The following is a 72089-nucleotide window of genomic DNA, read 5'->3' as shown; positions in this document are numbered from 1 at the left end:
ATTAGCTGCTGTCCCGATTGCCTCTTTAACATGAACTATGGCCAGCAGGACCATTTTCAAAGCTGTTGCTCAAACTCTAAAAAATCAGGAAATTAATGTGGTAGGGCAGTCTCTTAACAGGAAAGGATTACTGCAGGATATTAGCTGCTTATGGCAAGGTGTGTCACTCATGGTAACCCTTTTTGTATCCCAAGGTAAAACACGTAAGTAAACATGAAATCTAATAAACAGTAACATAAACCACACTCCACTCTTACAACAGTGCCATAGAACTTCCTGAAATATTAAAAAATCAAAACTTATAATTACAGTAGAAAGCCACTCAGGAGATAGGCAACTTGAGCATGGCTATATTCAACAGATAATTTAGCCATTTGTTACTTCCCCTTTAAAACACCAGAGAACAGTAATCCAAGCTTTAAAAAGAAACAAATGGAATATAGTATGGCCAGGTAAACATAATGATAGTGATTAATAATGTTATGTTACACCATAATATTAGTACACTAAGTTACATTACACTAAATATTAACGGAATATCTTCAAAAACAACAACAACAACATTCTGCGGTACTTCAAAGCAAGATTAAGTCATGTAGCAAACACATTTTGTTCATTTAAAAAACACCTGTACTAATGGTGAAACAAGTGTCATTAAGGAGGATCACACTGTCCATAATGTTCCCGTGAAAATGATACTGTCAAAAGTGTGAAATGCTTTAATATGTATATGTGAGAGTCTGTGCACAATTTCATATGTAGACAATCCATAGTATAACAGTACTTCAGTGGCTAAAGCTCTAAGATTTGTCTCCCCATAACTACAGCCATCATGTCCATGAAGCTGCACTGTAGGAAATATCATGTAGACAGAGGTAGTCTACTATCGTACGGTACAATACCTGTAGTGAAATAAACATATAACCAAATAATTAGTCTTGAATGTTCACTGGGCCTTAATGTATCTAAATTACAATGTGACAGCATTTTCTGTAGAATAAAAAGCCTGCACAGCAACTATCTCCAACTACTGTTGATTATATAAGATCAGTTATAAACCCACATACTTCACTTACCAAAGCTTGGACAATAGAACTATTTTCGTCAGAAAACTGCAGCAGAATTGCACCATATGCAGTTTATGGTAGGGGTAAGCCCTTCCAAATGGCTACTCTTGCGTCTAGGATAACTAAACTACTGAGAGAGTAAAATAAGTTTAGAGTAAACATGGTAACTGAAAAGATCACAAGGATCTAGCCGTAGACTGATGGATCAAAAGTACCCCACATATTGAATATGGGTTGGACCAGTATTCACAATACGCCATGCAAGAGGTACTTTTATAACTGTACAGTAGAAGAAGAAATCAAATAATAAAAAAATAAGACCATACCTTGGGATGTAGTAATATTGATTAAGAGCTATTTGGATGAAAGTCAACAATCATATTTTAGTAAGCAATTTTGAATCAACCTATTAGTGTCAGAGAGGGACAAGGCTTTTCTAGTGATAGTAATGTAATCTGCATACATTATAAGATTCACAATGCATGACATGCAAGTTAAGGACTGTCACTTCAAATTCTACTTAATTAAACATAACGGTGGAATGATTAATTATCACACCCAGCACAAGCTTAGCTTGCCTTGCATTGAAAGTAAAATGTGTGACTTATTGTTTAAACAGTATGTTTGTGTCTTCCTTAATAGAACAGCTGGCACTGTATTAGAAGACACTAAATCAAAATAGTAAGTAATTGCAGTGTAGTTTACAACTAACTATTTTATACTTTAATATCAAATTTTGTGTAATTTTTGAATGGTTTACTGTATGTTTAGAAGTTACCCTTTGCTTTGCAGAAATTTTAGGCTGTCTGATGAAAATGTACTGAACTTTAAATATGTCAGTTACAGATAACAACAAGCGTATAGCATTGCCTATAGATTTACTACGATAAAACATAAGGAAATGCAATGAAAATAAATAAATAAATTAGCTTGTACTGGTGGGTGAGGGAGATAAAGTCCTGACTACAGCCCATGTGACCCAAGTTCGACTAGTAGCTTGGGTGCTTGATGGTATCAGAACCAACTAACACTGGAATTTCAAAAACAAGCCATATCTTGATGGCCCACTTCCATCAACAAATTTCACAACTAAAGAAAAAAGCTCCTTACAATATTTAGTAGTTTCAATCTCCTCTTCTTAAGAACACTATCAGATTCACTAAAGGAGCACATAAACTTAGGCTAGACTCTAAAGACAAACATAATTATAAATCCTTCTTAGCTATGCTAAAAGACTAAGAAACCATGTTGTTCTGAACTTATTCATAATGGTACCTTCTATTCTGACCCAACAGACATTGTCAAAATCATTGCAAACAAGTCTAATGCCAACTTCAACACTAGACTTCTCTTCAAAGCCCTGAAATACTTGAATCACTTACTCCCCCAATTATCTGTAAATAGTGCAAACCAAGATCAAAAATATTTCCTTCACAGAACCTGACAATATACCTGTCTGCTTAATTAATAATGTTTAACATGTATTTGTAGACCCACAGGTAGTTACGAGGCAAGAAGTCCAGGATGTCATTAAAGAACCTAGCCCAAACTCCTAATTGCTCCAAAGCACTGTCTGGTTATACAATTTCCTCAAGATCACACAGGAGCAAATTGAAAGTGGAGAGATTCAAACTTCATACCCTTAGTACAAGAAGCATCACATTAACAGATTAGAGCTTTAGTCCTCTGCAATAACTGCCGGTCTTTAAACTGTTTAACCTAATTTTAGCTACTGGCTTTGTCCATGATGCATGGTGCACTGCAGTGGTAATGCTCCTACACAAGGGTGGCTTTACAACTGGCCCTGATAATTGAAGACCTATCAGCCTTACAGTCCTCATCTGCAGAGCCATAGAACATATTATAACTAACCTCATAAACTATATTGTGCATTTCAGATTTATGTTGTGTGCCCCAAGACTGTTCCCAGGTGTCCATAATTCTGAGTTAAGATATAATTAAAAAAGAAGGGGAATAAAAACAGAACCTTGCAGTACTGCAATGAACAGAGGCTTCATTTCAGTGATGCAGTTTCCAAATCTCACTTCGAAGTTTCTTTCATCATGTTATTGTATTAGCTAGAATTCCAGTTCCACAACAAAGGCAGAAGAAGAAACAGACTGTGGTAAAACAGAAGAGTTTACCAAGTCAAGTGCTTATCACTGTCAGTAAATACTATACAACAGGCCTGATTGTTATTCATTCCTTTAAGAATATGAATGATAGTTAAAAATAGATACAGTGGCAAATGTGGCCAATAGCTGGTGACTGATCTTTGCATTCCCCTTTACCCCAAGGGATAGCCGAGTTAAGGTTTTGCAATGACCAACCTGCTTTAAGGGTATGCTATTTAGTTTTGACAAATCCGGGCTTTCCACCCAAGTTCTAGGGAAAATAAATAAATCAAAAATCTCAGATCTGTCCACTTTCTAGCATTTAGACTAGTTATTATCATGTCTTCTTATGAACTGCTTCAGCATTTTGGTCATGCAGGATTTTTGACCACCACATGCTATCCTGCATGAAATCAGAAAGTACATATCCTGGAGTTAAACCACAAGGTTACTGAACATAGAAAATTCTGAGTCAAAATCTGCATAATTTAACATAAATTCTCACTATATTTGGCTCATATTGGATAGAGTAAGGTACTCACAAGGTGATAAAGTAGGTCTTTCAATATTTAAGGGGAAGGTTGGTTATTTAGCAGACCTCTGAAATAGGACTGGGGAGTGATCTGTAATACATGGAAAACAGGCCTGCTTATCCATTTTTCTAACTGGTTACCAGATACAGTGGCTAATATTGAAATGTGACAAGTGGCTGAAGCATGTGATCACATGACTGGTTAGCAGGTACAGTGTCTAGTATAGAAAGGGTACCAGTGGCTGAAGTCTGTGATGACATACATTATCCTTTAAAGAAATCCCCAAGGAACAGAACTGGTTAGCACTGAGACCCACAAGTGATCCTATCACACTCCAAGATATGATAGATTCTCAGAAACCATCTTAGGGTAAAGATAGGAAGGGATAAATTGCATAAGATAGGAAGGGAAGGGGGGTAAACAGCACAATATAGTCCTAATCTTAATGTGGCCATAGAAAGTAGTTTCAGCAACCCACTATTTGGGACTTCACTAATCAATAAGTAGCCCTTGATAATAATAACACAGGACAGATGCTTTTGTCTACATTAAGCATGACAACACTACTTGGCATTCATCTTTCATCTTTACCTGTTATATGAAAAAAATTAGGAAGTGAGACCACAAATTCTGACTATATGTAAGTCAGATTTTAACAAGGTTTCAGAAAGCTGCACAATATCAGGGTTGTTTTTCATAAGCCGGACCACTGCTCATCAAGTTTTTTACAGATAGGTCAGGCCATAAATTCACTAACCTATGGTTTATCTCCAGGATATATACTTTCTCACCAAAGTCTTTTAGCAGCTTTCAAAGGATTTAAAATCTGGTAAAACACTTCACGCTCATGCATTTTGTTCTACAGCTGGTAGTACCTGCAGCAGATAAAGCTTCATGCATGACAAATAATTATTATTGGTTCTGTGATCATAACCAGCTGCATTTGCGATCTGTGTTCAATATCAAGGTGAATTTCTTTTCTTGGCATGGATGTCTCAAACACAATATGCTGGTTATGAATGGAAACCTTGTCATAATCCTCACTCTTCTACTTCTCTTACACACACACACACACACACTGTGTGACTGTGAGTGTGTGTGGTATATGTTACAGTGTGTGGCATATGTTACACTCTGTGGTATAAATTAAGTGTGTGGCATGTGTTATAGTGTGTAGCATACATTACAGTGTATGGTATACATTGTATGTGCCATTTGCTACAGTGTGTGGCAGCCATTACAGTGAGTGGAATACATTACAGAGTGTGGCATATGTTACATTGTGTGGCATTTTACAGTGTGTGGCATACATTACAAAGTGTAGCATATGTTACATTGAGTGGCATACATTACAGTGAGTGACATACATTACAGAGTGTGGCATACGTTACATTATGTGGAATATGTTACAGTGCACGGTAAATTACAGTGTGCAGTTTACATTACATTTTGTGGCATACATTACAGTGCATGGTACATTACAGTATGCAGTTTATGTTACATTGTGTGGCATACATTACAGTGAGTGGCATATATTGCAGTGTTTACCCCACATCCCAGTTATTAACCTTGGATATTTGCCCACTAGTTCCTGCCCCTCTGTCACATCATTACTAACATGCCAGACATGACGCCATTGTTGCAGGAGATCTTTCTTCAAGTATGCACTATGCAGAGGAAAAGTAGGCATTTTAACTTTAATTTGATTTAAAAACTAAAAATATGTTTTTTTTTTAACTTTCACACATCTTGAGAGTAGAATGCATTATTTACAGTAGGAACCCATTTGCTAGCAACTTGGTCTGTGTTCATGGCTTTTTGCAAATAATCTTCAAGTCTTACATGTGCAAATGAGTTTTATTCTGTAGAGGTGTGTTTGAGTCCCTCACTCTCCAATTCCATTTTGTGTGGCTCTGAATAGATCACGGAACCAGATAAACATTGTCAAATTGCACTTGAAAGGAGGTAGTGATACTTTAAATGGTTAACTTGCTAATTATTATACTTATTAATAATAATAATGATATATACAATAAAGGGTATGTATGTCCTTTATCAATTTCATGGACAAGAACCAGAATAAAGGAAAAATAAATCTGTTATTTTACTAGGGTCATTTCGTAATGTATTGTTTATGCTTTGCTTTCCTCATTAATTTCTTCTGCTAACTCTGCTCTGTGCCAGTTTTACTATCATGTTCAATAAAATACATTTGCTCTGCCCATCATATGTCTACCATAATATTACTTTTACCTAAAGTGATGCTGTACAAGGCCTCATAAAACACCATTAGATGGCTAACTGAACTCACATATAAATGTCCATCATTCTGGCAACATGCTTCTTAGAAGTTTCACATCAAACATGAAAACTCATTTACAAATGAATATCCATTCATTCAGGTAAAACAGTAGCATGCATCTCATTTGTGTTTGTTTCCATACTAAAGTGTCTAATAGCATTCAGCAGCTGGTGTGGGCTGTATTTAAAACCTGTCACTTGCCATAAAACTAGATAATTGCTAGAACTTGTTACAAGCTTGAAACAGAAACCTGTAAGTACCCTGTTTTGCATAAGGAGCTCTAAGAAAGCATACTTTTCATAAAGAAAACAATGATTGAAACTGCATTGAAATGGAAAGTCGATTAACATTATTTCCTTTGGCAACTTATAAATCTCTGAAAAAGAACACTGCATTATGTCTTACCTTGCCAGAGCTGATGTATTTGCACAACAAAATCTCAATTATTCTGAGAAGAGCAATTGAATTACAAGTTGAGAAGCGTTTCTCCCTGAAATTGTAAAAGTAAGAGCATTTGAAGACAAAAAGCATGGAAATTTAATATTTCATTAAGAATTCCTAATTTAGAAATGAACAAAAATCTGTAAATGCTGCTCTCGAAACATGCTGTACCTTAAGCAAAGCAACAATACAAAACAAGCAGAGAACAATATCATTCAGAGCATATAAAATAAGTTGTAAAACCACATTATAGTAGGAGAAATTAAACAAGGGTAAGGAATTTCAGAAATTTACCCAGGTCAGACCAACGAACTAAGCAGTATGAAAAATGTAGTTGTATGTCATCTGTCTGATACTGTTTTGTCTGCTGAAATGTTTTCATTAATATGCAACTAAATGGATTTCATCTTTCAAAAATATGCTAAGGGCTTTGTGACTTTAAAAAGTCCCATTAGGAAACAGAGACTTCCCATACTCTGGAACAAACTACCTATCTATGTCAAACAGAGCTCCTCATTAGCACTCTTCAAGAAAAATCTTGATGATTGGATGGGAAATAGGAAATTCACCCCGGGGATCACGTCTGTGGCTTTGCTTAACAGGGGCACAGGAAAATAATTTTCTTGGGTGGCGAAAGCCAGGGTACCTTTTTGGCTAGGCATATATAGGCTCTAGTGCCAATAGCCTAGTACCTACCTATGAAGCTATGAACCTATGAACATTTGTTTGTATCACATGAGACCACAGATATGAGTTTATTAAAACAAATGAAAATAAGAAATAGGGCCATTCAAAATCTAGCTTTTACCCTCAATCCAGCAATTTAAGGGCAAATGTAATTGTATGATATCTAGAGAAAGATACCAGAAAGTTATCTTTATTTACATATGATAACTTCACTGCTAACAAGAGAAAAGTTTTAGCAAAATATGCTTCCACCACTAATCTTATTATAAATCCTGCAGACTGACTTGGTTTGCTGTGGTGTTTGAGAAATCAGAGTTACAGTCTAGCAGCCTAAGAAGTTTTGTTTCGGGAAGCAGTTCCTCGAATGAAAGTCTGAAATCATGCCGTTTCTTGACTGCTACTCATGCTTTTTTATCGAGTGTTGCATCAAGATTTAAAAATATTACTCAGTTTCTTCAGCTTATGAATGATGTCCAAATAATGTTTCCTTGGTATGTGGATATCCTTAGCATGCACTCTTTGCATGTCCACATTTCATATCTTGCAGAAAGAAGAAGCAACTTAGTGCACACTAATATGCTATCTACAAACCCTTGACCGTACTTACAAAGATCAATGTTTGTATGCCACTTTTTACAAATAACAGCTGTGGTGGTGCAGCAGTAACATTGTTGCCTCACAGCAAGAGGTTCTCCTGTTCGATTCTCAACTGGAGCGCCTTCTGTGTGGAGTCTGCATGTCCTCCCCGTGGTCGAGTGGCGTTCGAAAGACATGTGTGAATGGGTGTGCCTTCGTAGAAGGTTGGGTGTCGAGCTGGCACCTCGGCACCGTAAACATCTACTGCCAATCATTAGCGGACCGGAGTTCCGCTCTGGTGACCCCTAACTGGGAAAAGCTGAAAGACAAACAACAACAAGAAGTACTGTTATGGAGGGTTTATTTGCACTATGTGTATAGTTACCTTTTTATTGGGTATTTTGAATATTAGTTTAGCTATTTTGAAACAAAAAAAAAGTTTTAGATTGTACATGGGCATGTGGTGTGTATATTCAATGTTTTATGACTCATTACTTCTTACTCTGCATAAACCCTGCATCCTTTTATAAATTTATGAGCTTAAAACCTGAGCTTTGGCCGGCTAAGATCTAGCTGTATTCATCTGGCTGTATAAGAGAATTTAAGTACCTTTTATCTGCACTTTTTTCAAATAATACAGCATTTTAACTGATTTATTTGTGTTGCATTGAATATTAACTGAACTGGAAGTTTTGACTCTGTTTTTTCAGTTTGTGTTTGCTAGATTTTATTGCCTGTTAGAATTCCTGCATCGACAGTAATTGCAGTCGGGGGTAGTCTCATTCATTGATATCCTGTTACTGCCTATTTAAGTGGTACATTTTGGAATATTTTCTGCTTTAAACCTGAGCTTTGGCCAGCTAAGATCTAGCTGTATTCAACTGGACGTATAAGAGAATTTAAGTACCTTGTATCTGCACTTTTTTCAAATAATACAGCGTTTTAATTGATTTATTTGTGTTGTATTGAATATTAACTGCACTGGAAGTTTTGACTCTGTTTTTTCAGTTAGTTCCCCACCCACCCTCCTTGGTTTAGTTTTGAGGTTAATCTTGGTGGCTTTGAAATTGCCCACCCCTCATGTAAATTTGTGTTTGGATACTCCTTCTGGGCAGTCTTCTGCCGTGGTGCAGTGGTAGCATTGTTGCCTCACAGCAAGAGGTTCTCCCATTTGATTCTTGGTTTGGGTTTGTGAGTGCCTTCTGTGTGGAGTCTGCATGCCTTCCCCGCGGTCGAGTGGGCATTCGAAAGACATGCATTGAATGGGTGTGCCTTTGTTGAAGGTTGGGCATCGGGCTGGCAACTTGACACCATAAAAAAAAAAAACAACTGCCAATCATTAGTGGAACAGAGTTCCGCTGTGGTGACCCCTAACCGGGAAAAGCCGAAAGAAGAAGATACTCCTTTTGCACCCATCTCATTTGCTCACTCAACTGAGTGCAGTGAGATCATATTCTGATTTCAGGCACTCCTACTGTGTACAAAGAGAGCATCTGGGGAAAAAATTTAAGCTTGTTTCCTGCCTTTCCTGTAAGTGGTCTAGACTGTTTGTAGGCTTCTGAGCCCCCAAGCCTTTCTGTGTTGGAGGGAAGCCTTCTAGCTTAATTTTGTTTCTTAGAACTAGCCAGTTTTCTAGTTTCAGCACTCAAATCTGTTTCTTTGAACTCAGCTCTTGTTCAGAACTCGTTGTAAGCACTAAATAAGCTGCAAATTACTACAGCACTCAACTTTCCTCACTTGTCTAGAGGAAAGCAGTTTTTAGTACTTAATAAATAAGCACCTATCCAGGCATGACTAAAGGTCAGCTCCCGGTGATTTTTCCTGTCTACCTGATGAATCTGGGCATCTTGGGGCAATGCAGCAATTGCCTCAGGTACACAGACAACCCTCTCGTCCTACCACCCAACACTACAACCTGTGAGAGATGCACTTATATAGCCAAACTGGAAGCAAAGCTCTCTTCACCCAAGACTGGACTAGACAGTCAAGAGGAGAAGGTAAACACTTGCACCACACCACACTCATCACATAGTCCCTCAAAACCTACACCACCAAAACACACACATAGAAAAACAAAACACGCACCTACATTTGCGGAGGCTCTCAATAAAAACCTGCCCAAGCATCAGGGACCTCCAAAGCAGAAATGCAAGCAAACTGCACCCCCCCCCCAACACAATTCAAATGACACATAGCCCACAAACTCAGTGTGCCACTCAACCACAGCCTATAAGGCATAACATACCCAACACTCTAGTCATAGGTGACTCTATAGTCAGGCACACTGATGTTCCACTCACCAGGCTAAACAAGGAGAAAGTTACTGTCAGCTGCCTGTCAGGTGCCAGGATCCACCACATAACATAAGCACTCAGGGTCCCTCCACAGCAAGTACAAATATGACATTGTCATTGTCCATGTTGGTGTGAATGACCTGCGATGTACCTCCCTGGACTACATGAAAAGAGACATGGAGGAGCTCTCTGATCTTGTAGCCCAGGCAGGTATGACCCTAGCCCTGAGTAGCATCCTGCCATCACCCAGAATGATACCACAGTACAAGGACAAAATGATTGACTTCAACAATTGGCTAAGCTTCTGGTGTCATTCTAAGGGGCTCCAATATTTGTCTGCCTGGGACGACATGATTGACAGACCACAATGCTTTGCCAGATATGGCCTGCACCTGTTGCCCTTGGGATTCCAGATACTGGCTAAGGCTCTTGCCACCCCTATAGTGCCTTTTTTAGGCAAGGTTCAAATGACAAATTTACCACTGTAACAGTTACAAGCAAGCAAAATCTGAGGGTAATGCTACTCAATGCTAGAAGTCTAAACCTCAAAATGCACTCACTCAAGGCACTCCTTAAAATGGAGAACATCGACATCTGTGCAGTGACAGAGACCTGGTTCAAAGCTCCATAGAGCACCCCTGCATTACCAGGCTATAATTCATACCACACTTTTCGGCCACCTAACCCAGAATGAAGCACTAAAGGTGGAGGCGTGTCCATATACATTAAGGATATCCACACCTCCAGGCTAGTTGCACAGCATAATGCATCCGAGATTATCCAAGTGTAACTAACTCTGGGCAAGACCACAATCCAAATTGTAGCCTGCTACAGACCCCCACCATACCCCAGGATTCACACTCCTCATTTCTTGATACACTGGAAAGTATTAGGGTACAACCCAATACCCTAATAATGGGTGATTTCAACTACCCCACCATTAACTGGGAAAACTACTCATGTACCAACTCGTTTGCTCAACGTTTTCTGGAATTCATAAATTCCAGCGCCTTGGATCAACTTATTCACACCCCCACCAGGGGCAGCAATATCCTAGAACTGGTCATTACCAACATGAGCAACCAGTGCTCCACACCAGAGGTCAATTCCTCGTTGGTCAGATCAGACCACAAGCTAATCACCCTAGACATCTACATCCTGCCCCTACCCCCAATTAGGGAAACCACTGTAAAAAACTTCTCCAAAGCCAACTTCACACTTCTTAAGACAGAAGTGGCAAACTTCATGACACCCATGCAGACGGACAATGGAGGTACGACTGCTGAATCCTACACAAATGCACTTTATAAGCACTTACACGAGTGCATGGATCATGCTATCCCTAATAGAACCAAGATGCTATCCTCCAAAAAAAGGAAGCCAATCTGGTGATCCCCTGCCATAAACAAACTGTACAACAGAAGGAAGAAACTGTTGCAAAAGGGAGTAAAATCCCATGAGTGGAGGAGCTCCGTGGTCAGCCTCAGTAAGAAGCTGTGATCCCTGATAAAATCCTCCAAAGCTAGTTATGAAAACAAAATCGCCACTGATTCTAAAGTGTTACATCCTGGGAAATAAGGAGACCACACGGTTCTGGAGTTGTAAGGCCTTTCTTTATTAAGAGCCTCCAGGTGCGCACCCATGCTACATGTTCACAACTTCGCCATAGCCATACATACACCGGAAACAACAAGTTACCAGAGATATATAGAACCAACACTGCATGTTGCTAAATTCCCCAGAGCGCCCCTACAGTACAACAACAGCATTACTTGCCCGATACTACATTCCTCCCCTCTTAAGCACTGAATACCCTTCTGCACATAAGAAAAACAAGGAAGCAAGGCAAAACAATCCATCTAGTCACTTCATGTTTAAATACCCGGCTAGTATTAAACAGTTACCCCACAATCTAGTTAGGTTGCTCTTTTAAACTAGACATGCAATTGTAACATTGATAGTCCTTCAAGTAACTAGGTTTAACCAGTGCCCGCTTAGAACGGCGCAATGGTACCACCCTAGGTGACTCTGGTGTCACAGTTACCATCTCTGGTACCCGTGTGTCCATCCCTGGAACAGTTGGGTCCTTGGGAACCCCTCCTTCCGAGTCCCGGCGGTCTCCCTCGGCCCCCACGATCGGAGATCCTCCTGCCGCTGCGAGCCCTTCTCCCGGAACTAACAGCATGTCTGGGGCTTGCAGTTCCATGGAGTCCTTCTCCTGCACACTCCGCAGAATCTGGTCCACATGTCTTCTCACCACTAAACCTCCATTCAACCTCACCTGGTACGACAGGGGACCCGTGCTCTCGACAATAAACCCTGGAATCCATTTAGGTCCATAACTGAAGTTTCGCGTCATCACTGCATCTCCCTCCAAGAAACTTCTCTCTCTCCGTCGTCGATCATGATGTTCTTTTTGCCTCCACTGTATCCTCTCTACCTTAGCTCGGATGTTTGGATGCACCAGATCCAACGTGGATCTTAATCTCCGTCCTTGCAACATCTCGGCAGGGGACAATCCCGTGGTAGACTGGGGTGTAATGCGGTAGTTGAATAACACCCTTGATACTTTGGCTGCCATACTTCCATCTCCAGCCTTTTTCATCATCGCTTTAAAGGTCTGGACAGCCCTTTCAGCACAGCCATTCGAAGCTGCATGGTACGGTGCTGATGTAACGTGTACAATGCCATTTTTTTCCAGGAACCCCTTGAACTCTTCACTCATGAAACATGAAGCATTATCTGATACAATAGTCTCGGGTAATCCTTGGCTACTGAAACTCTTTCTCAGGCATTCAATGGTAATGGTAGAAGTGGGTGTTTTGACTGGGTAGGCATCCATCCATTTAGAATGAGCATCCATTATTATCAAAAACATTGCCCCCATAAAAGGCCCGGCATAGTCTATATGAAGTCTCTGCCAAGGTCTACTCGGCCACTCCCATGGGTGTAGTGGTGCCACCACAGGTAAGTTGCGATGCTGCTGACAGGTTTTACACTCCTTCACAGCTACTTCAATGTCGTGGTCCAACTTTGGCCACCAAAAATAACTTTGTGCTAAGGCCTTCATTCGGGTGATGCCCACATGACCCTGGTGCAGCTGTTGTAACAGTGCACGTCTTCCTGGGGGCGGAATTATCACTCGTGCCCCCCACAACATGCAACCATCTTGCACACTCAACTCTGTTTTCCTCACTTCATAAGGCCGGAAAACCGGATCAGGTTGTTGGGTTATCCAGCCTTGCTGGACCCATTGAAACACTCGAGCCAACACCGGATCTTTTCGTGTCCATTCACTCAATTCCTTCGCGGACACCAACGTGATGTCCTCCATCATCAACACCCGGTCCTCCCTTTCCTCTTGCTGGGGAGGCCCCGGTAGCGGCAGACGGCTCAGCGCGTCCGCATTGCTATGGTGTTTTCCGGGCTTATAAACAATCTCATATTCATAAGCTCTCAATGTTACAGCCCATCTCTGAATTCGTGGAGAAACCATCTGAGGCACGGCCTTCATTTCGTTGAACAGTGACAACAAAGGCTTATGATCGGTACACACAGTAAACTTCCTGCCATAGAGGTATTTGTGGAACCTCTTAATTCCAAATATTACAGCCAAACCCTCTTTGTCTAGCTGGGAATAGTTTGACTCTGCTGGAGTTAAGGTGCGTGACATGAACCCAATGGGTCTTTCTTGTCCATCTGGCATCCTGTGTGCCAACACGGCCCCTAACCCATACAGTGAGGCATCACATGACAAAATTAAGTCCTTGTGACTATCGTAGTGCACCAAAACCTCTGAAGACTGCATTAGTTCCTTGGACTGCTCAAACGCTTTATCTTGTTCCTCCTGCCACGTCCACAGGGTCTCCTTCCTTAACAGTTTATGTAAAGGAGCTAACAGCGTTGACAGATTTGGTAGGAACCTGTTATAATAGTTGAGTAAGCCTAAATAAGCCTTCAGCTCTGTAACATTTGTGGGTGCAGGTGCCTCTTGGATGGCTTTTACCTTGTCTGGCAGGGGGTGTAGGCCCGAGGCATCCACCTTGTAACCCAGGAACTCTGCTTCCTTTACCATGAAAGCACATTTACTCCTCTTCACCCGTAAACCAGCCTCTCGCAGTCAACTTAGCACCTCGTTCAGAGTCTCCAAATGCTCGTCATTGTTCCTCCCCGTCAACAGGATGTCATCCAGATACACAGCCACCTTCGGAATTCCTGCCACCAGTCCTTCCATTATTCTCTGGAAAATAGCTGGACTAGAGGAAACACCAAAGGGTAAACGATTGACTTGGAACAGCCCTTTGTGTGTGTTAAGGGTGACATATGCCTTTGACCCTTCTTCCAGAACTACTTGTTGATATGCCTGACTGAGGTCCAGTTTACTAAACTTTTCACCTCCCGACAGCTTTTCAAATACATCCTCCACCTTGGGTAATGGATACTGCTCCAGTTTCGAAACTTGGTTCACTGTTAGCTTGTAGTCACCACATATGCGTACAGTATTATCTGGCTTTAAAACTGGAACAATTGGTGCCGCCCATTCCGAAAACTTCACTGGTTCAATTATACCTTGCTTGGTGAGTCGCTCCAACTCAGTCTCCACTTTCTTCTTCATGGCATATGGTACGGGTCGAGGTTTGTAAAATCTTGGCGTTGCGTTTTCTTGAACGTGTATCTTTGCTGGCGGACCCCTCCAGGTCCCCAGTTCCTCTTTGAACACTTCTTCGTGGTTCTCCAACACATCTTGCAAGGCCAGCCCCTGCTGTTCTACTTTATGTAGCCGTAGACAACCCATTTCCAGCTCCTTGAGCCACGCCCAGCCTAACAGGTTTGGTCCATTACCTGCTACCACCATGACTGGCAACTGTTTGACTTTATCTTTATGTTTCACAGTTACTTTGGCCATCCCCAGTGTGGGAACTGTTTCACCGGTATATGTTTTCAAAGTCACTGAACAGTCCCGCAGCTTCTGAGCTTCTTTTAGCCATAACTTTCCATACTCAGCCTTGGACAGAACTGTCACACTACATCCCGTATCCACTTCAAACTGCACCATTTTACCATTTAAGTCCAACTGGGTTGTGATGGGATCAACTCTTTCCCACCTGGCCTCATCCATGTTAAACATAGTAAACACTTCCTCATCTTCCCTGGTGTTTTGATTTGTACCTTCACGCATGTGGTGCGCATACTGCCGTTTTATTTTTCGGTTTCCCTTTCTGTCCATCATACTGCTCTTTTCCTCCCCCTTTCTCGGCTGGTCCCTAGAGGGCGTTGATCGGCACATTTTCTTCACATGGCCCTTTTTTCCGCAAGCATGACATTTTTCATTTAAGAAACGACAGTTCCTTGCCAGATGTTCTCCGCCACACCTGTAACAGGCATACTGACCAGACTTCCCTTGTGATTTATGCTCCCCGACCACTTTATGCACTGGCAGTGGGGTAGCACCCCTGCTTCCCACCCCTTCGATGGTTCTTGGCTGTAAATCACGAATGTCTTTATTCGCCGTCTCTATGGCCTGTGCCAACTTCAAGGCCTTTTCAAACGACAACTCAGGCTCCGCCAACAACCTGCGTTGTATGCGGTCATCTGCAATGCCACATACGAGCCTATCTCGTAGCATTTCTGTCAGTCTGTCCCCATAATTACAGTGTTGTGCCAGTTCCCTCAGCACTGCGACATACTCCGTTACCGTTTCATTGGCCATTCTAGTCCTTGAATTTAACTTGAACCTTTGGACTATTGCACTCGGCTTCGGGTTATAATGTGACTGAAGCAAGCTCGTCAACTCTGTGAACGATTTATCCCCCGGTTTATCAGGACTCAATAAGTTCCTCATCAGACTGTACGTCTTGCTGCCCACCGAGCTCAGCAATATGGCTCGCTTCCGGCCCACATCCATTATCTGGTTTGCTTCAAAAAAATGTTCCAACACTTCACAATACTCCTCCCAGGTCTGGGTCTGACAGTCGTATGCAACCAGCAACCCCAACATGGAACCAGACATAACCCCGGCAGGCCCAGTCTCTTCGTCGTCCGACAATAACTGCACCCCGCCGTTTTCACTTGCAGCGGACTCGGAGGCATCCCACTCTCATCGCCAATATGTTACATCCTGGGAAATAAGGAGACCACACGGTTCTGGAGTTGTAAGGCCTTTCTTTATTAAGAGCCTCCAGGTGCGCACCCATGCTACATGTTCACAACTTCGCCATAGCCATACATACACCGGAAACAACAAGTTACCAGAGATATATAGAACCAACACTACATGTTGCTAAATTCCCCAGAGCGCCCCTACAGTACAACAACAGCATTACTTGCCCGATACTACATAAAGACAACCACAAGGCATTCTATAGCTATGTCAAGAATCTCAATGGCAACACTCAGATCTGCTCTGAGTTACAGCACAATGGCACTAAATATACAGACCCAACTGATATTTGCCAACATCCTTGCAGATAGGTTCAGTGCTAACTTTACCCCCCTCTCACCCCCTAAAGAGCCCATCTCTATACCAGAAGAATGTAAAGTTCCTGTAATCACTGCTGCACAGGTAAGAACCACACTCTCCAAAGCCAAGAACACAGCATCCATGGGATGACAACATCCCAGGCTGCGTTCTACATGAACTACAGAATGAACTGGCACCCCACCTAAGTACCATGTTCATTCATAACCTCACGTCAGGCTTTGTGCCTGCTGAATGGCGCACAGTGACGGTTATCCCACTCCACAAGGGGGGGAGCCACCACGGACCCCAAGAATGACCGTCCCATTAGCCTGATGAGCCTGGTCTGCAAGGCCATGGAACATATCATCATGGAACTTATATACAAAGCCACTGGTAATCTCCAAACTCTGGACCCCACCCAGTTCGGGTTTGTAAAAGGCAGATCATGTCTCCTAAACCTGATAGACTTCTTTGAAGTAGTCACCAAAGCCGTAGACAAGGGTAAGGTGGTTCACACAGTCTATCTAGATCTTGCCAAGGCTTTCGACACCATCCACCACTCTGGAATTATAGATAAACTCACTAAACTAGGTATAAATCCCTATGTCACAAGATGGGTTGCCAACTGGCTCACTGACAGAACCCACACTGTGAAAGTAGCAGACTCCAAATCCAACTTCAGACCAGTGACAAGTGGAGTACCACAGGGTTCAGTTCTGGGTCCTCTCTTGTTTGGTATCTACTTCTCTGAAGTACAGGCTAACACAGAAGGTCTTTGGCTAACGAAGTTCACAGATGACTGCAATCTAGGAGCCATAATCAAAACTCCTAATGATGTGGACATCCTACAAAAGGGCCTCACTGAGAGTTGCCTGGTGTCAAAGCCATGGCCTCAAGCTCAATGCCAAAAAGTGCATTGTCATCCCCTTTGGTAAAAACTCTGTACCCATGAACTACAACATAGGCAGTAGTATACTTAACACCAAAAGTGCGATAAGAAACCTTGGGACACAGGTGGACAATAGTCTCTCCTTTGATAATCTCATCGCCACAGTAGTCAGGAAATCCTTCTACGTGGCACACCTCATCACAAAAGGTTTCTCATCCAAAAAAAAAGAGGTCATTGTTCCCCTGTACTCATCACTTATTAGACCCATTATAGAGTACAACACCCCTTTTGGTATGTACCTCACAAGACATCTACAACAACTGGAAAGGCCACAGAAATACCTCACAAAGAGGTTTACCGGCCTCAAACAGATGCCCTACGCAGACCATCTCAAAAATCACCAGCTTTACTCCGTCGCATATCACCTACTCAAAGGTGATCTCTGCCTAACATACAAAGCTATGTCAAACCCAGAGCTGTTGGACATGCTACACTTAAAGAAATCCCAATCCCTCCAAGCTACATGCTTTAGGGACCTAAACCTTGTCACCACAATAAACAGAGCATGCCAGAGGGATAGATTCCTGTCCCAGAGATTTCCCATACTCTGGAATAAACTACCTATCTATATCAAACAAAGCTCCTCATTAGCACTCTTCAAGAAAAATCTTGATGTTTGGATGGGAAACAGGAAATTCACCCCGGGGATCACTTCAATGGCTCTGCTCAACAGTGGCACAGGAAAATAATTTTCTTGGGTGGCAAAAGCCAGGGTACCTTTTTTGCTGGGCTTGTATTGGCTCCAGGGCCGATAGCCTAGTACCTACCTATGAACCCATGAACTTAAAAGAAAGGCAGGCCAAAGAACACTTGGAGCTGAACAGTGGAATCAGACCTGAAGACCCTGAACCACAGTTGGAGTACCATAAAACTTGCCCAAGACAAATAGAAGTGGAGGTCCTTTGCTGCTGCCCTACATGCCAACCAGCATAACAGACAGTAAGTATACTATCAAGGAAGAAAAGGAGACCAGAGTCATCCCCCATTGTGAACCCATTTCAAAAGACCCCATTATAGTGGCCTGGAACCATCAAGATTCATCTCCTCCTGATCTTAAGAAGACAGATGGCCTCTGTAATGGATATGAGTGACATCCTTTCTGACCATATTAAAGCAATTTCCTGTATGATGTTAAGCAGAAAATCTGACCACCTTGTTGCCAAGTAGGAAGTTTAAAAGGCTGGTTATGGTGGGAAAGGTTGTTTTTCCTCTGGCATTCTGAGCCTCTGGGTCCAAAATACTCTGTTTCATTAGTTCTAATTCCAATTCTTCATTGTGAATCAGGAGCTGGAGAATGTTGCAGATCTTTGTGATTCATGGAAATCAATGAGTCGCTGGACACAATGCAAGTCACACTGATTTTTTTTTTATTGCACTGAGGTTTCAGCTACTGCAATAGCACTTTGTGCATGTCAGCACCAGGTTATTTGCCCCAGGCTTTCTTCTATCAGTAATGAGCTGATACAAACAAAACTGAATGTCTTTCCTTGGCACACATCCTATGAGTAGATTTCACATGATTTAATTAAAGATTTGCAAAAAAAGTATAGGCATCAGAAGTCATTCTCTTAGCTCCCCCTGTTCAATAACATAGAAGGTTGACTTCAAAGTCAACTCTACAACAGTACTGACTATCCCACAGGACTGCACATGGGAGGCTTAGTCTGTGCATTTTCCCCAGCTTGGAGAACTAGACCATGGATAGGCTAATTTTGGATTTAGTATCATATGGCCATATGTTAACATTCTTAGGTTCTTTATCATCAATAACTCCCTTTAAATATCAGTCAATATCCACTGAGCTCCTGAAAAAAGACCAGCCTCTACTCCTCAAGGAGACTGTAGAGTCTATTCCACTGTTTAAAATTGTGAAGGGTTCTATCCTTGTCTCGTCCTCTTTTCAAATGAGAGAGGAGGCTTTTATCTAATACCATATCTTGGTTATTTCAGTGAGCAAACACAATATGTCAAGCTCTGCATGCTGAATCTCAAGATAATCTCCTCCCTGCCTCCTGTGGCATGCTTTTATAATGTCACTGAACATGCTGATGTTTCAGGTACAAGAGAGAATCTTTAATGCAGCATGAGAATTAGAACTAGTTTACCAATAGTTCTATCTCTCTCAAAGGAATGATATGGCCACTACAGAGATGATGTGGCATGCCCAGTGGTTCCTGCAGGAAAAGGGGTTACCAAGATCCCTATGTTAATGGAAGACTATTCATTGAATTTGTTGGGTAGCATAGATTTTTTCCCAGGAAGTTGATCCTCAGCTGTTTATGGGTAAACCAATGAATAGGAGATCCAGGTCAATAGTTAGTTTGCCTTCTACAGGCCCATGACTTTTATCAACACACCATAACATTATATCATATGGGTTTACCATCAGGTTGGTTTATGAAGACTGACGGATGCATTGTTTGTGAAAATAGTGAGTAGCACTAACCCCAACACAAATGCTTGGGAATGACAGATTTGACTTAGAGACTGGTAGAATGATTCACCTGTTTTAAGCATGAATGTTCTGTCTGAGAGATAGTTTTACAACAATTGCATAACCTTTAAGTCCATAGCATAAACATATTACTCACTAAGTTGTCCATTGTGGGAAAAGTAATCAAAAGTCTTCTTTTATATTAGCAAACAGCATTTCACTTAGGAGACTAGAATCCATGAATTTGTAAATACTGTGAGACAGAGAAAGCAGAGTAGTGGCAATGCTGTGTCCTCTTCAGAATCCATGCCGTCTTTCTTATAGAAGGCCATGTTGGTCAACATGCTTTTCAAGATGAGAGGAGACCACATAGTACCAGAAACTGGTAAGGTCAGAAAGCAGAGAAATAAGTCTGTAGAGTTTAAGTAGCTGCCTGGGACCCGTCTAAGGAATTTCAAGGTTATCAAGGTTATCAGCAAACAAGAAATGAAGCAGGTTGTAAGGAAATTTTAACTATTTTGCATGCACACTTCTGTGAGATGTCTTGCACAGATAGCTTTGTATGTCCACCTGTGTGGTATACTTATGTATAAACTGCAATTGAAGTAATTAAATGTATCCACTCTTCTGAATGCACTGATTAACTGTCTGAAATGTGTCAAAACACATTCAGCTGAGAAGAAGCTAAGGCAAATTGCTGGTCTAAGGCAAAATGCTGGTTAAACTTCTTAATTATATGTGTTTAGCAATTTCAGCTGCTGGGGGAGCACTGGGTATCACACCCATGGAGCATGAGCCAGCCACTGCACTTGCATGAGGATAGCATGTGGCTGCACTTAGTGGAGCTTGAAGGATCCACTACAGGGAAGGAGAGGTCCAAGGGACTGGGTAGGCCACTCCATCAGACCTAAATGCTGGCTTACTCCCTACCACTTGACTCTCACCATAAAGGGGAGGGGTAAATGGGTTGATTAGAAACAATTGGTTGAAGGACTCTCACCCACTCTGGGGATGCCCACACCTAATGGAATGAATTGTCAGCAAGGTAAAGGTAGTGGAACCATGCAGCAAATCTAGCAAAGGAGCAAATAAAAAAAGAATAGGAAGTCAGTTTTCTCCTGGAGCAAATGGGGATAGTCTCAGCATGACTGTCAGTATTTGGAAATGCTGGACACATGCATTAGCAGTATCTGAAGATGCGCACTGTTTGGTAATATGTTCTAAGGTTATAATAGAATGTTGTGCGTTTCCACCAATTAGGATCATTGAGATCTTAGCTGAATGTTTACATTTCTCCTGTAACGAGACTTGTCTTTGGATGACGCAATCTATTTTTGCATTTCTATTTAACTTTTTTTGCAGTGGTTATTGACATTACAATAATGAGACCAAGACAGATATCATTAATGACTCATGGGAGCTCTGCGGTTCCTTTCTTTAGAGACTGCATTGTGAATTTTAAATATAATCCAAAGATCAGGGTTCCTACAGATATTTCTAATGCTTATCAGATAGTATTTCTCCTGAAGGGAAAGAAAAACATTAAGAAAGTTGTATAACTAATGTGTCATTAAAGTCTATCAAGATAAAACACAAGCCCATTTGTTGACTGTTCTATTAATAGTGGGATTTATTTGTTGGACATTAATGACTGAATTGTGTCAAAAGTGATGGGAGATTATATCTCCTGAAAACAAATAATATGACAGGGATACTAAACAGTACTTGCTGATTACAAGTTTATCTTTAAAGAATACAGCAAGCCTTTTTGGGGCATATGCGTGAACGTATTTCAGAATGGAATGTTTCCCAGTCTAGGAATCACATCTGGAATGCTGATTGTGTAATGGAATATGGCTTTCAACATTTTGCAATGTTGCAAAGGAATTGCAGTCAAACTTATAATAAAGTCACTTAATACAATGGAATTAAGCTTGCTGAGAGAAGGGATCATGCGGCAGAATGTTTTCTATACTCATTTTCCTGAGGCTAGAAAAGGATATGAGCAGCACACTTAAAAGCTGAGCTGCCTCTGTGAGTCATTCGCAAACCAGCCATTTTGGTCATTGTCTATAACATTATCTGAAGATCTGTAAAATTAGCAAAGAGTAGTTTTGGCATCTAAAAAGAGAATTCCGCTATCAATCTTGTTTCCCAGGATTCTGTTTTAGAAGACGTGACAGTCTTTTCCAGTTTGATGTCGAAAAGCACCATAGGACTTAAGCCATGATTCACTGACTCCTAAAAGTGCAAGACTAAATAAGCCATGATAAAGTGATTCTTGAAAGTTCAGGCTTGCAAGACAGAAGCTAAGTTTAAAGAAAAGAGAGGTTATTTCTGATGCTCCCAACATTTACTACTGTAATTAGGTAACCACTGATGTCCTTACATTCACTGCTGCAGTATTCTTAACATATGATATTCCCTGCCGTGGAAGCCCGATGTCCGGCCAGTCTACCAAACACTCCTGTTTCTTAAAGGTACACCAAATTTCACCCAAATACTCTTTGCCTGGCATAGGGCATAAAGGTGACATTCAGGCCTACTATAGTCAGAACTTCTTTGCCGCCAGTCCATACGTATCTTTTCACCATCAGTCTGTTTACCTGCATCCATTTTCTGCCAGCTGAATGCATTTTCGTTCTCCAGTGACTAGATACGCCTGTTTGCTGACTTCTTTGCAGTTGCAGATAAGTGCCCCATTGGGGGTTTGTTTTTTCTTGTCTTGCTTTGTGCTCCTTGGGGTTAATGTCATCCAGGAAGGGTAAATGTCAGTATGGGAGACAGATTCCCCATAAAGACCACTACAATAAGTGTCTTTTTTGCCTATGAGCTTCTCATGACCATGCACCTTGTTCAGTTTGTCAGGCGTTTGTCCCAAAAACCCTTCGCACTTGATTTTCTTCCCTTCCTTGTATCTTGTGAACCAGCATCTTAAGCTTCTCACTAAAGATACAGGGAAAGGAATCTCCCACCCAGAGGGTCAGCCATTAAGGAAGAAGATGAAAAAGGTATGACCAGAATCTTCCACTGTCCAGACTCTGCCAGGTGTTTTTCCTGAGATCATTACAAACCCAGAGGCTTACCCAGCTTTGTTGTCAGATTTCTGTGCCACAACCGTGTTGGAGGCCAGGGAGGATTTGGCTGGCAGTATGTCCAAAGGGGATTTGCAGGTATCCATCTAAGACATTCAGGGGGAACCATGGTTGATTTTTTCCGAGGGGCCTAGGGGAGTTCCTCCGTTTTTAGTTGGGGAAGAAGTTCCTACTACGGTTCTTGAATGTTATCCTGGGTCTGAGCCTTCTCAGTTTTTTGGAGGGGATGTTCCCTTAAAAAAGAAACAAAAACTTAAACATGTTTCTTCTGCTCCTACGGATCCATAAAATGACTGGCAGGCCTTTACTCAGGAGCTATTTACTGCTTTACTGTCCTTAAAGCCTCCTCACAGGGTTCCGGTTCCTGCTCCTCCTTAGTCCTCTACTCTCCATTGAATGTCTAGAGAACAGGATTCTTCTGAGGATAAGTCAGATTTTGATGACAAATCCCTGACTTATTCTACTCAAATCCCTTCCCTTTAGACTATGGGTCAGATGAGGAGGAATCTCTTAGTCCTGATGTTCCTTTTGAGGAAATTTCTTTTGGGGACACATTCTCTACAAAGAAGGATTTTTTACGTGGGATTGTGCTCAGGTCTCTGATATCCATAAGAGGTACTATGAGTTGTTGCAGTTGGAATCTCATAATTCAGAGAATGAATTAAACCCACAGCTAGGACAGCTGTTTAATCATAGTCTCACCTCTGGATACGTACCCAGGGAGTGGCGCACTGCGACTGTGGTCCCACTTCACAAAGGCGGTGCCTCCACAGACCCTGGAAATTACCGGCCCATTAGCTTGACAAGCCTTATCTGCAAAGCTATGGAGAGGATCATAATGGACCTCATAAATAAAGACATAGGGAATTTGCAGACTTTGGATCCAACCCAGTTTGGCTTTGTCAAAGGCAGATCATGCCTTTTAAACTTGGTTGACTTTTTCAAAACAGTCACCAAAGCCATTGATGAGGGAAAGGCAGTCCATACAGCCTACCTCGATCTGGCAAAGGCCTTCGACACAATACCCCACTCGGGTATCATTGAAAAACTCATCAGCTTAAATGTTAACCCATACATCACAAGATGGGTTGCAAACTGGCTGAGCGACAGAACCCACAGGGTCAGAGTTGCTGGCGCCATGTCAGACTCAAAGCCTGTCACAAGTGGTGTCCCACAGGGCTCAGTCCTGGGCCCACTCTTGTTTGGCATCTACTTTTCCGAAGTACAAGCAAACACAGGAGGGTTATGGCTGACAAAGTTTGCAGATGACTGCAAACTGGCCGTCGAAAACACATCTGACACAGATATTCTTCAGAAGGGTCTCACAGAAATGGATGACTGGTGCCAGAGCCATGGCCTAAAGTTAAATGCCAAAAAATGCATAGTCATACCCTTCGGGAAAAACAAGGTTACCCTAGCTACCATATAGGTGGTAATCCTCTGAGCACAGAAGAAGTTATCAGGGACCTGGGGACCCAGGTTGACAGTAGCCTGTCATTTGACACCCATGTAGCTAAAGTAGTTAGGAAGACCTTCTACATTGCCCACCTTATCATGAAGGGATTCACATCTAGATCAAGGGAGGTCATAGTCTCCCTGTACTCATCACTCATCAGACCAATGATTGAGTACAATGCCCCATTCGGAATGTATCTGACCCGACACTTGCAGCAGCTGGAGAGGCCACAAAAGTTCCTCACCAAAAGGATAAAGGGTCTCAAAAATCTGTCCTATGCTGCCCGACTGGAAGAACTCCAGCTCTATTCAGTCGCTTACCGCTTGCTCAGAGGTGACCTTTGCTTGACATACAAGGCCATGTCTAACCCAGATTTGATGAATATGCTTCACCTCAAAAAATCTAGATCCATCAGAGCCACAAGGGCGGGAGACTTAAACCTCGACATGGCTATTAATAGGACGTGCTGGAGGGATAGATTCATCACCCAAAGACTCCCTATGCTGTGGAACAAAATCCCGGTATATGTGAGGCAGAGCACCTCGCTGGCCTTGTTCAAGAGAAATCTTGACCAATGGATGGGAGATCGCAGATATACTCCAGGGATTACCTCAGTGTCACTGCTAGACAGAGGCACAGCAAAATAATGGGTATAGTTCCCCATACAAAAGGGGTGGTGTAAGCCACAAAACTATGGGCTAGGCTTATAAATGCCCTCGGGCAGATAGCCTAGTATGAACCTATGAACCTATGAACCTATAAGCCTGTGGCTATTCCATGTGTTTTGGCTGCTTTGCTGGATGCTTTTTCCAATGCCTCTTTCCAATGCCTCTTGTGCACCTGATTCTCTGCCCCCTGCTCCCAAGAAACCTGACAGGTTTTATAGGGTATCTGAGGAATTTTTTTTTTTTTTTTTTTTTTTATATAAATGTCCCGCTCCTGACCCCTCTGTAGTATCTATAGCTACTGATAAGCCATCTCAATTGCTTCCTTCACCCAAATTACTGCCTTCTGACAAGGACAGCAGAGCTCTGTAAAGACTGGTAAGAAGGTTTACACTTCGGCTACCCTAGTTTTTAGGGCTATTAATTATCAGAGTTTATATCACGTTATCGAAAGATGAAAATAGCGAATGCTATTTCATCGGCCCCAAAACATCTAAACATGAAAATATCGAACATTCAGAACAGCAAATTTTTTCCCATGGAAAAAATTTGCTGCTCCGAAACACATACACACAACACAAGCACATCAAACAAGCAGCAACCACACACATACACTTAAATTCCTACATCTAACGCTACACTAAACTAAACATACACTACTATCTACCCACTTACCTTAACATAAACCCTAACCCTAAGGTCCATCACTATCACACACTCACCTAACCCGCACCCTAACCCTAACTCACTTAAACCACCCCTAACCCTAAAGTCTGTCACTATCGCACACATGCCTAACCCGCGCCCTAACCCTAACTCACTTAACCCACCCCTAACCCTAACGTACAAACAATCGCACACTTACCTGAACCCAACCCATAATTTTCCACCACAACGCTAAGAATAGCGAAGCCACAGAAACAGCCAACCGAATTATTTCCCAAGGAAATAATTCACTGTTCTGCAGCTTCGCTATTAGCATTCTCTGAATAGTGTTCGATATCAGAACATTCGAAGTTTCAGTATTTCGATGTTCTGATATAGACCCAATTATCAGACGACCCATATCTTTAGGCATGTTTTGGCTCTTATTTCTCAGACCTGTCAACTTATTTCTGATTTTTCCAAACTTTGAGAGTAAAACTTCTGTTCTTTCCTTGCTAGGGACTTCCTGTCAAGTCGTTTGTCATCCTATTAACTATAGTTATGATGTAGCAGATGCCTCTTCTAGGGCTGCTGTTTTTGGTTCAGTGATGAGGAGGTATTCCTGGCTTAGGCTTCAACCTCTACCCAATGATATTAAGGCTAAGTTGATGGATGCTCCTCTGGATTCTAAGCTTTTGTTTGGGGAAGCTGCTGCTGGTTTGTTTAAATCCCTTCAGAATAAGGGTAAGACAATACAGGAGCTTAAACATGTGTTTGTTTCTCCTGTGCCTAAATTTCAGAGAAACTACCCCACAAAGCCTGCCTTTGTTCGTAGGTAATCCTGCCCTTCTACTAACAGTAAGAAGAGTGGCAAATGGGCTCCTCCTGCTAAGGCTACTCAGTTTTCAGGGACTCTGAAGCTTTCCTTTCCAGACAAACCAGGTGCTGTATGACTATCTGTCCCTTCCCAGACACATTCCTCTTTCTCTTCCCCTTTCTCTTCCTGTTTGACTTCAAATCACTCAGGATTCTTGGGTTCTGTCAATCATTCGTCAGGGGTACTGCATGGTGTGGAAATCCCATCCTCCTTTTATGGGCATTCTTCAGCCTCCTCGAAAACAACTTCCCTTTTTCCCTGAGGTTCTTCAAAATCTTTTGACTCAGGGTACTATTCAAGAAATGCCTGTGTCCCAAAGGGGGAAAGGGTTCTAGTGTACAGGAAAGAGGGCACTTGGAGACCTATTCTAGACCTCTCTCATCTAAACACTTACTAAAAGTGCCTTCCTTTCAGATGTTGCCTTTTCAGATTCTGTTTCCTCTCTTGCTCCCTCAGGCCTATATGGTGTCTCTGCATTTCAAGAATGCTTATCTCCATATTCCAATCCATCTTCTTTTCAGGAAGTTTTTACATTTCTCTGTTGCTTCCTGGCATTTTCAGTTTTCTGCTTTGCCCTTTGGCCTTTCAAGTTCCCTAAGGGTGTTCACCAAATGCCTTGCTCCTGTGACTGCTTTTTGCAGGCTTCAAGGGATACAAATATTTCCTCACTTGGATGACCTGTTGATTCAGGTGTCCTTTCCAGAGACCCTTTTGTAAAATATTCATTTTGCCGTTTCCCTTCTTCAGAGTCTGGGGTTCACTATAAATTTCAAAAAGTCTTCTCTGATTCATTTTTAGGATCATGTATTTCTGAGTTGCAGGATTCAGACAGTGTCATGCTGGCTTCCCTGCCCCTCCAAAGGCCTTAGCTCTCATTTCTTTCTTTCACACTCTTCTTCATTTGGCTTCCATTACCACCAGGGAGTTTGTGAATGCTCTGAGTTTCATGGCATCCACCATTTCAATGCTACCTCTGGCCAAACTTCACAAGGAAAGTTTCAATCATTTCTGAAGTCAGTGTGTCTTCAACATGCACATCCTCAAGGCTTTGTAGCTCCTCTTCTTCCTTATCTCAGACAGAAACTTCACTGGTGGATTCAGAAGTTGTCTCTGAATCCAGGGATCCCTTTACATCCCCCTCTTCCTCTCAGGAATTGTTCACAGATGCTTCAGACATGGGATGGGGGGCTACATTTGCCTCCCTAAAAGTTCAGGGGGGTGTGGTCACCTCATCAGCAGAAGGAGCACATCAATGTCAAAGAGATGAGAACTCCTCTGTTGACTCTTAAGGCCTTTCCTCCACTTTTTTCTCCAGGTTCTCTCAATGTGTTACAAGAAAAGTAAAGGAAACCAGTTAAAGGTCTCTATTAAATAAGCTTTAGAAGCACACACACTCCCCCACTGATATGATTTCATGTGATTTTATATATATAAATATATATATATATATATATATATATATATATATATATATATATATATATATATATATACATATAAATACATATACATATATATATGGGAACACTTTACATGCTCAAAATACTAAAATATCAAATTTTTGAATTTTGAGCCTGTAAAGTCGAACGGACGGAAATCGCAAACCTGGAAAAGTCGAATGCAGAATGTCAAACCTGTGGTATGGATAGCTCGTTAGGTAACTGTACTTTTTTAGGGTTTGGGGGGGGGTGTATTTGAGTGTGTTGACATGTTTGAGGTATAGGCTAGGGTAGGTGTTGTGCACTGTGAATGTGTTAGTGTTGGGAGTGCTGGTGTTCATGTGTCTGTGATGTGTGTTTGTGCAGGGGGGTGGAATGTGCGGCGCTGGGTTGTGTGTGTTATGGAATGTTATGCGACCTCGGAGTTAGTATATATATAAGAAGGGGGGTGTGGAAGGCACAGCCACCCACATGGGGGGTGCAGGGGAGCTTGCCCCCCAGCATATACTAAGAGTAGGTGTGTGTATGTGTTTGGTTGTGTTCATGTGTGTTATGTTTGTTGTAGGGAAATGTTGGGAGGTATGTACGCTTGTTGTATGTATGCGTTTTCTAGTGTGTGATGTGTGTTTTTCGGGATTTTGTGGATTCGTGATTTTGGGTGTCGGGTTTATGCATGTTTGGTGTTTAGGGTATTCGACTTCATGATTTCGAGATACTGCAATTCGATATTGCAGTATTTCGAGATTATGAAGTGAATCCATATATATATATATATATATATATATATATATATATATATATATATATATATATATACACACACACACATATATATATTTCTATATATATGTATATATATATATATATATATATATATATATATATATATTTATATATATATATATATATATATATATATATATATATATATATATATATTTGTTTCATATACTATTTTAATATTTATTGTTATGCTGATTACAGTCTCAGTTTGTGAAAAGTTTTTGAACTCGCATTTTTAGTGTGTTATTCCTTGAAGGTTCTTTTAAATTGTTTGGAATGTTAATTTATTAATTAATCACTGCTTTTGATTGGTTTGAATACTTTTAAATACTGAAATAGTGATTTTGCTGTATTTGAGTCAATATCTGAGTTGTTTGGCTTCTGCTACATACCTACAATCAACTGCATTACTAGCTGAGTTAAGTACAAACTTGGAGTGTTAAAGATTTTACTGCATTTTATTTTATTTTTCTGTGTATTTAATTGTTTCATTGGTCTGTCTCTCTCTCTGTAGGTATTTATCTTTCTATTGAATTGTTTCATAGAATACTGTGGTCTCTCTGTGTCTGCAGTTAGTGGGGGCTATTGTGTTTCACTTCATTGATATTCAGTGTTAAACTTGTAGCCTATAGGGTTTCTCTGTATTATAAGAGTCACATATCTTTGAATTTATTACTGCTCAATATCTGAGTTGTTTGGCTTCTGCTACATACCTACAATTAACTGCATTACTAGCTGCATTAAGTACAAACATGCAGTGTTAAAGATTGTATTGCATTTTGTTTTATTTTTCTGTGTATTTAATTGTTTCATCGGTCTGTCTCTCTGTGTAGTTATTTATTTTTCTATTTAATTGTTTCATAGAATACTGTGGTCTCTCTGTCTCTGCAGTTAGTTTCCCGCCTGCCCTCCCTGTTCTTGTTCTGGTATTAATCTTGGTGGCTTTGGAATTTCCTGCCCCTTCTGTAAATTTGTGTTTGAACACTCCTCCTGGGTCTATCTCATTTGCTCACTCAACCGAGTACAGTGAGATCATATTTTGACTTCAGACACTCCTACCAGTCCCATCTGTTCAGCTCTATCCCAGCTCTATTCCAGTCTAGTGTCACTAGCTCATTCTATCTAATACAGAGAGAACATTTGTGAAGGGCAAGCCACTTAGGTCCTTAATTTGAATTATCTTCTGTTTCTCCTTTCTGTTTCTAAGCTTTTTTCCTGCCTTTCCTGTAACTAGTTTAGTTCAGATACAGATTTGCTTTAATCAGGACTGTTTGTAAGCTTCTGAGCCCCCAAATCCTTTCTGTGTTGGAGGGAAGCCTTCTAGCTTATCAGTGGGAGTGGTAAGCATTAGGTAGCTTATCTACCACAAGAGTGGTTTCTGTCCCAGAAATTGTAATTTATTGGCTGTTTGGACAGTTTTTCCATCTCTTTCAACCTTCTGGTTTAAAAGCCTGTGTTTGCACTTGTTTCCCACCATCCCTGTAACTAGTCTAGTCCAGATACAGATTTGCTGTATCCAGGACTGTTTGTAAGCTTGAGCCCTCCAAGCCTTTCTGTGTTGGAGGGAAGCCTTCTAACTTATCAGTGGGAGTGGAAAGCACTAGGTAGCCTATCTACCACAAGAGTGGTTTCTGGTCCAGAAACTGTAGTTTATTGGCCGTTTGGGCAGTTTTTCCATCTCTTTCAACTTTTTGGTTTAAAAGCCCACATTTGCGCTTGTTTCGCACCTTTCCTGTAACTAGTCTAGTCCAGGTACAGATTTGTTGTATCCAGGACTGTTTGTAAGCTTCTGAGCCCCCCAAGCCTTTCTGTGTTGGAGGGAAGCCTTCTAGCTTATCAGTGGAAGTGGTAAGCACTAGAAAGCCTATCTACCACAAGACTAGTTTCTGGCCCAGAAATTGTAGTTTATTGACTGTTTGGCAGTTTTTCCATCTCTTTCAACTTACTGGTTTAAAATCCTGTGTTTGCGCTTGTTTCCCATCTTTCCTGTAACTAGTCTAGTCCAAATACAGATTTGCTGTATCCAGGACTGTTGGTAAGCTTCTGAGCTCCCCTCTGTGTTGTAGGGACGTCTTCTAGCTTGTCAGTGGGAGTGGTAAGCACTAGGTAGTCTATCTACCACAAGAGTGGTTTCTGGCCCTGAAACTGTAATTTATTGGCCGTTTGGGCAGTTTTTCCATCTCTTTCAACTTTCTGGTTTAAAAGCCCGCGTTTGCGCTTGTTTCCCACCTTTCCTGTAACTAGTCTAGTCCAGATACAGATTTGCTGTATCCAGGATTGTTTGTAAGCTTCTGAGCCCCCAAAGCCTTTCTGTGTTGGAGGGAAGCATTCTAGCTTATCAGTGGGAGTGGTAAGTACTAGGTAGCCTATCTACCACAAGATCCAGGTTCAGATTCTCAGTTTTAGCACTTGAATTTGCTTTTTCATGCTCAGCACTTGTTCAGAACTTGTTGTTAGCACTAAATAAGCTACAACCTTCTTCTTTACCTAGAGGAAAACAGTTTTTGTACTTAACTTTCCTCACTTGCTTAGAGGAAAAACAGCTCTTATACTCACTTTCCTCACTTGTCTAGAGGAAAGTAGGTGTTTATTCAGGCATGTCCAAGGGTTCTCTCCTGTCTATCTGATGAATCTGGGCATCTTGAGGCAATGTAGCAATTGCCTCGTAAACAGACAACCCTCTCATCCTACCACCCAACACCACAACCTGTGAGAGATGCACTTATCTAGCCAAACTGGAGGTAAAGCTCTCTCCAACCAAGACTGAACTTGACAGTCAAGAGGAGAAGGTAAACACTTGCACCACACCACACTCATCACATAATTTCACTAAACCTACACCACCAAAATCCACACATAGAACCACAAAAACATTCGCAGAGGCTCTCAATAATAATCTGCTCAAGCAACAGAGACCTCCAAAGCAGTAACGCAAGCAACCTCAACCCACTCCAACACAACTCAAATGACACATAGCCCACAGACTCAGTGTGCCAATAAACCACAGCCCATAAAGCAAACCAACTTACCTAACACACTAGTCATAGGTGACTCTATAGGCAGGCATACTGATCTCCCACTAACCAGGATAAACAAGGAGAAGATTACTGTCAGCTGCCAGGATCAGCCACATAACCCACTCACAAAGGTCACTCCACAAGTACAAATATGACTCTGTCATTATCCATGTTGGAGTGAACGACCTGAGACATACCTCCCTGGACTACATGAAAAGAGACATGGAAGAGCACTCCGATCTTGTAGCCCAGGCAGGTATGAGCCTAGCCCTGATTAGCATCCTGCCATCACCCAGAATGATACCGCAGTACAAGGACAAAATGATTGACTTCAACAATTGGCTAAGCTTCTGGTGTCATTCTAAGGGAATCCAGTATCAGTCTGCCTGGGACGACATGGTCAACAGACCATAATGCTTTGGCAGAGATGGCCTACACCTGTCGCCCCTGGGATTCTGGATACTGGCTAAGACTCTTGCCACCCCTATAGTGCCTTTTTAGGCAAGGTTCAAATAACAAATTCACCACTATAACAGGAACAGGCAAGCAAAAACTGAGGGTAATGCTACTCAGTGCTAGAAGTCTAAATCTCAAAATGCACTCACTCGAAGCACTCCTTAAAATGGAGAACATTGATATCTGTGCAGTGACTGAGACCTGGTTCAAGGCTCTAGAGAGCACCCCTGCATTACCAGACTATAACTCATACCACACTTTTCGGCCATCTAACCTGTACCAGAACACCAAAGGCAGAGGTGTGTCCTGTCCATATTCATTAAGGATATCCACACCTTTAGGCTAGTTGTGCAGCATAATGCATCCGAGGTTATCCAAGTGCAACTAACTCTGGGCAAAACTGTAATCCAAACTGTAGCTTGCTACAGATCCCCCACCATGCCCCAGGATTCCCACTCCTCTTTTATTGATATACTGGAAAATATTAGGGTTCAACCAAACACCCTAATAATGGGAGATTTTAACTACCCCACCATTAACTGGGAAAACTACTCACACCAACTCCTTCGCTCAATGCTTTCGGGAATTCATAAATTCCAATGCCCTGGATCAACTTATCCACACCCCCACCAGGGACAACAATATCCTAGACCTGGTCATTACCAGCATGAGTGACCGGTGTTCCATACCTGAAATCAACTCCTCGTTGGTCAGATCCGACCATAAGCTAATCACCCTAGATATTCGCATCCCACCCCCACCCACCATTAAGGAAACCATGGTAAAAATTTTCAGCAAAGCCAACATCATGCTTCTTAAGGCAGAAGTGATGAACTTCATGACACCCATGCAGATGGACGATACAGTTATGACTGCTGAATCCTACACAAATGCTCTCTATAAGCACTTACATGAGTGCATGGATCATGCTATCCCAAACAGAACCAAGACACTATCCTTCAAAAAAAGGAAGCCGATCTGGTGGTCCCCTGCCATAAACAAACTCTACAACAGAAGAAAGAAACTGTTGCAAAAGAGAGTAAAATCCCATGAGTGGAGGAGCTCCCTGGTCAGCCTCAAGTAAGAAGCTGAGATCCCTTATAAGATCCTCCAAAGCTCGCTACAAAAACAAAATCACCATCATCTACAAAGCATTCTATAGCTATGTCAAGAATCTCAATGACAACACCCAGATCTGCTCTGAGTTACAGCAAAATGGCATGAAAATTACAGAACCAACTGATATTGCCAACACCCTGTCAGATAGGTTCATTGCTAACTTTACCCCCTCTCACCCCCTAAAGGGCCCATATCTATACAGGAAGAATGCAGAGTCCCTGTAATCACATCTATGCAGGTAAAAGCTGCACTCTCTAAAACCAAAAACACAGCATCCATGGGACCAGACAACATCTCAGGCGGCGTTTTACATGAACATCAGAACGAACTGGCTCCCCACCTAAGCACCATGTTCAATCATAGTCTCACGTCAGGCTTTGTGCCCAGTGAATGGTACACAGCAACAGTTATTGCACTCCACAAAGGGGGAGCCACTACTGATCCTGGGAACTGTTGCCCTATTAGCTCGATGAACCTGGTCTGCAAGGCCATGGAACATATCATCATGGAACTCATAAACAAAGACATTGGTAGCCTCCAAACTCTGGACCCCACCCAGTTCAGGTATGTGAAAGGCAGGTCATGCCTTCTGAACCTGACTGACTTCTTTGAGACAGTCACCAAAGCCATAGACGAGGGTAAGGTGGCTCACACAGCCTGTCTTGACCTCACCAATACTTTTGACACCATCCCCCATTGTAGAATTATAGCTAAACTCACTAAAGTAGGTATAGATCCCTACATCACAAGATGGGTTGCCAACTGGCTCACTGACAGAACCCACACTGTAGAAGTTGCAGACTTCAAATCTGACTTAAAACCAGTGACAAGTGGAGTACCCCAGGGTTCAGTCCTGGGACCTCTCCTGTTTGGTATCTACTTCTCCGAAGTATAGGCTAACACAGAAGGCCTCTGGCTAATGAAGTTCACTGATAACTGCAAACTAGGAGCCATAGTCAAGTCCCCAAATGGTGTGGACATCCTACAGAAGAACCTCACTGAGACAGAAGCCTGGTGTCAGAGGCATGGCCTCAAGCTCAATGCTAAAAAGTGCATTGTCCATCCCCTTTGGTAAAAACTCTGTACCCATGAACTATCACATAAACGGCAGTCTACTCAATGCCGAATTTGTGATAAGAGACCTTGGGACCCATTTGGACAGTAGTCTCTCCTTTGATAATCACATCGCCACAGTAGTCAGGAAATCCTTCTATGTGGCACACCTCATCACAAAAGGGTTCTCATCCAGGAAAAAAGAGGTCATTGTTCCCCTCTACTTGGCACTCATTAGACCCATTATAGAGTACAATCCCCCTTTGGAATGTACCTCACAAGACATTTGCAGCAGCTGGAAAGGCCACAGAAGTACCTCACAAAGAGGATTACTGGCCTCAAACAGATGCCCTACACTGACCATCTCAAAAAACTCCAGCTTTACTCTGTAGCATATCGCCTACTCCGAGGAGATCTCTGCCTAACATATAAAGCTATGTTAAACCCAGAGATGTTGGACATGCTACACCTAAGGAAATCCCAATTCCTCCGAGCTACAAGTTCTAGAGGCCTAAACCTTGTCACCACAATAAACAGGAGATGCTGGAGGGATAGATTCCTGTCCCAGAGACTTCCCATACTCTGGAACAAGCTACCCATCTATGTCAAGCAAAATTCCTCATTAGCACTCTTTAAGAAAAATCTTGATGAGTGGATGGGAAATAAGAAATAAACCCCGGGGATCACTTCTGTGGCTCTGCTCAACAGGGGCACAGGAAATTAACTTTCTTGGGTGGCGTAAGCCAGGGAACCTTGTTGGCTAGGCTTACTTAAGCCCTTGGGCCGATAGCCTAGTACCTACCTATGAACCTATAAGAAGCGGCTGTGCTGGCTGTGAAAGTGCTTACTCATTATTAAAGTTGTTATACACCTAGCTGTGGTTGGTCCTCTTTAGTTTTATCTGACATTCTCTCAACGTGTTCACAGACAATACCCCAGTGATGTGGTATATCAACAAAGAAGGAAGAACAAGATCTTATCTTTGCCATTTGGAACTTCTAGTATGGAATCATGTTGTCAAGTATTAAGTAACTCTTCAGGCAATTTATATTCCTTCCAGTCAGAACATTGTGGCAGACACTATGAGCAGGGTCCTAACTCAATCCCACGAATAGATGCTTCACAGGGATGTGTTTCTGGACATTATCCAACAGTGGGGTACTCCTCAAGTGGATCTTTTTGCCTCCCTTCTGAACAGACAACTTCCTCTGTTTTGTGCCAGAGTCCCAGGTTGTCTAGTGTGGATGGTGGATGCTGTCTCATTTTCTTGGAAGGGGATGTTTCTTTATGCATTCCCTCCCCTTACTCTCATTCCGAAAGTCCTATTCAGAATTCGACAAAATGCTCCCAAAATCTTGTTGGTAACTCCATTTTGGCTGCAACAGCAGTGATTCTCTCTTCTTCTGCATTTAGCCAGGGGCAATCATCACAAGTTACCTCACAGGGTGGAGCTACTCTCACAAGACATGGGATCTCTCATCCATCCCCACCTGTCCACGCTTCAACTGACACTGTGGGTGATAGGATTTCAATTCCTCATAGACACCTTTTTGCTGAGGACGTGCTGCAAGTCCTGCAGGAGGCCAGGAAAGTTACTACTAGGAAATCTTACCTATCCAAATGGAAGAGGTTTTCTATTTGGTGTTTCTCTTTTGTAACCTGGACCCACTTACTGTGGTTGTTCCTTTGGTTCTCTCTTATTTGTGTGACATGCTGAATGTTGGTTTGGCCCATTCTTCTACTGAAGCCCACCTATCAGCTTTTTCTGCTTGTCTGCCTTTTTCTCCTTCTTTATCTTCTAGATTTGAGGTGAACCAATTTTTTAAAGGCGTCCTTAATATTAAACGTCCCAGGAAACCTGTTCCTCCTCCCTGGGATCTTAATTTTCTTTTGGAGAAGTTGACTCAGGCTCCTTTTGAGCCTGCTGCTTCAGCTTCCTTGCAACATTGTTTTTGGAAGAATGTTCTTTTGTTAACTCTTCCTTCTGTCAGACGGGTGTCTGAGTTACAGGCCCTTATGGCTTGTCCTCCTGTTTTTGATCTTTCATGAGGACAGAGTGTCCTTGCGCACTAACCCTTCTTTTATGCTGAAGGTGGTTAATGAGCTAGATATCAGTCTATTAATCTACCTACTTTTTCCCCTCCTGCAAACTGACAGTGAGAGGGTGCTGCATACTTTGGACATACAACTCAAGGTTTATTTGGATAAGACTAAAGCTTTTAGAAAATCTGATCAGTTATTTGTTTCTTTTCATCCTAGATCTTTGGGACTTGCTGTATCCAAGCAAACTGTTTCTTCTTGGATTCCTAAGGCTATTTCTTTTTGTTACACTTTTCATGGCAACAGCCTTTCTTCTTCAGTTAAGGCTCATTCACCTAGAGCTGTAACTTCTTTGGGTGCTTTTTGTCAAGGGCTTAGATACTAATTCTATTCTTGAAACAGCTACCTGGACTTCTGTGCACACCTTTGCCAAGCACTACAAGTTGGATGGTATTTCTAGAGCTGGGGCTGGTCTTGCTAGGGCTGTTCTTCATGGCTTTTTAGGGGACTCTTTTGATTCTTCTCCTCCCTAGTTTCCTCTTGACCTTTGGCACTCTCCCAGATGTTAAGAATACTGCAGCAGTGAATGTAAGGACATAGTACAGCTGTGTAAAATCTTACCATAACGGTAGATGTCCTTGCCTTCACGCTCTGGTATTCACTCCCGCCCTCATTCCCCATAGTCCTTTGCTTTCCTAGATGTACAGATTACCTCTTGGGTTCCTTGGACTGGCGTTCCTACCGGGGCAATCAGTTCTGACTATGGTAGGCCTGAATGTCACCTTTATGCCCTATGCTACGCAAGGAATGTGTAGGTGACATTCGGAGTACCTTTAAATCAACAGGATTCTTTGGTAGACTGGCCGGATGTTGGTCTGCCATGGCAGGGAATCCCCTATGTTAAGAATACTGCAGCAATGAAGGCAAAGGCATCTACCATTATGGTAAGATTTTACACACCTGAACTTTCTTGTAATAAAAAAGTAGTGATGGTTCAAGGGTTCAGTGTGTTTGGATCATGTTAATACTATAAGAAAAATTATGTAGAGTAGGACAGCAATTATTTGACCTATTTTGCAAATATGAAAGAGACTGCAAGTCATTTCTGGGTTTTACTTTTTTTTTTTGAGAGAGAGAGAAAAAGAGCAGAAAGAGAGGTCAGTACTCCTGTTTATAAAGACAGTACCACTTTAGGTGGATATGGTTGTAAGAAGTGCAGAGATTGGCTTTATCCCAGTGACCTTAGCAGAGTATCTTAGAAGCAAAAAAAAATGATGTAGCAGGTCTGCAACATTATTAAGATTATACAAAAATGAGATGAGTGCTAACTGACAAAGCCCAGTTTTCACCAAAATCCAGCCAGTACAAACCTGCCGACCACAAAGTATTCAGATACAGGAGAAGTGAAACGCGCTGCTTTGCACAATGTTAATGAGTAAAATACCAAAAATCTCTGTGTAAAACAGAGCCACTATTGTCATTGTATCCCTTTTCACTAAAGGCTGTATAACGTCAGTGTTGTTTACATACTAAACTGAAATTCAGCATGACAATGTGTGTACAGATGTTGCACTTTCCTGACTCCAGGAAAACAATAGCTGACTAATGCTTTAAAATCAGGATGCTATCTGGCTGAATTAGACAAGTGCACACTAGCAGTTCACATTAATTAAGTATAAAAAACATAAATAGAAGTCATAGTCCTGAGTATGCATCAGTGCTCTTGGTGTCTCTTCAACTCTGCTTCAGAAAATGTTTTGTCCAACATTATAATTCACTGAAAGTTAGTGCTTGCTAACATGTCACTCTGATTCCCAAGGTTAATCCATCATTCTCTTCTCTAGTAATCCTTCTGTTGCAAATCCATTTTACAAATAGCTAAACCAATACAGAAAGATCCATGTGCAACATGAGAGGGTGAAAAATGATTCAGGTGATTCAGAAAGAGGTACAGATGTTACATTACTTCATATATTTCCTCTAAATAAAATGATGAAACTAACCTCAGAATACTCTAGGTTAGTGCAGACAATTAAAAAAGTATGTATGTAGGCCCCTGTACAGTACAACCACAATTCAAGCAGTCATTCACCAGCAATTGCTAATTGTTATTCATAACAGTAAAGATAATACCATCAACAAAAGTTGAAAAAATATTATTATTCATAACTTTTCACATACAGAAAGACATTTAGTTGACACAAACAGAACTTCCAATACATGCCTCATTTTGGAAGCTTTCTGAAATTCCAACAGTTTATGCTGATCAAAAACTCTTCTGTTCAATTGCGATACTAATGAAAAGTGGGAACCACCTATAAATATAGTGATAGTATCCCTCTGCTAATCCATAGGCTCTAGCCAATGAAATAGCAACATTTAAACATTATCTACTAAAATTCATAAGGGCTGTAATGGTGTAGCATTCACTTATCGATAAAGTTGTCCAAAATCATAAATATCCCATATATAATACAAAATATGCTCCAGCTCAGTTAGAGAAGAATTACATTAGGAGACCAAGAAATAGTATACTGATCGGGCAAGCTGAATGGTAGTCACAAGGAGACCTCTAATATAAACAAATTAGGATTGTGCAGAAGAAGCAGGCTCAGAAATTATTTTGTTGAATAATAGTCTTTGCCAGAACAATACTGTATGTCTGGCCTAGAGCTAATTAAGAACCATAAGGATGGGTAATATAAATTTCCTGTAGAACAGGCTATTATTATGCAGTGCCAAGTGATCCAGTAAGGTAGCTCTACAAATTCAGCTATCTGGGTCTGGGCTGAAAATTAGTTTATTATTCCATCCTTTCCTCCTAAGGAAATCAGTTGCAGCAAAGTATCTGTTAATGTAGCAGATTCACTGCCACTAGTAAGGAGATAGATAATAACACAAACAAGGTAGATATATTAATCATATTCTCGCCAAATTCAGTACACACCAGTACACACTTGTCAACCACAAATTACCCTGATATACAAGGAGTATTTAAACAAATAACTTCAAACAAAAGTGAAGAAATTACATATCAACTATTGTCGGTATCTTGCAGCCATAATAATAATAATAATAATAATAATAATAGCCATTTGTTAACCTGCTAGACCCATTGGACACATAGTCGCTTTTCAGAGGAGACCTGGGAGCAATTCCTGGTTAAGTCAATACTCAGTGTCACATAGAAGGCAAAAATGAGCTGAAGGACTAAAACCCAGCATGACGGCAGCTCCAGCTCACAGACTTAATCCCTGTGCCAGCTGTCAGAACAGTAGCTTATCACTGAAACCTCATCAAAGCCAGTGCTGGAATTCAACATGAAGCTGTTGCAGCAGATGCTCTGCTTCCTAACTATGGAAAAAAACATTCCTGTCTAATACTTTAGCTAGCTGAATTAGGTATGTATATGCAAACAATTCACATCTATCAAACATAAAGGCATGAAATCTTTATAACATCAGCATTGCTTATCATAATCTCTGCATGGATGCATTTAGCTTATGTTAAGGTTTGCACCAGAAAAAGCAGTTCAAAACAGTAAAATCCAATTAAAGTTGACGTTTACCTAGATAACGTTCTGATTCCCAAGCTAAATCCGCCATGCTCTTCCATAATAATACACCCAACAAAATTAAGTCTAGCAAGCATTCAGTCTCCTCTAGGTTCGTAGGAATTTTCTAGGCATGTAGTCTAGGAGACCACTGGAGAACCTAGCCCAGTTTCCCAAGATCACCATCTGGATAGCTGATTTGCTCAAGGTCACACAGTAGACAAATGAAGGCCGAGGGAATCAAACCCCGCATAACAAGAAGAAGCATGTTAATAGTATAACCTTAATCCTCTGCACTAACTGCAAACTTTCTTACTAAATCTGACAGGATTTCAGCAAATTCAGCTAAAGCTAGTGTGAAGTTCTGCTGTTCTACTCTGTAATGATCTTCAGTTTCCATGCCTAAATGTGATTAAATATGTGACAGCAAAAGATGAATGTAGAATTCTTTCACTTGTGTAGCACTCTGTCATTATACAGCTTGTTGTGTGGCTGACATTAATGTCTTTCTGAAGTAGGCAAATAAAATGGGGATTTAAAATAGGACCCAAATGAAATGAATTTGTCAGATATGGTTGTTTGAACTATATTTTAGTCATGATGACTTATGTGAAGCGGATTTTGAATGCCCTAAAGAAATCTCTGTTGACATTTTGTAGTAAAATTCCAGTCCAGGAGATGTTCATTAGTGCAGTATGCAAAACTAGTGCAGTAGCTCCAAGCAGAGTCGTGTATAAATCTATAAAGTGCAAGCAATCGTAGATAAGCAGACATAACCTCAGCTCTAAACTTCTCTCGCCCAAAACAGGAAAATGTCAACGGACTTGAAATTTAGTTCTTGAAAAAGCTTTTTTTGTTGGCCACTACCTCTACTCTTAATAATGCTAAGTTACATACCCTTTTCTATCAAGGAGTTTTCTAGTCTTTCATGAGGTTTGGGTGACCCTTAGGACAAATCTGCATTTCCTGTCCTCAACATCCTCTGTCGGTTAAGAGTCTCCCCAATGGTGTGAATTAGTTCAGGAGTAAGGAATCTGACTATGGCTAAGCAAATTCTCTACAAATGGATTGTTGTAGTTTTCATTCTGGTCATCAGCTGACAAATCATCCCTTGACCAGTGCTGTCACTGGCCACTCCATAGGAGGCTTGGCTGCTTCAGTACTTGTTTCACATATAAATCTATTGTAGGTATTTGTGTCGCGGCTCAGTGATTTGTCCAAACATGACTGGATCATGGTTCCTTAACATGACTGGATCATGGTTCCTTAACATGACTGGATCATGGTTCCTTAACATGACTGGATCATGGTTCCTTAACATGACTGGATCATGGTTCCTGGAACTGTATATTTTTTGCTCTTTGGTACTTCATGACCTGGCCTTCTAAGTATCTTGTCATTAGGGCTTCATCTGATTCTTAGCAGCATAGATGACTTTTTTTGAAACTACTTTGGATTCACCTTAACTGTGGCTAACTGCATAGGGCCTTCAAAGCAAGCTATATCATATAGGTACATACTGCATCAATTTATGTGTGAGCACATTTTAATGCAAAAAGCATGAAGGCAGCTTATTCATCAACTTAGCAAAGCCCATAATATTTTTGAAATAACTTAGCTTTGAAGAAGTTATTTTATTTCCATCTTTAACCCTGCTCTCAAGTTGTTAGCTTCAGGAATAAAGTTAATAGACATGGGGGGGGGGGCTGTCAGAGACCCTAAAATCATGGACAGTTTTAAATATTACTATAATTAATTTAAAAAGGTTAGTAGAACAACATGCACTTTCTGAACAATAAGAGATATAAAACTCTGATGTCTGGTATTATTGACTGCAATTTTCAGTGATTTACTAGAAAAATCAAACATTTTATGAAGGACAGGGCAAAACTATGAGGCAAAATCAGGAACAGTGGTATCAACCACCTGTACTTCCTCCGAGTATGTAATACATTGTCTACTTTAGTTAATGTAACACTCCGATAAGCCAACTCACAGGTGCAGAGGTTGGATTTCCAGCTGCCCCTCTAGTGAGCTAACCTCAGAAACAATAAGGCAGTGACCCACGAGCAGGGCAGAAAAATCATCTAAATTATAAGTCTCTACAACGCCTTTTGGTTATTCAGTCTATAGAAAACCAGCAACCTCAAAATCTGAGTTGATTAATGTAATAAAAGAGGCTCAGAAGCCTTCTTACTGGGCATAATATAATTAAATGGAAAATTCTGCATATGTATGAATGGCAAACTATGCTTCCAGCCGCTGCCACAGACTGTTCAACAGGTAGTAGAAGGTGTTCTAAAAGTAGTGACTATTCCTTCCAAAGTGACCAAATTGGAACTGAAATATTTTTCTGGATTTAGTGTTGTACTCAGTCATCCAGCCTACCACAACCTGCTTGTTAACTAACATAATCGATTCAAGGTTGCCATTAATTCAAAAAGAACAGATTTATTTTAACAACAACAAAAAAAAAGTATTTGCCTGTTTTGTTCTTTGGCATATTCAGAGAAACATGCCATTTTTGAAACACAGTGCTCATATTTGTCAGATTCATGCACTGATGTTTTATCTGAAGATGTAATTACCCATGAATGGACATTGGATGGCGCAGTGGTGCAGCAGTAGCATTGTCGCCTCCTGTTCGATTCTTGGCTGGGGTGCCTTCTGTCCGGAGTCTGCATGCCCTCCCTGCATTTGTGTGGGTTTCCTCCGGGTGCTCTGGTTTCCTCCCATGTTGTAAAATTTCTCCCTGGGCCTCCACTGAAAATCGGCTTCATTCCAAGTTGGACTTTCCCAGTAAACAAATGTTAAATAAATAAATTAGTTTGTTCTTGTTCATACCAAAAACCCACCTAGTCCTACCAATAGTACATCCTTTATGTATTTCAGTATTCTACACATAAGTTCAAGAACTCTCTGGAGAACCTTTGTAAAAGCAGTTTCACATATATCAGGATACCACTTTTTGGCATCTCCCCCCACCTAAAATATAATATTTTAGGACTGTAAAACTAACTCAATCTCCTTTTGTAGTATAACTTCTGATGACTTAAAATCTCTCTTTTGCAAATTATATTTTACAGCAGTAATTACATAAATATAGAGAATTTAAAAAACACCCTCACAACTGCCTGCTTGGAATGTGCATCATTAAAGGACACAAATCTCCATATATCAATGATATATTCTGCTGATATAATAAATTATTCATTCATCCACTATTCTCTTTTACTATGGATATATGCTTTATCATAGTCAGTGTTAGAGGAGAACTGGGGAATATTGTAGCAAGCAACAGGTGTAAGGCATGCAATCTCTCCTGGATGGGATGCTAGTTAACTGCAAGACATACACACACGTGTCTGTATGTATGTGCACCCACATACGTACAAGCAATTTAAAGTATAACCAATTCACCTACCAGCATGTCTTGGGGATGCAGGAGGAATCAAAGACCCACTGAAACCCATATGGACACATAAAGGACATTTAGACTCTACACAGAAGCCATCCCAAGCAAGCACCAAAATGGCGAACCAAGAGCTGTGAGTTAGTAATACTAACTGATAGACCACTTTTCCATACTTGATCCAAACTCCTTTTTCTTTCTCCACCAAGAGAAACAGGAAAGGTTATTACATAACTTAGATGTCCTCAAAGAGCTTAGGTATTATATTGTAAGAAGTAAATCAATAAGGGAATTGAATCAGCTGTTCCTTTCCTTTTTGCAGTGTTAGTATGGTTTGCCATTTAACAAAACAACATGGCTGAGGAATTTTTTTCTGCTGTGCTATCAAAAATATAATATATATCGTATAAGACAGGTATACTGACACTCTGTTGAGCTTACTTTTGTTGTGTCTTTCGTCTGATTTTTTTTAAACACATTAACTTGTGTGATGCAGTGTTTTGTTACCCTTTCCTCCAAAGTAGTGCAACTATAGAGGTGGTATATATACAACAAAGGAGAGGGGTGTGCATGGGAGCTTGGCTCTGGGGGAAAAAATCTGTCTATCTCTTTTTTTTATTTACCTTTCTCATTATTTTAAATCAATGAAACGTGCAGCTTCTTCTGTTGTCTTGTTTAAAAATGGCTGGCACAAGATAAAGTGGATAATCTGAAGCTGTGTAAGGAGAAGCTGGTGGGGTAATTCTAGCCAGTTTAAGTGTTTTAAAGAGAGACAGTGATGAGATCAATAGCTCTGACTCTCTCTTTGCAAACTCTGTAAGTAGACCTTGGAACTATCTTCCAGCTCATATTACCTTACTTTCTACCTTAGGTCAATTTAAAACTAGACTCAAACAACATTTGGCACTTAACTGGCTATGTCAATGTATCAAGCCTGGCTAACTCTCTCTAGAATGTGTAAAAATCTGTTAACCAGTTTACTGCGTAATTTAATTTAATCCTGACTTACACTCGGGATTAACTCTAACCTGTGGAACGTGTTTAACTTGCATACTTATGTAATCACTGTAAATAGTCTGTTTGTAATATGTAATGGTGGTATTATGTAATGCTGTATCTGCTTACCCTTGGAGCTTTTCTCCCTGGGCCACCGCTGAAAATGGACATGCATCCAGTCAGACTATCCTGTTCAACAAATATAAAATAAAAATAAAAAAATAAATATCTCCACATATGGCATTTCTAAGGCTGTGCTAAGCATTAAAGCCGGACACTGCATCCATGACAGAGCTGTTTCTGAAGGTGGTCTTCTAATCCACCATACAGAATCTAGGCCTCAAGCTATACTGGAAATGAATGGGATTCAATTTATGGTGTGTTACCTGCTGCAGAAGTCATTTATTTATTTATTTATTTTATATTTTTTTTTGACCAGGTTTGTCCGGCTGAGCTGATAGCCTTTTTTCAGCGGAGGCCCGAGGAAGAAAAGCTCCACAAATTACAATGAAATTTTAAATGAAAATAATATTATAAACAAAAACATTAACATTGTCAAGTTGGAACAGTGAATGCATGAAAATTATTTACAGAATTTAAGTTGACATTTAACTTAAGATATGTACAGAAATGGTATGCAAAGTTTGTAAGTACAGCCAAGATAGTTACAGTTAGTGAAGATCATACAGGTAGTGTAGAAGCAGAAATATTTTTGAGCTTGAATGACAGGTAATTACCTAGACAAAATGACTGAGAGACCTAACAAATAACTGAAGTAAGATCAAAGTGGGCAGACAGTAAGCTACATAGGACAGGAAGACAGTTTATGAAGGGTGAGTACAGTAACATGACCAGCAACTTTTTAGGTAGTCTTTGGTGGTAGATTTAAATTCTTTGAGTTGTTTAAGTGATCTAATTTCCAATGGGAGTTTGTTCCAAGAAATGGTAGGGAAGTAGCTGTAAAGGTTTTGACCAATTTTGCTCTTGGGTTTATTGATTTGTAGTAAGTCTTGATCTGAGCTTCGGAGATTCCTAGAAGGAATGTAGAAGGTGATTACAGGTGACAAGTTGTGACAGAAAAATGGCTGGCACAAGATAGAGTGGATAATCTGAAGCTGTATAAGGAGAAGCTGGTGGGGTAATTCTAGCCAGTTTAAGTGATTTAAAGAGAGCCAGTGATGAGATCTATAGCTTTGAATCACACAAATCTGGCCACTTTGTAATAGATCATTTCTAGCTTAGTTAGGAGAGAGGTTTGGAGGTTGGTGAGGATCTGAGAGCTGTACAATAGACTTGGTAGGAGATAAGCATGATAGAGGAAGACTTTAGCATTGTTGGATAGGAACTTTTTATTTCTGTATATAAGGCCAAGTTTTTTTGATGGCTTTTCTTAATGCAGTACTTAACATACAAATCAAATTTCAATTGGTCATCTTTCATGACCCCTAGAAGTTTTGTGTTGGGTTCAGCTAAGATAGATGCTTTATTTAGAGACTGGATAGCAAAAGTGGATTTAAGGTGGTTTAGGTTTTTGGGAAGAAAAAATAAGAACTGTTTTTTTTTTTAGAATTCAGAATTTGCTAGTTTTTAGAGAGCCAGGTTTCAACAGAATTGAAGGATGTCTGAGTAATAGAATTTAAGTCAGAGAGGGTGCCTGCAACGGTGATGACTGTAGAGTCATCTGCATATTGGACAAGGGATGACTGATGGCAGGAGGCATAGAGTACAGTAGTAAAGATATCGAAGAGTAGTGGACCATCAATTGGCCCAACTTAAGGTAATTACCATAACAGCAGGCATTCGAGAGGCAGACAGACAAAGGTACTCTTGCAGAAGTGATAGTACCCACCCAATATCCTCCTTTGAAGTTTTAAAAATGAATTGTCCCTTCAGATGTTCTACATCCACTGTGCAATACTGTTGTAGTCTTCCTAAATCTGGAGTCTGTATACATAAGTCTTTTAATCCCTGGCTTTCACACCTTTGTATGAACTAGTATGGTTATGGGATTTGTTAAGATGCCTATATGGACAACTCAGAGTATGAGAAGAAATGCTTGCAGCACTCAAATAAGCCTGACGGTATAGCACTGATGATACGGTATAGCACTCATGATACTTGTGTTTGCACATTGAATCCCTAACGGTACAGCACTCATGATACTTGTGTTTGCACATTGAATCCTAGGCCAGTGCAAGATGCCACATCATAATGGTAGACACACTGCTAGGAAAACTAGCCAAATGATGACAGAAGATAAGCAAAAAATTCAAAAATATATTTCTTGTGCTGTTAGAATGCCTTGAATTTCTTGGATCTACTGTTATGGTAAGTACCTCACACAGTTAACATTTTGTATACTTAAAATAATGCAGAAATGTGAATGACATGTGCTTCATTAGCTGTATCGCATTTCTATTTGTCATTTTTGAGTAAGTGAAGGATGAATTCACCAAAGATCACTTCATCAATACCTCTTCTTCTATTCTACTTCCAGAAAAAAATGATCAACAAAAAGTATATCTTTATATACTGTGTGATGTAACACCTTCATATTAAGTTGCTATACCACCATTCTTGACAATATCCACTGTTGTTTACTCACTGCATGTTTTCAATTTTTGTTTCTCCATGATTATGTTTTTTTTTTCAGTTAGAGGCACACATTTGTTGTACTTTGTTCAGTATTATGGATTTGCTCTATGGCAAACAAGTGTGTCTTTGAGGTGCAGTGGCCTTGGAGCTTAACATCTAAAAAAACTGATGCAGGGAACATGACTCCTGTGGAAAACGCTGCTATGTTATGTTTTGTTATTTTTTTCCATCTGCAGAATTGTACTTTAGCTGTACTGAGGCATCAAAGTAGGTTTTCATGAAGTTCACTTTTGCTCACTGTAATGTAAGCATGACACCAGTAGGTGTTCTACAAGCATTCAAAACCCCCCTGTCTCAAAGCTATGGACTCAAACATCTTGTCGTTTTTGTAGGCTGATGATAATGCTCAAAGTCGAGTATGACTGCAGGCCAACAGCTGTGGGGAGAGAGGATGAGGGAGGGTTTAGGATTAGGGAGCAGGAGGGGGGTTAAGATTATGGAACAGGAAAGAGGTTTAGGATTAAGGAGCAGGAGGGAGTTTAGGATTAGGGAACAGGAGGGGATTAGGATGAGGGAACAGGAGGGGGATTGGGCTAGGGAACAGAAGGAGGTTAGGATTAGGGAATAGGAGGGGGAGTTTGGGTTAGGGAACAGGAGGGGGTTAGGATTAAGGAGCAGGAGTGGATTTAGGATTAGGGAACAGGAGGGGGGTTAGGATTGAGGAGCAGGATGGGATTTAGGATTAGGGAACAGGAGGGGGTGGGTTATGGAGTGGAAACTGAGTTTTATGTTTAGAGAAGTTGTTGGAGCATTAGGTTTGGGGAGTGGAAAGGAAGTTTTAGGGTTAGGGAGTGAGATGGAAATTTTAGGCTTAAGAAGGTGGTTGGAGCTTTATGTTTAGAAAGCAGGAAAGGAGTTTTGGGTTAGAGAGCAATCAGGGAATTTAGGTTTGGGGACAGACATTGAAGTTTTGGGTTTAGGGATGGGAAGAGAGTTGTAGGGTTAGGGAGCAGGAAAGTGGTTTTAGGGTTAGAGTTAGGGTTTGGGTAGGGTTATAGGAGCTAAGTAGTTATGGGAGACTGAGTTAGTGGGAGTTCAAGTAATTGCCTATTCAAGCAAGTGGCAGTGAGCAAGTGTATCACAAGCCATAGAGCACACAAGTTCTTCTAGTAGACCTAACACCAGTACTTGGCTATGGTTACTGAATAATTATAAAGGATTTTTATTAAAGTTAATAATTAAATATCCAAGGTGCCTGTGCGGCATATCATAAAGTGTCACACTTCATCACAGAAAGGATATTACCGAAGTTTTTAATATTCTAATTTTCACTGTTCTACCCCAGAATACAAATTTAAATAAATAAAAAGAAATAAATAGGGCTCTACTATGAAATGCTGACTTCCTGAAAGTGAGCATTCCAAAGCATGAAAAAATGCCCAGAATTCAAAACTGCAAAAAAAATACATCATTAGTTATTTTTTGCAGGGGAGCAAGTCCCCCACCCCCCACCCCCGAACTTGTATATACCAACTTAGCAGTCACACCAGCTGAAAAAGGAAAGAAATCTTCCAAAACAAATGAATTACTGCTGACGCTCACTTAGAAACTGCACCAGCAATGATTTCCCTAGGGAAATAGCATTCACCTTTATGCCATTTACCTTTTTTTTCTGGGGCAACTGACTATCAAGCATGCCTAGGAAAGTCAATAAATAGATTAAAATGCTTTATTTATCTGCTGTTATGTTTTATCTTGATCTTTTTCTAACAGTAACTGGTAGAATCACAGTGCTTTATCAGGCAAATTTAAAAACATTTTCATTTATTAGGTTGTTTTGTGACATTATCTTATTCCTGCCACAGCACTTTTCTTTTTTTTTTCTGAACCTGTATTTGAATTTCTTTTTTGCACTTATGAATGTAAATGCCAGCCATGTTGATGGGTGAAAGAAATCATGATCTATTTGTTTTAAACCCTGGCTTTCACACCTGTTTATGGTCCAGTATGGGTGGCTAATGTATGGGATTAGTTAAGGAGCATGTATGGACAACACACAGGGTGAGATGACATGCTTGCAGCACCGTTACATGAGCTACTTGTGGTTCAGACATGAGCAAAGGAGCATGTGATGCAGAATACTTACACTTGGTCTCCTCATGAAACTAATGGTCTAACCATAGCTGAAGTAGTTGGTAAGTAACAGTAGGTACTCAGGTTGGCACTGTAGTCTGAGAATGAAACTCTCCAGTAACACTTCATTAAATGAAAGACCCAGTATTAGCTGGACAGACCAAAGTGTCTAGCAGTAGGATATTTCTGGGCAGAACAGCACTGGGTGGTAGCATGAAACCTGTGTGACGTCCTCTTCAAAATCTTGGCAGATAATACCTGGACAATTTTTTATGTAGATTCTACTGATGTGATCTACTTTGTTCCCTTATTTTTCACACACTCTGCTTGTTATTTATTTTATTTATTTATTTATTTATTTATTTAAATGTGTTGACCGGGAGTTATTCACATGCTGGTCTACCCGTACATTATTTCTTTTTTCCTTTATATTTTATGAAATACTGGTTTTCTTTCCCTTCTTCTTTTCTGTTGGTTTCAATGTATCCCTTACAAAAATATTTTCTAAGTGAATAAAAATAAATTGCTTATTTTGGGCCAAATCACTGTATTTTTACTTGTTTTAGGCAAGCTTCTCATAATGCACATTACAGATAAAAACACATGAATTAATTTGCATAGCTAAGAAAATGCATTCTAAATTTTAGGAAGGAATAACAACTGTACACATTACAGTTATGTCTGTCTGTCTGACATAAACAATGGTGCAACATAAAGTAACTCCACCATTTCAGTAAAAAATGAGGAATGTCTTCATGGGTGGTTCTCTATTCCTGATGGAAAATTTACTGTTGAGATTAAGACCAGCTTGTTAACTTCCATCTTACCTTTACCTTTTGTTCTGTCACATGACCTGTAGCTAAAGGTAATGAGTGATGTTTATTAAAGTTGGTTCATGTTACAGATAATGGAGCAGACAAAGCCTCATGACACAGAGGTACTAGGAACACTAAGTGTGAAACCTGCCACTAATCTCATGGGACATGCATACTTTTAACATCCTTAAACTAACATAGCATTAGACAAGAAGTACACATACATCTGGTGCTAAGCAGTACGTTACCATAATCTGAAGAACAGAGAGAGCTGGATAAGCCTTGTCCTCCTGGACTACTGCGCTGGAATAAGGTAGTATGAATAACAGCTCAAAACATATACATGGATGCTTTGGAGAAAACCATAAATAGGTACACCCAAAAATGTATCTTAATAAGCAAAAAGCAATAAGAGTCTTAGGCATACTTTCTATATTTTTTTATTTGTTGTATATTATTTAATGTTTTTAAAAAGAGCATATGTAGTTGAAAAAGACACATTTTAAATAATTAGTCATATTTTTTTTCTTTCTCTGTAAGGGTAAAACACATCACATTAATACATAACCTTAACAAAATCCACATTTGATGTAGGACTGTGCCATATGTGTAGCACAGCAAAGGAGTTTTAACGGTGAGTTCTTGAACCTCTTCTTAATGACTAAAGCCTGCTTTTCTGTCAGATCTGAGATAATTAACCTAGTCAAGAATCTCAGATCTTTGTAACAGTAGGAGTGCCATAATGGATGTGGAACTTATGAGCAACGAGAGACGACCAAGTCATTTTAGAATTGTCACATGCCATTTAATACATTTAATAATAATATTTGTTTGCTTATGATGTTTGTTTGCTGTCACATATAGTAACAAACATACTTAACATCATGTGGTATGACCTAGGATCCTACCTTATTAGCTTCATTGTCCTCAGCATGCTTTAAGCAAACAGTTTTCTGTAACACAGAAGAGAATAATTAGGAATAAATGTTTAATAAGAAATCAATTTCTTGTAACTTTGGGAAGAATATTTAAGAAGAAATGTTTTGCTTGCAATTGAGTGTTTGTGTATTCTGTGTATACTTACATGATACGTACTCCACAAGTTAAAATCACTTTCATTTGCTAAGCCTATCATCTTTCCTCAAACAACATGTGTTTAAAACATGCATGCAATCATGGAAATCCATGTGATGAAAATTCCACACACTCCATGTTCCTTCAACATATGGGCAAGGATAAAAAAGATATGTCATATATGTATCAGCTCTTTGCAAAATGGCCCATGATATGCAACAGGAACAACTTAACGTTATAAAATGTAAAGAAAACCTTTCATACATATTATTCCAATAATCAGTAAGTCCGTAAGTATTTTCATAAAAATCACTATTCAAACCCCAGTAATACCACTAATGAAATTAAATCTTAAGATGTTCTTGTGTATCCCTTTAGAAAACACTATAAAAGTAGTTCTCAGGAAAAGCAGCAGAAACAAATTCATTAAACATAGCAGTCTAAAGGATATGAAGGCACATAGGGCCAGATTCACGATGGCTTGCACGGAGTCTTCGAGTAGAGTAAGACCCCATGCAGCCATCATGTCCGACGAGCGATCCACGAACAGCCTGTAGGGGCATGTAAGAGAGCTCCTAACACGTCTCCTACACGGAGAGGGCTGTGATATGCAAATTACCTCATTTGCAGCCGAAAGGCATGCAAATGAGGTAAATTTGCGATCCAGGAAGCAGAAACCTGTCCGAGTAGGAGACGTGTTAGCTGCAGAAATGTACTCAGTTGACAACTGAGTACCGTTCTGCAAATAGCATAATGGAGCCTTGTCAGCTCCAAATAAAGGTTGCATATGGTTGAGGAAGCATGCCAATGGCCAAATATAAGGCCATTGGAAAGTTTCCCTGATGCAAAATTAAAATCATTTTTTTTTCGCCAATTTACGATGTTTAAGCGTAGCGCAGCACCGAGCAAATGGGGTGCGCTATAAAAATCATAAAATAAGGCAATAAAAGCCACAAACATGGAATTTATGAAAATTGTCAAATTACAATGTAAGGGAATAGCAGGCTGAAGACAACATGCCACCGAGTAGGGGTTGCTAAGGGGAGAAGCCCAGTCTAAGACATGTAACCAAGCATTAGTATGCAATCCTATGTAAATGAGTGTTAGGATAGTGAATCGCACTTTTACATAGCAAATGAGCACAGTCAGTGGAGTGTAGGAGTAGGATATGGGGAGGAACAGAGTAGGAGATAGGTGACATCACAAGGGGGGTATGTATGAAAGTAGTGCAGCTCATTGGAGGACAGTGGCATCTGTTAGGTGTCAGTTAGACATCATGGAAAGAGGTGTGTCAACAGGTAGGCCAGGGAAAGCCAAGAAATGGAAGGTGTATACTGTGGATAACACCAACGTTTCTTGCTGAGCGGGTATGCACGCGTGTGCGCGCCTGTAAACTTGAGTAAGACAGAGTGCGCGCGTGGAAGCGTGAGTGCGCGTGTTTAAGCCGGAGTAAGCATGTATAAGGCTGTTGGAAGACCTGTAAACTTGTTTGCACTGGTGTGCGTGCGTTTTAACCCAAATAAGCAAGTTTTAGTCCGTCTAAGCATGTATGCGTGTGTGTGAGCTACTGTGAGCGTGTTTGCGCTTGTATGCACGTTGCTCCCCCTGAGGAAACAGAAAGAAAAAAGGAAGCACAACAAATAGCAGGAAGCTACCAGGTGATACTAGTAGAGCTAGCAGGTGAAAACAACCTAAATCAGGCAATAACACAGGCAGAACACTAGCCTAGCCCAGCCCAGCACTTAAAACTCTGCAAACAACAGTGCAGTTTGTTTCTCACAAGAGACACTGAAACACTGGAGTATGCTACTAGAAGTGAAAACTGAAAAAACTTCACTCAGACAAAAAATGCTAGGAGCTGCCATTGCTGTTATAAGACGACATATGCAACATGCTGAGGGTGGTGACAATGCAAATGCTGCCGGACAACCCACAGTGAGGAGACAGAGAAGAGTGTACAGGCCCAGGGTCACCTACCAGGGGTTACATGAGCTGGAGATAGTGGAGCGCTATAGAGTGGACAGAGACCTCCTGCAGCAAATTGTTGAGCTGTGCAGGCCACACCTCACACACAGAACCAACAGAGGGGAACCCATCCCAGTGGAAACCAAGGTATGTGTTGGCCTAAGAATACTAGCAACAGGTACCTTTCAGAGACCAACTGGTGATATGATGGGGATATCACAGGCATCAGCATCCAGGGTACTGTACCAGTTCCTGGATGCCATGTTAGCACATGTCGGTGATCATGTATATTTCCCCAATTCCTGTGAGGTATTGGCCAGCAATATGTGTCTCTTCCAGCAAATAGCAGAATAGCCTGAGGTAGTAGGTGCAATAGACTGCAAGCATATACGCATCAAAGCACCAGCCGGTGAGCGGGGTAGGGCCTACATTAACCGCAAGGGCTTCCCCTCCATCAACTGCCAGGTCATGTGTGATGCCCAGGGCATAATAATGAATGTGTGTGCTGGCTGCCCTGGAAGCTACCATGATTCCCATATCTGGCATCTGACGCAGCTGTACCAGACATTTGCCAATGGGGACATCCCACATGGTCACTTAGTGGGGGATGCTGGCTATGCACTGGAGCCGTGGCTGATGACACCTATCAGAAACGCACACACACCTGAACAAGAACACCATAATGAGGCACACGCACAAACACGAAATGTAATCGAGCGTGTGTTTGGGTTGCTCAAGTCATGGTTCCAGTGCCTGGACACATCTGGTGGAGCCTTGCAATACTCACCAACTACATGTACCCACATTGTCATGGTATGTGCTATGCTACATAATATGATCCTGCAAAAACAGCTGCAACAGGACCAGCATAGGCCTGGGCCAAACAGCCCCCCACCAGTGCCAAGGCCATCACAGGCAGAGCGTGAATCAGAGGAGGAACAACCTAAGCCTGCCCCAGTAGGCAGAAGGAGGTGTGCCCAGTATGCCTTGGCCTTGGCAAAGAGGCAACGCATAGCACATACACTGGCTCAGTAGGAACCCTGGAAATGATACCTCTCTCTCACTCGCACATATAGTAAAAGGGATGCCTAACTTGACACTACCTGTTTCCAAACATGTATAGGGAGTGCAGTATGTGCATCCGACATAGACAGTCCTGCAGCACCACCTGAGGCATGATTGCCATGTGTTAAGCAATGTAAGGTAGTGCTAAACAGCATTTACCACTATGTCGTATATGCAAACTTGATGACCTTCAGTAGCATCCTACCTTCACCAAACATGAGGCCACAATATGAAGACAAGATGATCAATTACAACAATTGGCTTAAGTATTCGTGTCAGTGAAAGGGGATTCAATGCCTGTCAGCCTGGGATGAGATGCTCGACAAGACATGATGCTTTGCTAGAGATGGATTTCACCTATCACCTGTGGTCTATTGGATATTGCCAAAGGCTCTTGTCACCCCCATAGTGCCTTTTCTAGGTAAGGCTCAAAAGACAAACCCACCTCCATAGGTATCACAAGGGATAAGAAAGTATAAGTAATGCTACTCAATGCCAGAAGTCTAAACTGCAAGATGCATGCACTCCAAATACTCCTCAGCATAGAGAATGTTGATATCTGTGCAGTAACAGAAACCTGGTTCAAGGCTCCCAAGAGCACCCTAGCATTCACAGGTACACCTCATACCATGCTTTACAGCTGCAAAACATGGAACAAACTATGAAAGGAGGGTGAGTATCAATATTTGTCAAAGATACCCACACCCCCAGGTTGGTGGCACAGCATGAAGCATCAGAGACTACCCATGTGTAACCAACAGTGGGTAAAACTGCCTTCCAGTTCATAGCCTGCTACAGACCACCCTCCTAAACCTAGGAACCACACTTGGCCGGCTGGAGAACACATGAAAATATGAAGATCTCCCCAAACACCATTATATTGGGTGGCTTCAACTACCCAAACATACACTGGGAGCATTACCCTAGCTCCAACACCCTAGGCCAAAGGTTCCCAGAATTTATAAACCAAAATGCTATGGAACAACTTGTTACCACTCCCACAAGAGGGGAAAACATACTGGACCTGATCACCACCAACATGGGGACTCTATGCCCAAGACCAGAAGTGTATCCCTCACTGGTATGATTACACCAGATAGTAATCTCACTGGATATTCACATCCCCACCCCAGCCCATGGCCAGAAAACCACAGTGAAAAATGTTCACTAAAGCATATGTCACACACCTCAAAACTGAGGTGGAATCCTTCATAGCCCCTGTGTCTGTGGAAAATACAGCCCAGACCTCATAACCCTTTATAAACGCATTCTATGAACACCGTCAGGAATGCATGGATCATGCAATCCCAAATAAAACCAAGACCCAATCCTCCAAAGGCAGGCATCCTGTTTGGTGGGCCCCAGCCATAAACAAACTATACAATACAAGGAGGAAGCTACTATATGCTAGATCCAAATCACAAAAAGGGAAGCCATCTCTGACCAGTATTATTGAAAAACAACGTCCACACATAAAATTGTCTAAGGCAATCTGTGAGATAAAAGTTGTACAGGACACCAAGAATAATCACAAGGCATTCTTTACTTATTGTAGGAACCTGTGTGGGAATCCCCAGATATGTTCAGAATTAGTCCAAAATGACAAACAATACAACAAACCCACAGACATTGCCAACGTCCAAGCTGACAGGTTCAGTGCAAACTTCTCCCCCCCTCCCCACCAAAAGGGCAAATATCTATCCCAGCAGAGTGCTGGCCCCCTGACATTGCAGATGCTCAGGTAACAGCCAGCCTCTCCAAAACAAAACACACAGCATCAATGGGACCAGACGGTGTCCTGGGCTGTGTCCAACATGAACCCCAAGAAGAATTGAACACACACATAAAACCACTGTTCAATGTCAGCCTTAACACACGATATGTACCCAAAGAGCAGTGTACAGCAACAGTGGACCCTCTCCATAAAGGTGGTGCCTCAATGGATACTGCAAACAATCGCCCCAGAAGCCTGACTAGGTTGGTCTGCAAAGCTATGGAAAGGATCATCATGGACCTCAGAAATAAACATATTGGGGACACACAGACACTGGATCCTACCCATTTTGACTTTGTTAAGGGTAGATCCTGCCTCTTAAACTTGGTTGAGTCATTTGAAACAATCACCAAGGCCATTGACGAGGGGATGGTGGTCCACACAGCCTACCTGGACCTTGCAAAAGCCTTCCATACAGTACCCCACTTGGTCATGATAGATAAGATCACCAGCTTCAATAGAAACCCCTGTGTCACTAGATGGGTTGCAAACTGGCTCAAGGACAGAACCCACAGGGTCTGAAATGCTGGAGCCATGTCAGACCACAAACCAGCTACAAGTGGCATCCCACAAGGCTCCATCCTGGGACCTCCCTTGTTTGGTATATATTTCTCAGTGGTACAGGCCAACACAGAAGGACTGTTGGTGAACAAGTTTGTAGATGACTGCAAACTGGGCACCATAATCGACCCTCCAGCTGACACAAGCATCCTACAAAAGGGCCTCATAGAAACAGACAACTGGTGCCAGAGCCATGCCCTCAAGCTAAACACAAAACAGTGTATAGTCCTCCCCTTTGTCAAAAACTAAGTGCCCACAAATTACTACATATGTGGTAACCCATTAAGTATGGAAGAAGTGATAAGGGACCTGGGGACCCAAGTCGATAGCAATCTCACATTCGACAACCATGTGGCCGACGTGTTCAGAGAAACATTTCATATAGCCCACCTAATCATGAAGGTAATCACATGTACATCAGTGGAGGTCATTGTGCCTCTTAACTCATCCCTCATCAGGCCCATAATTGAGTACAATGCCCCTTGTGGGATGTACCTTTTCAGACACCTGCAGCAGCTGGAAAGACCACAAAAGTACCTCACCAGGAGGATCAAAGGGCTCAAACACATGCAATTCACTGCCCGGTTAAAGAAACTGCAGCTCTACTCAGAGGCATACTGCCTGCCCAATGGCGATCTGTGCCAGATGTATAAAGCCATGTCCAACATGGAATCAATGGACATACCGCACCTTGGAAAATCAGAATCCCATCAAGCTACGTGCTCAAGAGACCTGAACCTCAGGACTGAAATAGATAGGACATGCTGGAGTGACAGATCCATAACCCAGAGGCTCCCCCCACTCTTGAGTAAACTCCCACTCCAGGTTAGCCAGAGTCCCTCATTGACTCTCTTCAAGAGGAATCCTGATGAGTGGATGGGAGATTGTAGGTTTACCCTGGGTATCACTTCTATGTCACTGTTAGCCAGAGGCACAGTATACTAACCATGAAAAATGTAACGGCAAACTCCACTTACAATGTGTGTTGAAAGCCAAACACACTCTGGCTAGGATTATAAATGCCCTAGGGCAAATAGCCTAGTATGAACCTATGAACAGAATCACACACACCAAGTAGTACAACTGTGGTCACTGTGGAGTAATGTTTGCCAGTGTCCACCCAAGTTGGTGAATACACAGCAATGACGGACAAGCCTGGTTTAAGTAGGCCATAGCTGAACAAAATGCAACATGCTTATAGTTGCCCAACTGGCCCTTAACTAGTCTGGTCTGCTCAGTATGAGCATGTACAGCAGTGATGGGACTCAAACCCATGATACTGTGCACCATAGTGAAAGTACTGAACCACTACACCATGACAGTATTGCAGTGTTCAGCCAGTATGAGAGAATGTTGCCAAGTCTTTGCAAACTATCCCATGGAAACCCTGCAAGCACAGCATAATCCCCGTTGAGTTATGACACAAAGGAGTCTGGCAGTAAGAACACAACATGACTTCCAACACACACAGTATTAATGTCAATATTGGTCATGTTCACACACAACCACAAATGTAGTGGACTTCATATCACAACATATGGAAAGTTCACACTGGGCATGCTCACACACTTGGATAAATGAGACACATGTCAGGCAACAAACCATGGAAAGCCTGAACTGGGCATGCTCACACACTTAGGCCATGTCTGAGTATAGCAGTCAGTCACACATATCTGACAGTTGTATGTGTTAAGCCAGGAACCTCCCACAATCCAGCAATCCACCCTGTGCACACAGTTAAATGACAACAGACACATATATTAATATACCGGAACCCTGTCATGATCAAACATGTTACATGTTCACAGAAACGGTGAAAGCTACAGCAATAAAGACCTGCAAACAGTAGCAGCAACAAATATTGTGCATCCCAAACATAAACATAGGTGCAGAGGTGAATACTAGGCTGTCTGCCCTGGGGAATTCATAAGCCTAGGCAGAGTGTATTTGGCGTCTGCCTCCCCAGTAGAGTAGCCTACTGTGCCTCTGTAAAGTAGGTCACAGAAGGCACCCTTTAAGGCTACTTTGCTGTGCCTCTGTCAAGCAGGGGCACAGTGGAGATCCCAGGGGTGAATTTGCAATTTCCCATCCATGCGGCTGTATTTTGCTGGAAGAGGGTTGGTGAGGGGCTATGTCTAACTTTAACTGGGATTCAATTCCAGAGTGAGGGGAGCCTGTGAGTAATGAATCTGTCCCTGCAGCATGTCCTATTTATGTTTGTGCTGAGGTTTACGTCCCTGGAGTGTGTAGCTCTAAGGGTCTTGGATGTTATGTGGTGGAGCATGTCCATTACTTCTGGGTTTGAAATGGCTGTGTACGTCAGACATAGATTACCTCTGAGTAGGCGTTAAGCAACTGAGTAGAGCTGGAGATCCTTTAGCTGAGCTGCATAGGACATCTGTGTGTAGCCCATGATTCTCTTGGGGAGGTACTGTTGTGTTCACTGTAGTTGCCGCAGGTGTTGGGTAAGGTACACCCCAAAAGGGGCACTGTAGTCAAACATGGTCCTGATGAGTGAGTAGTAGAGGGCCACAATGACCTCACATGATCTACATGCAAACACCCATGTGAGAAGGAGGGCTATACAAAGTTCTTAGCAATGACTCTCTGTCAATGTGATTAACAAAGGAGAGGTTATGATCTATCTGGGTCTGCATGATATTGCTCTGTTATGTAGTAGCTTCCTCCTTCTGTTGTACAGCTTATATATGGCTGGGGTCAACCAGACAGGCCTCCTATTTTGGAGGAGTCATGGTTTTATGTGGGATAGCATGATCAGTGCATACCTGCAGCTGTTCATACAATGCGTTTGTAAAGAATTCTGCAGATTGGTCTGTATTAACCTCCAGCACGGGGCCTCTGAAGTATTCCACCCCAGTCTTCACAAGTGCAAAGTCTGCTTTTGAGAAATTCTTTACAGTGATTTCCTTGGCTGGGTATGGGGACGGGATATGGATGTCCAGGGAAAGTTGATCATGGTCTGATCTTAACAATGACAGTTCTACCTCTGGTGTAGAACATAGAGTCCCCATGTTGGTGATGATCAGGTCCAATATGTATTCCCCCTAGTGGGTGTGGTGACTGGTTGTGCCATAGCACATGGATTCACAAATTGTAGTGGCTGTAGGGTGATGTTGAGGGCTTGAGTAGTATTCCCAGTCAATATTTGTGTACCTGAAGTCAACCACTATAATGGTGTGTGTGAAGACCTTCATATCCGACACTGTTCCCAGGAAAGCCAAGTGTGGTTACTGGGTATGGGTGGGTGGTCTGAACTATTGGGGGGGGGGGCAGGGGTGTGTGTATGTCTGCAATTCTTTGTGAAAGGAATGGCCATTTTGAAGACTGGGATAACACACTAAAAGATGTACATTCTTCTTTGGAAACACTGATGATGTCAGCACCCTATAAATACAGCAGGAGAAGGGGAAATTATCCAGTAATGTGAGTAGCGTGCTGTGCTAATGCATCTCTCTCAAGTGCCATAACCTAGTTAGGGAGGGGTTTGAATCCTGCAAATGCCATGTGTGAGTTTGTGTTGTGTTTTTTGCTTTCATTATTGTATGACATATTATTATAACAGTAATTGCCATGCACACATCAGGTATGTGTTTGCCACATACAGATATGCACCTGTGACCTTTAATAGTTCCTATGTGTGAAGCCTGCCCCATATGAATACAGTTGTTACCTTTGCCGCCATGTGCCACAGCTTACTAGACCTTTGGCCACACATGCATGTTGGTGACAATGCAAGCTACTGCAGTGATCTGTGTCCTAGGCCAACTGTGTGACACACACCCATGAAAGCTTTGATAGATTAATGTGGGTGACGGTTCATGTCTGCAGTATATGTCAGATATGTTAAAACACAGCAAAGTCTGTGAGTGATGGCCATCCAGTGTAGGTGTATGGCAACTGTTGCCGATATGCATACAGACATCTTCTTGCTTAGGTGATACACAGAGGGACTGCAGAATACCTTTGGAAATGTGAATATCACAGGATAGACAAGATAACACCTGTCCACATGTACACACCATTACCCATTCTACATGATGGGTGCTACCACCTACATGGTACTGTTGGAATACTATGTTAACTATGTGCTGATGACAATGCCACAGTAGCGTTACAGCAATATACCATGGCTTGGACAACAGGTATCTGTCCGTATGATACCCTTGTGGTGGTTAGGTGTGTCATGTGTAGAATGCATTGTAGGCCACTGTATGTATTTGCAGTCATGGATGGACATAAACATAGTGTGTTGGCATGTACATGAGACTGCTATATGCCAAAGGGTATTGTTCCCAGGGATGTGTGGGGCTCAGTAACAATGGCTACTGGTATAGTGTAGTACTGCAGGGATATCACTGACACCAGGTTCCTACGTCTGTGTATCAGTTGAGGAGACACCATGTAATGACCACTGAATGTCAGGCTATGTAAGCTGTGTATACTAGCAGAATGCAGACCATTGACATGTGGAAACCGTATCACCCACAGCATACTGTCAAACCATCTCATGTTCCATGCTACACCTGCAAATCGGTGATGCAAACATCGCACATGTACTGTCCACACCTCAACACATGCAGGCACAGGTACACACAACAGCCATGTGGCACATGTGCAGACAGTACACTTTGGGAATTAACACTGGTGTATACAAAACTGCAATGACAAACATAGTTAATGCATCATGCATGCTCGAATATACCCACAAAAATATCATTACACTGTACTGTTAACAACATGATAATATTACTACAGCGCTATGTAGTCACCCTGTGCATCAGTACCATGCTATCCTGTTCCAGCATCAATGTTACAGATGGCAGGAGGTGGCACAGTTTCATCATATGCACAGGGTGTGTACTTGGTTTGCCAGAGTCTGCCATTGACACATCCAATCGACATGTATGTGTGTGTGTGTGTGTTAGTGAGGGACAACAGTACAAGATGGGGCAACATTACTGCAATGTGTGTGTGTATGTGTTAGCCCTAGGTGTTAGCATTATGTATGTGTGTATGCATGCACACAGTTCCACCATGTGGCTGCCATATACGGGTGTTTGTGGACAGCCACAAACTGTACCTGCCAGGTCATACAGGTCACTGTCTCTGGCCACGGACACAGTACCTGTGCTTGGCAGGGGCGCTACGAACAGTATCAGGTACTAAGCCAGACTGGATACTGTCATCAGAAGCAGTGGGTTGTTGACTGGACACATGTCCCTGCTGGGACTGTCCAGAGCCACGTGCATGTGGTCTTCTAGGACGGTCTAATGACAGCACAGACCCAGCATTGCTGGGGCTGGTACTGGCACTATGGGAGTGGCTGCGGGTTTGTTGTCGTCCGCGACGACTGGCAGCTGATAATGTTGCTGGCAGATGTTCACATCGACGCCTCAACCACCCTGCACTGTCCTGGCTCCTGGACATGTAGTTGTGGAACAGATCTAATGTGTCCCCCCAACATCTATCAATGACCTCGCTGATGTTACGGATGGCAGACGCAACGTCACGCATAGTGTCATTCATAGAGGTGCGATGTGCTCTAAGCTCCCTCAGACCCTGTCTGGTGTACCATTCCATACGTGCCTGTGCCTGCATTACAGCCCGGAACATAGCTGACCTCTGTGGGCACGTCTGACAGGGGCAATAGACCAAGGATGCTCCCACAAGAACCCCTGGACATCTGCCTGTGTGGTACCATGTCAGGAATCTAGCCATGGCTGCTGTGAGGGGATGCATGTGCCAATGATACCACACTACCCTGGTCAATGCCCACTGTATGCTGTCCCTCAGCTAAGGACATTGGTGACAATGGATGTATCGGCAGGATGACTGTGCGCATTGATGGGGTTGACTGCTGTATACTGTCAATTGGATGACCAATGACAGACCCTATCACACCTCCCTGTGCCATTACGCATGTATCATCATTAGCACTATCCCCAGCAGTGGCTTCAGGTTCCCTGCTGCACTCCACCAGAGCAACATCAGAACCTGTGAGAGGAAGATAGGAAACACAGTTTACAAATGTGTACACGATATTAGCACACAGGCACACATGCACACATGCACACAGGCGCACATGCACACATGCACACATGCACACAGGCACACATGCACACAGGCGCACATGCACACAGGCGCACATGCACACATGCACACAGGCACACAGGCGCACATGCACACATGCACACATGCACACATGCACACAGGCGCACATGCACACATGCACACAGGCGCACATGCACACAGGCGCACATGCACACATGCACACAGGCGCACATGCACACAGGTGCACATGCCCACATGCACACATGCACACAGGCGCACATGCACACATGCACACAGGCACACAGGCACACAAGCACATAGGCACACTCCTCAGTACAGCAAATACAAACACAGACACACCTGTAATCCAACACATACACAATACTGTTTTAGGGTGGGTGACCGTTTCACAAAGAAAAACATCACTGCACACGTGTCAGCATGCAGGTTATGTGTTGCACAGGAACATGCAGTGCAAGTGCAGACAGCCCTTGTTAATAACAGTATACGTGTACTTGATGCTTGTGTGTAGTTTTTCAGTGATTGTCTCCACCCTGGGACACAATGTGTACAAAGACATAACAATGTTGTGCAAGTGTTACAAGCTGTGGGTGCATAGATTTGCACACACACACACACACACACACACACACACACACACACAAAACACATGACGGTGCTACGCAATAACAGCTATGTGTACTTTTGTGGTCAGTGGAACTGGATGTGGTGCAGTAACGTGAGCCATGATCAACATGCTTCTTGTGGTCAGTCAACAATAATAATGTGTGCCAGACAGGCAGCTAGCATGCTGTACCTGAAGTGCAGTAACATGACTACATCCACAATTACACAGCCACTTGTTACATGGGTGTGTAAGGTGACCAATAGTGAGCATTGTCTAACATGAATGTATTATTTGTTCCAGACTGTTGCACAAAGACATGATAGGCCTCTACCCCTCAGGTATATTATGTGTGCTGCGTAGATAAGTGGGATCCTGAAGGCTGGCCATACAGCAGATGTCATAATTGGACATGTGTAGCAGGCTAAGGTGTAGTGTGTATGCCAAACATGTGTGTGTTGTGTACATGTGTATCTGGTATGCCTATACAATGTCCAGTACTGTGTTGCCACACATGTGTGTCATGCTCTGTGTATTGCATATATAATATATATATGTATATATATATATATATATATATATATATATATGGGTCTACTTTCATAGACCGAAGCGCCACGTCACCGACATCCGGAAGACCGAGACGGAACGACCGAACAGGTAGGTTACCGAAAACGCGATATCCTGACAGCTGAGAGACCGACAACGGCAGCGTGTGAGCGCGATACGGTAAGTGTGCAAAAATGAAAGATTTAGGATTGGGGAGCGGACAGGTAAGTGTACGATAGTGAGGGATTTTAGGTTTGGGTGTGGAAAAGGTGAGTGTGCGGTGGTGTCGGACTAAGGGTTCCGGTGAGGTAAGTGTGTGGAAGTGACGTAGAGCAGTGTAGGGAAGTGTTAAGTGTGTCAGGGTTAGAATGCGGGTGGAGTGAGTGTGCGATAGTGACGGGCTGAATGTTTTAGGGTGGGTTAAGTGAGTTAGGGTTAGGGTGCAGGTAGGGTAAGTGTGTGATAGCGACGGTGTTGAGGTTTAGGGGTGTGTTAAGTGAGTTAGGGTTAGGGTGCGGGTTGGGTAAGTGTGCGGTAGTGTCGGACGTTAGGGTTAGGGTTTAGGTTACGGTTAGTGGATATGTTGTTGTGTGTAATGTGTAGTTGACGTTTTTTGTGTCGGTGTTGTGGTGTTCAGTATTATGAGTTGTTGGTGTGGTGTGTTTTCGGTTGTATGGGGTCGGTAACTTGTGTGTCGGCGATTCGTACATTCGGTCTATGAAAGTAGACCCATATATATATATATATATATATATGTAAATATATATACATATCTACATATATGCATATATATCTATATACACACCGCTATATATAACCATATATATATATATATATATATATATATATATATATAGACATTCATATCTATCTGTATACATGTATGTATCTAAATTTATATCTATATATGTATTTGTCTATTATATCTATATGTATATACATATTCTCTATCTATCTATCCATATATCTCTAGGTATCTATACAGACCTCTCTGCCTATGTACATATATAGATATATATATATATATATATATATATATATACACACACACACACACACACACACACACACACACACACACACACACACACACTTCTTAACATCCATTGCTGTACATATACATGCACATGTAGGTACATGGACTGCCCACCTTTCATGGTGGGAATATCATTTCTGCAACAGTTGTGAGACATACCTTTCTGTAATGATATTGCACACTGTTGTGCATAATGCATTATGCTGTCCTCAAGCCATATAGCTGTAGCAGGCCTCACTGGCTCAGTCCCACAGAAGTTCACCACCACATGACATATACCTGCACTGCATGCTGTTTTCAATGCCAAACACTACAACCTACATTGATATGTGCACATAGCAACCTTCAACTACATATGTATGTCCAGCCTTCGCTATCAGTTGCAGTATGTCCCTTGCCCTATGCACATCTTCATATACATATAGATACAAACGGCTAACACATATGGTGGGTTCACAGTATGTAGATTATTAGATTATGTAGTTTACATTACCTTTGTCTCTGACAGCTTTTTTTTTGGATTGCTGGCTTGCTAGCTTGCTGGCTGGCTGGCTGCCTGGATGCCTGGATGGCTGGCTGGATGGCTGCCTGGATGGCTGGCTCGCTGCCTGGGTGGCTGGTTGGCTGGCTGCCTGGATGGCTGGCTGGCTAACACCCATGCTAATTTCTTTTAAAGAAAAGAAAATGGGGAGATAGGAAAGTGGTGAAAAAGGGGGCACAAAGAGGGTAGGACAGTAGGAAAACAAGCTCAGGATGTGCAGGAAGGATGTAGGGAAGGCCCATAGCTGCCCATTTCTTTATCAGCAACAGCTGTGCATATGTGTGAAATTTGAAACCTTCCACCTCTGAGAGAGGGGTGAGGACAACAAAATATGTTGTACTGCCAATTAGAATTATCAGTTTACATGTCCAGTGGACATGTGTGCGAATTGGGCAGCTATGTATGGGGCGTACTTTTTTTGTGGGAACAGAGTGCCCTTTTTTTATTTTTTTTCAGGTGAGAGTGGAATGTGAGGTACAGGAAGTAGATATATTTGGGGAGGTAGGTTGGGGAGGTTAACAGACAAGACAAACAAGACGCATACAGAGGTGGAGTATGACACATGTGGGGGGTAAACACAAATGACTGGGACGGATGTTTGGATATCGCAAGCCCATGAGCCCACAGATGGCAACAGTGGAACTGAAATCCCCACCCATAGGCAGTTACCCCTGCGCCTTCACAGCCCAGGCCAGGGCTGTGCTGGGGGCTGGATAGGATGGGCAGGGACACCCATGAGTTGCGCCACCCTCACCTCAAGCTGGCGTAGGGGATCAGTCACAGAACGCCTGATCTCACTACGCACCACAGACTGGACCCTATAGGTTCATAGGTTTATACTAGGCTATCTGCCCTAAGGCATTTATAAGCCTAGCCCAAAGTTTTGTGGCTTACGCCACCCCTTATATGAAAAAATACTGTGCCCATTAGTTTGTTGTGCCTCTGTCCAGCAGTGATACAGAGATGATTCCCAGGGTAAACCTACGATCTCCCATCCACAGGTCAAGATTTCTCTTGAACAAAGCCAGCGAGGTGCTCTGCCTCACATGGACCGGGATTTTATTCCACAGCATAGGGAGTCTCTGAGTGATAAATCTATCCCTCCAGCACATCCTATTTATATCCGTGCTAAGGTTTAAGTCGCTTGCTCTAGTGGTTTTGGTGGATTTGGATTTTTTGAGGTGGAGCATGTCCATTAATTCCGGGTTGGACATGGCCTTGTATGTCAGGCACATGTCACCTCTGAGCAGACGGTATGCGACTGAATAGAGCTGGAGTTTCTTCAATCTGGCAGCATATGACAGATTTTGGAGTCCCTTTATCCTTTTGGTGAGGAACTTTTGGGGTCTCTCCAATTGCTGCAGATGTTGGGTGAGATACATCCCGAATGGGGCATTGTACTCGATCATTGGTCTGATAAGTGAAGAGTACAGGGGAACAATGACCTCACTAGATCTGGATGTGAATCCCTTCATGATCAGGTGGGCAATGTAGAAGGTCTTTCGAACCACTTTAGCAACATGAGTGTCAAAGAAAGGCCACTGTCAACCTGGGTCCCCAGGTCCCTGATAACCTCTTCTGTGCTTAGTGGATTGCCACCTATATGGTAGCTTGGGGTTACCTTGTTTTTCCCGAAGGGTATGACTATACATTTTTTGGCGTTTAACTTCAGGCCATGGCTCTGGCACCAGCTATCTGTTTCCGTGAGTCCCTTCTGAAGGATATCCATGTCCAATGCACTTTCCACTATGGCGCCCAGTTTGCAGTCGTCTGCAAACTTTGTCAGCCAAAGTCCTCCCATGTTGGCCTGTACTTCTGAGAAGTAGATGCCGAACAATAGGGGGCCAAGGACCAAGCCCTGTGGGACACCACGTGTGACCGGCTTGGAGTCTGACATAGCGCCAGCAACTCTAACCCTGTGGGTTCTGTCCTTAAGCCAGTTTGCAACCCATCTTGTGACATATGGGTTTACATTTAAGCTGGTAAGTTTTTCTACAATACCAGTGGGGTATTGTGTCAAAGCCTTGCAAGGTCAAGGTAGGCTGTATGGACTGCCTTTCCCTCATCAATGGCCTTGGTGACTGTTTCGAAGAAGTCGACCAAGTTCAAAAGGCATGATCTGCCCTTGACGAAGCCAAACTGGGTCGGGTCCAATTTCTGCAAGTCCCCTATATCTTTGTTTATGAGCTCCATTATGATCCTCTCCATAGCTTTGCAGACTAGACTTGTTAAGCTTATGGGGCAGTAATTACCAGGGTCCATAGAGGCACCGCCTTTGTGGAGTGGGACCACAGTTGCCGTACGCCACTCCTTGGGCACATATCCTGTGGTAAGGCTGCGATTAAACAGCTGCCTTATGTGTGGGTTTAATTCCTCATTTAGCTCGTGTAGCAGACAGCCGGGGACACCATCCGGTCCCATTGATGCTGTGTTTTTAGCTTTAGAGAGAGCAGCTTTCACCTGCGCATTTGAGATGTCTGGGAGGCTACACTCCGCTGAGATAGTTATCTCTCCTTTGGGGGGGGAGAGGGGGGTGAAGTTTGCACTGAACCTGTCTGCCAGTATGTTGGCAATGTCTGTGGGTTCAGTGATTTTTGTATCATTTTGGACTAATTCTGAGCATATCTGGGAGTTTCCACCCAGGTTCCTAACATAGCTGAAAAAGGCCTTATAATTGTCCTTTGAATCCATGGCAATTTTTCTCTCAAAATTGACCTTAGTTGATTTTATGAGTGCTCGTATTTTTTTACTAATAATGATCAGGGGTGACTTCCCTTTTATGGATTTTGTTCTATCATGTAATAGCTTTCTCCTCTTATTGTAAAGTTTGTTAATGGCTGGGGTCCACCAGACTGGACGTTTGCCCTTTGTGGAAAGAGTCTTGGTTTTATTTGGGATTGCCTGATCCATGCAGTCCTGGAGGTGTTCATAGAAGGCATTTGTAAGGGCTTCCGCAGCTTGGGTTGTGGTTTCCACTGGCTCAGGGGCCTTGAAGGATACCACACCAGTCTTGAGTAGTGTGAAGTTTGCTTTAGAGAAGTTCTTCACTGTGGTCTTTTTTGTTTGGGGTGGGGGCGGGATGTGGATTTCCAGTGAGATTAGTTTATGATCAGATCTCACCAATGAGGGATATACTTCCGGTGTGGAGCATTTTGTCCCCATGTTTGTGATAATGAAATCTAGTATATTTTCTCCTCTCCCATGGGTATATTTTCTCCTCTCCCATCCTATGGAGGGTGAGTGGAGGCTTTCCTCTGGCCACACTTGCAGAGGGGGGATGAGCCCCACCCCCTGCATCGCTTCCACCCGAAGGTGGCACAGGGCCACCAAAGGAGGAGGTCCCGGCCTGGGCACTGGTGCCAGGTGCACTCACCAGCTGAGGTGGGAGAGGTGGGTCCGCTGGAACCCGCCTTCCCTGTTGTCCTATGTTTAGCAGTATTTTATGGCATTTTGGGTTAGAAACAAACAACACCATTCAAAATTAGTTGTAACAGCATGCATCAGTATTCCCATTAACCAAACACCCATGAATTCCGAATATTGAGCAGCAAGCATAACACATGCATATTTAGAACAACAGTGCACATTCCAACAGCATGCAGGGTTGATTGGTGGCAACAGGCCATCAGGTTTGGATATGTGAACGGGGCACATGCATCAACGTACATGCAGATATGTATGAACCAACAGGACAAATGTCCATGGGAATTAATTGTGAATACACATACCCGGTTTGGTGTGGAATGGCATCATTTGTGAAAATAGGGTAAGGTGGAGAAAGTTTACATTAACAACTAAAACTATCTATGCATATACTGTACATTCCTAGTAGATGCAGATATATATACCCTACATGTATTAGTACAGTTTCCTGTATGTAACCTTAGGAATGTTGGTGATAGGGATGTTACTGCTACATTAATATACATTCCATTTTTATTCATATATGTTCATATCTGGCTGTGTTCAGGTACAGCATCCTGCTACATTTGATTTATATGGGTCTAGACAACTGTGGATGTTCAGCATTTCATACAACCATACTATTTCCATAATGCAAGGGTATAGCAACATATCCAATTTGTGGGACGGACACAGTCCAGGTTCTGTACTTTATTTAAGACATTACACTCTTTGGTTGTGGCTGTCTCATTCATTTCATTATGTAGTGACTGCAGTATACCTTTATTCCAGACTTATTACAGCTTTCTTGGTAGCTTCAAACTGTCTTTCTCACACTCTCTCAATTATTTTATATTTACATTTCAAAATGGTACTTAATTCTAGGCTTTATTAACATTTATTACTGGTTTACAACAACCCTTTCCAGCTGACTCACTTATTTCATATGGCAGAATTTACAAGGGTGTATTTGACACTTGTCTATCCTTTGTTGATTGATTACCACTCATTTTCTGGCTGCAGCAGTTATCTGATATTACAATACAGGTGGAAACTCTATTTGAGACTTGTTTAATCTTTATTACTGGATTTCATTACACTCTTTTCCAGGCTGCATCACTTATCTAATCTTACAATACTAGCAGAATCTTTCTTCAAGGCTTATTTGACCTTTATTAGTGGGTTACAACACTGAACTCTTTTACAATCTGTCTCACTTATAGTCTATGACAATACCAGCTAAATAATTACTAACCTGCCTGGTGGCGCAACCTCAGCAGCCTATCAGCATAGGCTCGCTGATTCGTGAAACGAACACCTGCAGCTGTAATATAAAGGAAGTAATATTGGAACATACGTCTCCATACTATAGGCTAGGATAGCATTTCTTACATACTTAATTACATGGATACTTAGTAGTGGGGCGTTGGGCATTTGGCGGGCCTCCTGGATACAACGGTTCAGTTGGTCCTCCTTCCATCGCTTCAGGTCCGCATGGTGGTGACGGACCTGTTCACCAGTCCTCGGAATGCCTGTGGCACTGGTGAGATCATGTGCCAACCGGTTCCATGCCTCTGCCTTGTACACACCCCAGTGAACCTGGCCGTGCATAAGTTGTGCTTCATGATCATGGAGTAGGAGCCAAACCATATATTTTGACTCCTCAACACCCAACCTTTGTGCTCCAAAGTGACTTCCCTCTCCTGCACCTGTCATCCTGACTGCAAATGGGTACCACAATCAGTTATGCTGTGTATTCCCGCCTATGGGGCTTATATATGCTGGTTTTCCCGCACTTATCTGTGATTGGCCGTTTTGGATATTTATCAGCTTAAAAAAACTGCTTTATCATGCTTCTATTTCCATTAATTCCTATATATATGCTAATACTGCATTTCTCAGTACAGCTGTCATGGCTTAGTGGTGCAGTACTTTGACTATGGTGCACAGTATCCCAGGTTCGACCCTGGGCATTGTTTTTTTTATTTTACTACTGTCTAGACAGGCTAGGAGGTGTGTCTGTGTAAAGGCGGCTTTGATACAGCTTGCCCAATGTTACCCGATGGTAAGCTGGTTGGCGCACTGCGCAGCTTTGCGCAAACGGCTTATGCTGGGTAACGCGTTATTTAGCTATAAGCACTCATATTATGCTGGGTGAAGCACTGCTGAACTACGGGCACTCATTTTAAGCATGTTAAAGCACTGCTCAACTCTGGGCACTCATATTAAACCTGTTAAACCGCTGCTCACCTGCGGGCACTCATATTAAGCTTGTTAAAGCACTGCTCACCTATGGGCACTCATATTAAGCTTGTTAAAGCGCTGCTCACCTACGGGCACCCATATTCAGCTTGCTAAAGCCTTGCTAAGCTATGGGCAAATATGATCCGTTTTTTATATTTTATTATGTCGGATTTCTTCGAAAATACATGGCCCATTTCATTACATTTTACTTAAATTATAGTTTTATATATATATATATATATATATATATATATATATATATATATATATATATATCGGGATTGTTTCATGCTTATTCAAATAAAAATGGAAAATGATGTTGTGGGGGCTCATACCGTGACTACCTCCTCTTTGGCCAACGTCTCTACTGCTACGCTATTGCTACTTGGCTTAATTTGCATATTTAGATCTTATATGCTTTTCAATGTCTGCTAACTGTGGCTGAGCGGAGGGCAAAACTGCGCAAACAAGCGCAACTATGGGCAAACATTTTGGAAATTATAAAAAAAAAATTAAACTGCTATTTTTACGTTTTACATTACAGTTAGGTTTATAGTCTATGAGGGCATGTGTGGTGTTGTGTTCCTTGACATTTCTGCGGACTTGCTCGTGGGTGTTTACTTTCAGGACTCTGACTCTTCTGGGGGCATGTCCCTTTGCAGAACTAGGCATTCGGACACGCCCCCTACTTTCCTACATGGACCGTGTTAGCCTAGCGTATGATTCAGCATGCCCTCATTAATATGCATGGCATGCTGACGTCATACCATTAGACTGCAGCCTCCGTGTAAGACATATTAACTCTTACATGGAGGTTTCGTGAATCCAGCCCATAGTCTTTCAGGCATTTTTATTCAGCTTGGCAAGGGTCTTCTTGTTAATAAAGCAGCCTTGAAATTCCCTACTTCCTGATCAGAGCTCAGTACATCTGTGATGACACATAAGTGCAACATCCCTATGTGGCTTGTTAGCTTCACCATTATATCTAAACTATTTACAATAATTTGTAGTTAACATATGATGATAATTTTGCCTTATACATGCAGCATTACTGTGGTCAAGCTTCTAAGGGAAAAATATATAATAATGAAATCACAGCATCGTGTTCTGGTGACTTTTGGCTTGGCAAAATGTAAACTAGGAGATATTACTTAACATTAATAAGCCATCGAGAA

General features: G+C 41.9%; 1 protein-coding gene across 1 annotated transcript; it reads right to left on the bottom strand.

Annotated features, from left to right (window-relative positions):
* Positions 1-11926: 11926 nt before the first annotated feature.
* LOC122800024 (uncharacterized protein K02A2.6-like) lies at positions 11927-40455 on the bottom strand. The gene is given in 3 exon segments (XM_044069529.1): positions 11927-15030; positions 15184-15901; positions 40372-40455. Coding segments are annotated over 3 exon segments (3906 nt in total).
* Positions 40456-72089: the final 31634 nt, after the last annotated feature.

The sequence above is a fragment of the Protopterus annectens genome, chromosome 1.part0, assembly GCF_019279795.1.
Source record: "Protopterus annectens isolate FY-2018-M chromosome 1.part0, PAN1.0, whole genome shotgun sequence".
Lineage (NCBI taxonomy): Eukaryota > Metazoa > Chordata > Ceratodontiformes > Protopteridae > Protopterus > Protopterus annectens.
This window is presented reverse-complemented; position numbering and strand designations above follow the sequence as displayed.